The sequence below is a fragment of the Carcharodon carcharias genome, chromosome 9, assembly GCF_017639515.1.
Source record: "Carcharodon carcharias isolate sCarCar2 chromosome 9, sCarCar2.pri, whole genome shotgun sequence".
Taxonomy (NCBI): domain Eukaryota; kingdom Metazoa; phylum Chordata; class Chondrichthyes; order Lamniformes; family Lamnidae; genus Carcharodon; species Carcharodon carcharias.
The window spans coordinates 7,429,786-7,501,874 of NC_054475.1; the positions used below are offsets into that span (position 1 = coordinate 7,429,786).

Genomic DNA, 72,089 nt, shown 5'->3' on the forward strand with positions numbered 1-72,089 from the left:
TGTGCAAACTCGCTGTTTTCTGCCAGCCAGCCAATCTTCTATCCAGGCTAATATGTTACCCACTACACCCTGAGCTTTTATTTTCCTCAATAACTTTTGATGTGGCACCTTATCAAATGCCTTTTGGAAATCCAAGTATATCTCCAGGTTCCCCTTTATCCACAGTGCATGGCACTCCTTCAAAGAATTCCAATAAATTGGTTAAACATGATTTCCCTTTCAAAAAACCATGCTGACTCTTCCTGATTATCTTGAGTTTCTTTAAGTGCCCAAGTATAGCCTCCTTAATGATCGATTCTAATAACTTCCCCACAACAGACATCAAGCTAACTGGGATAAAAACAAAAAACTGCAGATGCTGGAAATCCAAAACAAAAACAGAAATTCTTGGAAAAACTCAACAGGTCTGGCAGCATCGGCGGAGAAGAGCAAAGTTGACGTTTCGAGTCCTCATGACTGAGTTTTTCAAGGTATTTCTGTTTTTGTTTTTGATCAAGCTAACTGGCCTGTAGTTTCCTGTTTTCTTCCTGCTTCCCTTCTTGAATAGAGGGGTTACATTTGCTATTTTCCAGTCTGATGGGACCTTTCCAGAATCTATAGGATTTTGGAAAATTAACACCAAAGCATCTACCATCTCGTTAGCCACCTCCTTTTAGACCTTTTCATCATTGGACGAAGTCCATCAGGGTCCAGAGACTTGTCAGCCCACAGCTTCATTAGTTTGCTCACTACTGCTTGCCTAGTGGTTGTAATTTCACCAAGTTCCTCTCTCCCTTCCGCCGCTTGATTTACAGCTATTTCTGAAATGTTTTTGTATCCTTTGTAGTGAAGACAGGAGCATAATATTTGTTCATTTCACCTGCCATTTCCTCATTATCTACCATTAACTCCCCACTGTCACTCTCTAGAGGATTGGCACTCACTTTACTTAGGTTTTTCCCTTAGAAATATCTATAGAAACTCTTGCTATCCATTTTTACATTTCCAGCTAGCCTCCTTTCATACTTTAATTTCTTTTTCCTCTTTCTCGTTGCAATTATAAATATGGACGTAGAAATTTATGAAGGATTAAGCTGACACAGGGCGTGTACAAAGATAAAAGCAAAATACTGCGGATACTGGAAACCTGAAACAAGAACAAAAATAGCTGGACAAAAATAGTGTACAAATACCTAGCTAGATATATTGCAACAAGTTAGTAATATGTCAGCCAAAATAAAACACTCACAATTTCACAGAATCAGATAATTAGTCATCTGGTAGTACAAGACTCGAGCAATGCTGAAAAACAATTGATAATCTTGCGAATTCTGTCCTGATGAGTGCAAGATGAAAAGCTTTGACAGCATGTCTTTTTTTCTGCAATAGTCACAGAAATGTTACAGTGCAGAACGAGGCCATTCAGCCTATCGTGTCTATACCGGCTCGCTGAATGAGCGACTCACTTAGTGCCAATCTCCCGCCTTCTCCCTGTATCTCTCCACACTCTTCCTTTTCAGATAAACTCACTCATTTCTCACTATTTTATTCAATCGTTACATCTTACTTACATAATTTCCCTGCTTTTCTATTCTATCTGGGATTGAACCCCGTGCTTTTTTGTTTTGCTATTTTTAGGTGTTTCTCCTGTTAGCGATTTGTGCATTTGGACCCTGTGGTCCCTCTGCTTCCCCCCACTTCATTTTGTTACATGTTCCAAAGAGCATGTGGCCTCCTAATTCTTCCTTCCAAGATGTACCAGCTCCCTGTGTGAAACCAGGTCCTGTTCTATTTGCAGATGAGGATTTCTCACAATAAGCAGGCTAACTGAGCACAGATGGGGGGTGGGGGTGATTATAAAAGCACAGATGGAGTACATCATTGATCTGATGGTGAGAGGGAGCACGCGGTGTCTGCTGGCACTCTCGAGGCCTTCCGTGCTCGGTGGGCACTGGGGTGTTTTGTTGACCCCTTTAATCACATTTTGGTTCGAAGTTGTAAGTTTCCTTTAAATTTTGTCTTTAGTTTTACAGCTGACCTGAATTAGGGGCTGTGCTTGATTTGACCTCATTTTGTTGATTTGGTTTAATTGGTTTCACGTGAAAGATTATTGATCTGATGGTGAGAAGGAACACGCAGTGTCTCCTAGCACTCTCGAGGCCTTCCGTGCTCGGTGGGCACCGCGGGGACTGGGGTGTTTTGTTGACCCCTTTAATCACATTTTGATTTAAACTTTGTAAGGTTCCTTTAAACTTTGTTCTTGGTTTTACAGCTGACCTGAATTAGGGGCTGTGCCTGATTTATCCCAATTTTGTTGATTTGGTTTAATTGGTTTAACCTGAAAGATTATTGATCTGATGGTGTTGGGACTCTGTGATGTGAGTCTTTGTAGTAATAGCCACTTGTTCCTTCTTAATATAACCTAACGGCAATGAGCCTGTGCCTCACCCTGTCCTCAGGATAGCGGGGATAACAGGAATGAGGGAATGGTTTCTGACTTTTCTAAATCAGGGCCTGTTTTCCCTCTTCTGATTATTGTGCCAGGGGCATACAGTTTTCACCTTAAACTCCTGAATGTAAGTGGCAGTAAACGAAGCATTTAAATGAAGCAGTCCATGCCTGGATTAGCAAACTACACAGGCGGAGCTTTACTCTGGCCTCACCTTCACCCTCCCGTACGTTACCTTCTTTTATTGCAAAGGGAATGAAGTCAGCCGTCCACTAGACTCGGGACTGAATTTTTAGGTTGTCGGGCGTGCGCCCCATCCGCAGAGGGGTTGGGGGGCTGGGAGCGGACTGGAAATGGGCCACTGGCCGCGATTGCCGCCCCCCCCCCCCCCCCCCCCCCCCCCCCCACCCAGACCACCAATTAGCGGCCAGCCAGCGTGAAGCACGTGCACTGAAATGCTCAGCGTTGCTCGGGGTGGGGTGGGGTGGGGAAGAGGGTGGGCGCCGACGTAACCTGGGGGGGGGGGAGGGGGGAGGGAGGAGGGGGGGGCGTGGAAGAGGGAGGAGGGAGGAGGGGGGGGCGTGGAAGAGGGGGGAGGGGGGGGCGTGGAAGAGGGGGGAGGGGGGGGCGTGGAAGAGGGGGGAGGGGGGGGCGTGGAAGAGGGGGGAGGGGGGGGCGTGGAAGAGGGGGGAGGGGGGGGGCGTGGAAGAGGGGGGAGGGGGGGGGGCGTGGAAGAGGGGGGAGGGGGGGGGCGTGGAAGAGGGGGGAGGGGGGGGCGTGGAAGAGGGGGGAGGGGGGGGCGTGGAAGAGGGGGGAGGGGGGGCGCCGACGTAACCAGGGGCAGGGGGGCGGGAAGGGGGCGGGAAGAGGGCGGGCGCCGACATAACCAAGGGTGGGGGGCGGGCGGACGCTGACGTAACCAAGGGAGGGGGAGGGGGGCGCGAGATGGACAGCCCACCGCCCCCCCCCCCCCCCCCCCCGGAAAGCCGGCAGCTGCCCCAGGGGAGCTGCAGACCCTCCGCAGGCTAAAGGACGCTGCAAATAAAAAACGCTGCAAAAAAAACGTCCGCGCAGCGCAATCGAGCACCTGAAAACCTACCTCATTATTTTAAAAAAAAAACCCCCACTATCCGGATTATCGCTTTTTATTTTATCCGCCCCCCCCCCGCCGGATCCAGGTTTGTGACAGCCGCCCTGGGAAACCGGCCCGTCCGCCCCGACCGGAAACACGGACGGATCACGTGAAAGTGGCTGTTGAGTGCGCCGTTTAATGGGCTCCGCTGCCCACTTAAACCTTCGGGCGGGGTGGGGGTGGGGGTGGGGGAGGGGGAGGGGGAAGAGGGGCGCACTTCCGACTGCCGCGCCCGCCCAGGGAAACAGTGCGCAGGCGCGAGACGACCTCAGGACGCTCGCGCGACGTTATCTCCCGCTATTTGATGTCCGTTTGGGTCAGGCGCTCGTTCGGTCGTTCGCTCGCTCGCCGGCGGGCGGGCCCTAAAATTCCGGCCTCGGATATCTTTTTTTTTGGATTTAACTGATCCGTTAATTTGGTGTAAACTAATCTGTGTCTCCCCCCTCCCCGCACCCCCCCCCCCTGCAGTTGGAAATGACCATAACAGGGATGTCGCTTTGGCTTCTGATCAGCCTGCGGGCGGCTCGGCCTTAAACTGAGGGAAAAGGGCGGGAAAAATGGCAGATAATTAGTTCCTTTCGCGCGAATGCAGAACCTTCCAGAACACCTCACCGCCGATCGAGCCCTTCCGGAGTGCAGTCGCCGCTGTAATGTGGAGATCACTTGGTGTTATCCGTAAGGTACAACGTGGAGCTCTACGGTTAGAGGTCAGACGGTTTGCTGACAATGATGGTCGAGGTGTAACTGAGCTGAGTTTCCTTGTCTTAACTTGTGCCATTTGGGCGCTTTGATGTGTCCCCTTCATCCGGGGATGGAGCATGAAGGGGAATAACGGGGGTGGGGGTGGGGGGTGGGGGGTGGGGGTGGGGTTTCCAATTCCATTCCTGGGATGTGGGGCTTCGCTGGCTGGGCCCAGCACTTATTGCCCATCCTTAATTGCCCCTTGAGAGGGTGGGGGGTGGGGGGTGGGGGGTGAGCTGCCTTCTTGAACCGCTGCAGTCCGTTTCCCCCCTTTGTGGTGTAGGTACACCCACGGCGCTGTTAGGGAGGGAGCTCCAGGATTCTGACCCAGCCACACTGAAGGAACGGCCGATACGTTTCCCAGCCAGGGTGGTGAGTGGCTCGGGGTGGGGTGGGGGTGGGGGTGGGGGGTGGGGGGGGGGGGACTTCCAAGTGGTGCCGTTCCCACCCATCTGCCTCCCTTGTCCTTCTAGATGGTAGCGGTCGTGGGTTTGAAAGGTGCTGTCAAAGGAGCCTTGGTGAATCGCTGCCGGGTGGAACGACTTATGAGGTATAATGAAGCTGAGAATTTACCACTGAGGAATATTGGAAGTTATCAATAAGGAATAATGGTGGTTATTCAATGGGCGATAATGAAGGAGGGAATTATTGATGCAAATTGCAAGTTGGGGATAATAGCCTCATGGTGATGTTGAATGTTAATAATTTGCATTGTTGCAAAAACAGTTGTCCTTGTCTTTTCTTTATACTGTTCCCTGCCCTCGGTATGACTGTTATTACCCATTAAGCAGCACCTAAGGATTATTGACCCTGAATGTCATTTTGTTCATTCAATCTTCTGACCCAATACTAGCAACAGTAAGGGACCTGCGAGGAGACAGGTGACTAAGCTGGAGTGAGGTGGAGACTGAGTGAGGAGTGAATTAGGGTCACTTGGGAATTTGGTGCAGGGAGGAAAGAGGTGTGATGTCCATGGGAATTATTCTAATTTGGGAACAGGAGCAGCAACCACACCACAGGGACTGCAGCAATAAATGCTGGGCCCAGCCAGTGAAGCCCACATCCCATAAATGAATTGAAAAAACCCCACCCGTTATTCCTCTTCATCTTCCATCCCCGTATGAAGTCCCATTGCATCCACAGGGACACATCAAAGCTCCCAAATGGCACAAATTAATACAAGGAATTCAGCTGGCCTGAGCGACAGTTACACCTCAACCATCATTGTTAACAAATTGACCTTTAACCATAGATCCATGTTATACTTTACAGATAACACCAAATATTTTCTACATTTCAAAGGCGACTACACTTCAAAAGTGCTTGATCGGTGGTGAGGTGTTTTGGAACGTTCTGTATTCGCGAAAGGAACTAATTAACTGCAATTTTTCCCCCCTTTTATTTTGTTTCTTCTCAGTTTATGGTGAGTGGCTTGAAGGGGAACTTCCAAGTGGTGCCATTCCCACCTATCTGCTGTCCTTGTCCTTCTAGATGGTAGCTGTCGTGGGTTTGAAAGGTGCTGTCAAAGGAGCCTTGGTGAATCGCTGCAGGGTTGAATGACTAATGAGGTATAATGAAGCTGAGAATTTACCACTGAGGAATATTGGAAGTTATCAATAAGGAATAATGGTGGTTATTCAATGGGCGATAATGAAGGAGGGAATTATTGATGCAAATTGCAAGTTGGGGATAATAGCCTCATGGTGATGTTGAATGTTAATAATTTGCATTGTTGCAAAAACAGTTGTCCTTGTCTTTTCTTTATACTGTTCCCTGCCCTCGGTATGACTGTTATTACCCATTAAGCAGCACCTAGGGATTATTGACCCTGAATGTCATTTTGTTCATTCAATCTTCTGACCCAATACTAGTAACAGTAAGGGACCTGCGAGGAGACAGGTGACTAAGCTGGAGTGAGATGGAGACTGAGTGAGGAGTGAATTAGGGTCACTTGGGAATTCGGTGCAGGGAGGAAAGAGGTGTGATGTCCATGGGAATTATTCTAATTTGGGAAAACAAGAACAGCTGATTAGAAATGGACCTGGGTGTAAACCTCACCTTCGGAGCTGAGTTTGAAAAAAAAATCAAACAGTGACATCACAGGAAAACTGTAAGTTCATTGGTTGGTAAGAAACTGCTGTTAGGGAATGTCTTTAAATAGCTGTAAATTAGAAAAGGGTATTATTTTTCAATTACAGACCAGGCAGTTTAACTTCAGCAGTGGGGAAGCTTCTGGAAACGATTATTCGGGATAGACTTAGTAGTCACATGGAAAAAATATGGGTCGATTAGGGAGAACCGGCATGGATTTCTTAAGGGAAAACCATGGGCAGGATTTTCCAGCTGACGTGCGTGTGGTGGAGCCCACATGTCAGTGCTTAAAATGTCGCACGAGCGTCCCGGCGTCAGTGCGCAGCATCACGATATTTCAGTGGGTGGGCGCGCTCAGTTCACCAGCCATTAATTAAAGGGCTCCTTAAGGCCCTTAACTTGCCAATTGTCCAGGATTTTGAGGGGCCCGTGCGAACTTCCGGTCAGTGCACGGGCCCAACGGGCAGGCGGGTAGGAGATTAAGAAAACTCATGCACTGGCGGGATATGTGGACTCAGAGGGGTTGTTCGTGTTTTACATGAAGTTATAATTAATGAAGGTGTTTAAAAATTGCCTATGTAATTGTTAGTAGTTCTCATCAATGTCCAAGAGCTTTTTGTGTACTTTGAAACCAGTCTGCAGACAGGAATCTTTATCGGGCCTGCAGCTTTCCGGAGGCCTCCATTTAGCCTGGGTATGGGTTCTGACATCTCCACTGGAGGCAGCTCCTCTGAGCAGGAAGGGAGAGATAGAATGAGGAGGAGGCCAGGTGTGGACAATCAGCCTCCAGGGGAGCCACCTTTGGGAGTACAGGCACAGGCACAAGGGGTGCAGGGCCAAGAGGTTGTCCAAGGTGGAAGGGGCCACAGAAGATACCACTATCCTGCTGCCAGGGTATACAGGTGGCGAAGCAGCTACTTCAATATGTCTGAGGTGCAGTGCCGAAGGAGGCTCCGACTGTCAAGGGAGACAGTCAACTATATCTGGCAGATGATTGGCCCTGAGATCTCCCCTAACTGTGTGGGTGGACACCCCATGCCAGCGGCTCTGAAGCTCACAGCCGCCCCACTTCTATACCTCTGGCTCCTTCCAGTGCTCGGTGGGTGATCTTTGTGGTGTCCCCCAATCAGCTGTCCACACTTGTGTCAAGCAGGTCACAGACGCTCTTTTCAGCCGTGCTTTGACCTTCATCCACTTCCGCTGTGACCAGGCAAGTCAGCCACAGCGAGACAGAGGCTTCGCAGCCATTGCTGGCTTCCCCCATGTCCAGGGTGCTATAGACTGTACACATGTGGCCATCAAGGCGCCAGAGGGTGAGCCCGATGCCTTCATCAACAGGAAGAACTTCCACTCCATGAATGTGCAGATGGTGAGTGATCACATGATGCTGATTCTACAAGTCTGTGCAAGGTATCCAGGCAGCTTCCACGACACCTACATCCTCAGACACTCCCAGGCACCGGGGCTCTTCAGTGCTCCAGCCCAGCTGGATGGATGGCTGCTGAGTGACAAGGGCTATCCCCTCAGAAGGTGGCTCATGACGCCTCTCCGCCATCCAAGAACAGAAGCTGAGCAGTGCTACAATAGGAGCCACGGCACCACAAGGGCTGTGATGGAGAGAGCCATCGGTATTCTCAAGATGCTCTTCCTTTACTTGGACTGCTCAGGGGGCCCACTCCAGTACCCCCCAGACCGTGTCTCTGTAATAGTGGTAGCATGCTGCGCCCTGCACAATCTAGCGCTGGAAATGGGGGATGCATTTGACGATGAAGACCTTGACGCAGTGGATGAGGCTGCGCATGAATCCAGCAGTGACTCAGAGGATGAGGAAGCACAGGGCGATGATGAGGGGCAGCACGCTGAACCGCTATTACACCGAGGAGGCAGGGACACCCGGGACACTTTAATCCAATGAACCTTCAGCTAGCTCCATACACATGGATCAGCAGGACCAGCATTGCCTGGTGCTTCCACACGTGGCACTTAGGTTCTACATCTCCCACCTCATCAGCTGCAACTAAGGGCTTAGTACAGAAATATCAATGTCCACTCAAACACTCATGATAAATATGTGAAAAAGAAAAATGCAGCACAAACAAAAGACCCTCAGCTATGGTTACAAAGGTGGACTTTATTTTGTCCAAAAGAAAAGCACACAGCACTTTTTTGTGATCACAAAAATATGGCCAACACAAAATCACCAGTGACAAACCCAGGGAGTGCCTAAGGTGCCTTATGCTTACGTTTCCAGGTGCTACGTCTATGTGCCGCCCCATCGCTCGGAGTGGCTTGTGAGACAGCCTGCTGTCCTGTTGGCCTCGATGACCTTGGCGGCCGTCCTCTGACCTGTGGAGCCTGTGATGGCCCCGCCTGGGAGGGAGTGGCCAGTTCCAGAACTGGCACCTCTCCAGTTGTCGTATCCTCACCGGAAGAAACGTTGACTGGCAGAGGGGCGGAGGAGCTGCTGCCCTCGTCCGGAGCGCCCTGAGAGGAGCTCACAGTGACGACAGGCAGCTGCTGCACTGAGGTGAGGTCCAAATCTACCTCCCTGCTCACTGCAGATGCATGGGCACTGAGTGCCGATGCTTGGACAATCTCCCACATTGGGAATGACCACCCGTGGCCAGAACCGTTGTGAGGGCTTGCAGGTCAGAGCGTATCCCAATCATGAAATGTTCCATTTGTTTGAAACCCCTCTTCATGAGAGTCACCAATCTCAGTGGAGGAAGCCTGAAGCTCTGTCCTGAGGCTCATCCCTTCATGTGCACTCTGCCTGGACTCCTCCATCGCAGAGAGCAACTGAACCACTCCCTCATGCAACCCTGCCCGATGCAAATGCACTTCCTGCCGCCTGTCCTGCAGCTGCTACAATGGGGACAACTCCAGAGGCACGTCATCAGTGCCGGACTCAGCATGTGCCTCGTCCACTGCAGCGTCTGGCTGCTGGAGCCATCAACACTCTCTGTCCCTACCATCTCCTGCAGCGATCGTGATGTGCCTCTCCACTGTGATCCGGGACACTAGCTGATGGTAAGGTCCCCACCGAGGTGTGTCTGCGCTGGTGCCTGGCTGGCTGAAATGATGTACTGCAAGTTGCATATGTTGCCCTTCAGGTGTAGAGTGGGCGCTGCAGTGTGGAAGTGTGGGTCGCTTTGGTGGTGATGCTGAAATTAACAAAAAGGACAGTGCATCAGTTAGCGCACATTCAGTTCAACCTTTCATCCCTTTCCCCCCCAGCCTCATAAGTCGCTCCCCCTTAAAGACCCTAAGGAGAAGAACATTGGTGAGGTGGAAATGAGTCAAGATGAGCCCCAAGCATTAACCGCACATGCAAACAGGCTGGTCAGATGGCTTGAGGAATGCCACATGGCATGTTATGAACCATAGGAGTGGGAAGAGTGCAGAGGTACCTGACCTGGATGCATTGTGGCCTGGATAGTTGCAGGGCTGAGGAAACATCGCAAACAGTAGTGACATTTGCCGTGGATCACAGGAGATTGAGAGGTCACATTATTGGCCTTCATTCCATAAGGAGGGTCATAGACCGGGTGGGCAGAAGGCAACATTTCCCATTGGAGCAGGGATGAGTAACGTGGTGGCATTCATCTAAGTTGAGTGCCATGAGGTTCACAGCTGAGGCGCTAAGGATCTTTTGGACAAAGTAATGTGGGACGCACTGGCTGAAAGGGTGCTGGAGGTCCCAAGCCCCCTCAGATGGAATAAGTCTTTGGCTGTGCAGCAGCGATCCAATGGCACGTTAGACCATGGCGATAGTGATCACAAATGGGATGAGGTGACTTTGGAAAGTGATGGAAACGCGATTCCTCAAGGGATTGAGGGTCCCTCCTGTATGACCCACACATCAGAATGTCTTAGTCTGTGAATGAGCATTGTTGCAGCATTAACGATTGCAGCAACCATCAGTGGTTTGGATGGTGGGCAGACAGAGTGGATGAGACCCAAATACCTGCCTGCTGGACCCTAGCCTCACCATCCCCGGCCGCCCTGGCCTCCTGCCTCTTCCTCTGCTCCATGGCCTGCTCCTCGAAGGGTGTGAGGTGCTGCAGGAGGGCGCACGCACCTCCAGTCCTCTGGCTGATCGCTCATGTACTCTGCATGCGCACACGCCGCACCCCAACCACAGTGGCCCATCTGAGGCCTCCAGCGGCTCCTGTCCACACTACTGGTGATCAGTCCCCAGAAGGTAGTATGGCTGGTCCCCCTCCCCCAATGGTCACCTTAGACACATTCGGCATCCGTTACTTTGAACAGCACATGGGTCCTAGTGGCCATGGCAAGGAGGCGCAACTAGGTGTGACGCCGATGCCAGTAGATAGCACTTTCCCAAAACACCTTGAGGCACCCCTTGCACCATCTCATCACTGTCAATAAGACATGTGTTGGAGTTCTGAGTATGTGTCTTGCGGCCTCCCCTGTAGGTTGCCCCCAGACTACTCAATTGCGCCAAACACCAACATATGCTGCAGGGAAAGCCCTTCTTCTCCTCAACCACTAAGGCTGGTGTAAGCATGGTCAGTGCTCATTTGCCCACCCAGTGTGCGATAGATGCCCTATGCAGTAACGATCGCAAGACATGGTGGGGTTGCTCAAAGGCTAAGGCTGCCCTCTGGGTCAAATAGCCAAGACAGACATGGTACTCACCCATCCGGAGCGCAGCAGATCATTGAATCTTTTCCTGCACTGGGTGCCAGTGCGCTGCACATCATCATGGGCACTTACAGCGTCACCCACCTCCTCCCACGCCTGGCTGGTGACATGGTGGGTCCCTCCTCCTCACATCCTCCAGATACAGCAGGTGCCGATGGATGGATACCTTTTAGAAGGAGCACAGCAAGGCAGGCATCTGAAAACCTGGGGGCACAGTGGCCCCCCACTGGCCTCTCCTGCAACCTGCCCCCCTCCTGCTCATGCTGCTGTCCACTCGCACCTCTCTCCACGAGTGGCTATGGTGCATTGCCTCAAGCAGGCTGCCTGGCCACTCTTTATACAGGCAGCCGGCTCCCCAATGGAACCGGCAGCCTGAGGCCGCCTGCACCGCGGCTATTTTCCCGTTCTCCACGGGAGTTGCTTACCCGCTGGGTGGGCCTTAATTGGCCCGCCCGTGGAAAATGGCGGCACGGCCTGTTTCTCCAGGGGCAATCGGCCGCCTGCCCGCCGTCAAGTTGGAAAATTCTGGCCCATGTTTAATTAACTTGCTGGAGTTTTTTGAAGAGATAACAGAGAGGGTTGATGAGGGTAATGCTGTTGATGTGATGTACATGGACTTCCAAAAGGCATTCGATACAGTGCCATACAAAAGACTTATGAGAAAAGTTATTGCTCATGGAATAAAAGGGACAGTAACAACATGGATACAAAATTGGCTGAGTAATGGTTAACAGCGAGTAATAGTTAATGGATCAACTCATCGACACCAACACCCATCTAGGACCCTCCACCCCTGCCTGTCTCTCCGTCCCCACCCCATCTTCCAATCCCAACCCCAGCCGTGTATTCACTATACCCCCTGACCTTCCCCTCTCCGATGCTGAACGTTCAGTGCTCAGCAAAGGACTTAGTTTCATACCCTTACGCCCTCACCTCAATGAATTTTGGGCTCGGCATGATGCTGAACTCTTCTTCCGCCATCTTCGTCTCCGGGCTCACTTCTTTGGGCAGGAGTCCTCTCCCAGTTCAACGGATCCTTTTACCCATCTCCAATATTCTCCCTCCACCTGGACCCCTCCCTCTGGATTCTTACCTTCTCTTGATCTTTTCATTGAGAACTGTCGGCGCGACATTAGTCGTCTCAATTTCTCTGCTCCTCTCATCCATTCCAACCTGTCTCTCTCTGAACTTACTGCACACCATTCTCTCAGGTCCAATCCTGACATTGTCATCAAACCCGCTGACAAGGGTGGTGCTGTTGTTGTCTGGCGCACTGACCTCTACCTCGCGGAGGCTGAGCGTCAACTCGCAGACACTTCCTCCAACCTCTTCCTGGACCATGACCCCACCACTGAACATCAAGCCATTGTTTCCAGGACTGTCATTGACCTCATCTCCTTTGGGGATCTCCCTCCCACAGCTTCCAACCTGATAGTCGCCCAACCTCGGACGGCCCGCTTCTATCTCCTACCCAAGATCCACAAACAGAACTGCCCCGGTAGACCGATCGTCTCAGCTTGCTCCTGCCGCACAGAACTCATTTCTCGTTATCTTGACTTCCTTCTCTCTCCCCTTGTCCAGTCCCTTCCCACCTACATCCGTGATTCCTCTGACACCTTACGTCACATTAACAATTTCCAGTTCCCTGGCCCCAACCGCTTCCTCTTCACCATGGATGTCCAATCCCTCTACACCTCCATCCCCCACCAGGATGGTCTGAGGGCCCTTAGCTTCTTCCTCGAACAGAGGCCCGAACAATCCCCATCTACCACTACTCTCCTCTGTCTGGCTGAACTTGTTCTCACGCTGAACAATTTCTCCTTCAACTCCTCTCACTTCCTCCAAATAAAAGGTGTGGCTATGGGTATCCGCATGGGCCTCAGCTATGCCTGTCTCTTTATGGGGTATGTGGAACATTCCTTGTTGCAGTCCTACTCCGGCCCCCTTCCACAACTCTTTCTCCAGTACATCGATGATTACTTCGGTGCCGCTTCATGCTCTCGTCAGGACTTGGAAAAATTTATTAATTTTGCTTCCAATCTCCACCCCTCCATCATTTTCACGTGGTCCATCTCTGACACTTCCCTTCCCTTCCTTGACCTCGCTGTCTCAATCTCTGGTGATAGACTGTCCACCAATATCCATTACAAACCCACCGACTCCCACAGCTATCTACAGCTCCTCACACCCTGCTTCCTGTAAGGACTCCATCCCATTCTCTCAGTTCCTTCGCCTCCGTCGCATCTGTTCCGATGATGCTACCTTCAAAAACAGTTCCTCTGACATGTCCTCCTTCTTCCTTAACCGAGGTTTTCCACCCACGGTCGTTGACAGGGCCCTCAACCGTGCCCGGCCCATCTCCCACGCATCCGCCCTCACGCCTTCTCCTCCCTCCCAGAAACATGATAGGGTCCCCCTTGTCCTCACTTATCACCCCACCAGCCTCCGCATTCAAAGGATCATCCTTCGCCAACTCCAGCATGATGCCACCACCAAACACATCTTCCTTCACCCCCCCTATCGGCATTCCGTAGGGATCGCTCCCTCCGGGGCACCCTGGTCCACTCCTCCATCACCCTCTACTCCTCAACCCCCTCCTATGGCACCACCCCATGCCCACGCAAAAGATGCAACACCTGCCCCTTTACTTCCTCTCTCCTCACCGTCCAAGGACCCAAACACTCCTTTCAAGTGAAGCAGCATTTCACTTGCATTTCCCCCAACTTACTCTACTGCATTCGTTGCTCCCAATGTGGTCTCCTCTACATTGGAGAGACCAAACGTAAACTGGGCGACCGCTTTGCAGAACACCTGCGGTCTGTCCGCAAGAATGACCCAAACCTCCCTGTCGCTTGCCATTTTAACACTCCACCCTGCTCTCTTGCCCAAATGTCTGTCCTTGGCTTGCTGCATTGTTCCAGTGAAGTCCAACGCAAACTGGAGGAACAATACCTCATCTTCAGACTTGGCACTTTACAGCCTTCCGGACTGAATATTGAATCCAACAACTTTAGGTCGTGAGCTCCCTCCCCCATCCCCACCCCCTTTCTGTTTCCCCCTTCCTTTTTTTTTCCGATAAATTATATAGATTTTCCTTTTCCCACCTATTTCCATTATTTTTAAACATTTTTTAAAATCTTTTATGCTCTCCCCACCCCAACTAGAGCTATACCTTGAGTGCCCTACCATCCATTCTTAATTAGCACATTCGTTTAGATAATATCACCAACTTTAACTTTAACACCTATGTGTTCTTTTGTTCTATTGTTGTTGACATCTTTTGATGATCTGCTTCTATCACTGCTTGTTTGACCCTACAACCACACCCCCACTCCACTTCTCTCTCTCTCTCTCTCTCCGCCCCCCCACACACACACCTTAAACCAGCTTATATTTTAACTCTTCCTTGGACTCGAACTCAAGTTCTGTCGAAGGTTCATGAGGACTCGAAACGTCAACTCTTTTCTTCTCCGCCGATGCTGCCAGACCTGCTGAGTTTTTCCAGGTAATTCTGTTATTGTTTTTGTTTTGGATTTCCAGCATCCGCAGTTTTTTTGTTTTTATCTAATGGTTAATGGATATTTTTCAGGCTGGTGGAAGGTTTGTAGTTGAGTTCCCCACGGGTCGGTACTGGGACCTTTGCTTTTCCTGATATATATTAATGATCTAGTTCTTGGTGTGCAGAGGATCATTTCAAAGTTTGCAGATGATACGAAGCTTGAGAGTGTTGTGAATTGCGAGGAGGATGATGTGGAACTTCAAGAGGACATAGACAATTTGGTGGAATGGGCAGATAGGTGGCAGATGAAGCTTACTGCAGAGAAGTGTGAGGTGATTAATTTGGTAGGAAGAACATGGATAGACAATATAAAATAAGGGATACAACTCTAAAGGGTACGTAGGAACAGAGATACTTGGGTGTATATGTACATAAGTCATTAAAGGTGGCAGGACTGGTGGAGAGAACAGTTAATAAAGCATACAGTATCCTCGGCACAGTAGGACAGAGTATAAAAGAAAAGATAATGGAAGCTTGCCAGAAAGGTACAGCAATAAGCATGGGGGATTTTAATCCACATATAGACCAGAAAAGGTAGCATAGATGAGGAGTTCATAGAATGTTTTTGGGATAGTTTCTTAGAACAGCATGTTCTGGAGCCAACCAGAGAGCAGGTTATACTAGACCTGGTATTGAGGAATGAGATAGAATTAATTGATAACCTCATAGTGAAGGTACCTCTAGGTAGCAGCGATCATAACATAATTGAATTTTACATTCATTTTGAGGGAGAAACAAGTGCATCCAAAACTAGTATTTTAAACTTAAATAAGGGCGATTATGAGGGCATGAAAGTGGAGCTAGCTGAAGTGAACTGGCAAATGAGGTTAAGGGATAGGTCAATAGAAGTTCAGTGGCAGACATTTAAAGGGATATTTCAGAATACACAGAATATATACATTCCAGTGAGAAAGAAAAATTCCATGGTTAACTAAAAAAAGTTAAAGACAGTATCAAAATTAAAGAAAAAGCATAAAATTACACCAAGACAGGTGGCAGGTCAGAAGATTGGAAAGAATATAAAGAACAGCAAAGAATTACAAAATGATTAGAAAGGAGGGAAAAATTAGAGCATGAGTAAGAGTATAAACTAGAGTAAGCTAGCTGGTAACATAAAGACAGAGAGTAAGGGTTCCTATAGATATTTTAATAAGAAAAGAGTTAACAAAGTGAGCGTTGGTCCTATAGAGAATGCGCCTGGGGAATTGATAATGGAAAGTAAGGAGATAATTGATGAATCAAACAGGTATTTTGCTTAGGTCTACACTATAGAGGACACAAGTAACATCCCAGAAATAGCTGTAAATCAGGAAATGGAAGGGAGGGAGGAACTCGGGGAAATTACAATCACCAGGGAAGTGGTATTCAGCAAATTGTTGGGGCTGCGGACTGACAAATCCCCAGGTCTGGATTTGAAAGAAATGACTAGTGAAATAGTCAATGCACTGATTTTAATTTTACAAAATTCCCTAGATTTGGGAAGGTTCCATTAGATTGGAAAATAGCAAATGTAACTCCTTTATTCAAAAAGGGAGGGAGGCAGAAAGCAGGAAACTACAGGCCACTTAGCTTAACATCTGTCATAGGGAAAACGTTAGAAGCTATTGCTAAAGATGTTATAGGGCACTTAAAAACATTCAAGGCAACAGACAGAGTCAGCATGGTTTTGTAAAAGGGAAATCATGTTTAACCAATTTATTGGAGTTCTTTGAAGGAGTCACGTGCTGTGGATAAAGGGAACCAGTGGATGTGCTGTACTTAGATTTTCAGAAGGCATTTGATAAAGTGCCACATCAAAGGTTATTGCAGAAAATAAAAGCTCGTGGTGTAAGGAGTAACATATTGACATGGATGGAAGATTGGCTGGCTAACAGGAAGCAGGGCGCTGGCATAAATGGGTCTTTTTCTGGTTGGCAGGATGTGACGAGTGATGTGCCACAGGGATCAGCGCTGGGGCCTCAGCTTCTTACAATTGATATAAATGACTTGGATGAAGGGACAGAAGGAATGGTGGCTAAACTTGCTGACGACATAAAGATAGGTAGGAAAGTAAATTGTGAAGAGGATGTAAGGCGGCTACAAAATGACATAGATAGGTTAAGTGAGTGGGCAAAGATTTGGCAAATGGAGAATAATGTGGGAAAATAAGAAATTGTTCATTTTGGCTGGGAGAATAAAAAAAATTCCTATTATCTAAATGGTGAGAGATTGCAGAGCTCTGAGGTTCAGAGGGATCTGGGTGTCCTAGTGCATGAATTGCAAAAGGTTAGTATACAGGTACAGCAGGTAATTAGGAAAGTTAATAGAATGTTATAATTTATTGTGAGGGGAATTGATTACAAAAGTAGGGGGGATATGCTTCAGTTGGACAGGACATTGGTGAGACCACGTTTGGAATATTGTGTACAGTACTGGTCTCCAGAAAGACGTAAATACGTTAGAAGCACATCAGAGAAGGTTTACTAGGCTAATACCAGGAATGGTCAGGTTGTCTTATGAGGTAAGACTGGACAAGTTAGGCTTGAATCCACTGGAATTTAGAAGAGTAAGAGGCGACTTAATTGAAACCTTTAAAATCCTGAGGGGTCTTGACGGGGTGGATGTGGAAAGGATGTTTCTTCTTGTGGGACAATCTAGAGCTAGGGTTCCCTCATTTAAGACAGAGATGAGAATTTTTTTTCTCTCAGACATTTGTGAATCTTTGGAACTCTCTTCCTCAAAAGGTGGTGGAAGCAGAGTCTCAATGTTTTTAAGGCAGAGTTACATAGTTTCTTGATTAACAAGGGGGTGAAAGGTTATTGGAGGTAGACACGAATGTGGAGTTGAGGTTACATTCAGATCAGCCATGATCTTATTGAAATGCTGGAGCAAGGTCGAGGTTCCAAGTGGCCTACACCTGCTCCTTTATTAATAGTGACATAGAGTGCAAGAGCAAGGAGGTTATGCTAAACTTGTATAGGACACTAGTTAGACTTCAGTTGGAGTATTGTGTACAGTTCTGGGCGCTATAGGAAGGATGTGAACGCATTCGAGACAGTGCAGAAGGGGTTTACAAAAATGGTTCCAGGTATGAGAAACTTGAGTTATGAAGGTAGCTTGGAGAAGTTGGAACTGTTCTCCTTGGAGAGGAGAAGGCTAAGAGGAGACTTGATAGAGGTTTTCAAAATCATGAGGGAGCTGGACAGAGTAGATAGGTAGAAACTGTTCCCATTCATAAATGGATCGAGAACAAGAGGGCACAGATTTAAAATGATTTGCAAAAGAAGCAAATGCAATGTGAGAAATTACTTCTTCACACAGCGAGTGATTCGAGTCTGGAATGCACTGCTTGGAAGTGTGGTGGAGGCAAGTTCAATAGAGGCATTCAAGAGGGCATTGGATAGTTATTTAAACAGAAACAATGTGCAGGATTACGGGGAAAAGGCTGGAGAAGGGCACAGAGTCATAATGCTCATTCAGAGAGCCAGTGCAGCCATGATGGGCTGAATGGCCTCCTTCTGCACCATGACTGTAACAATTCTGTGATCAGAAGTTTGACCTGGTTTTAATCTGGTCACCCAAGTTGGCAGGAGCAGGAGCAGACGTGGAATCCATTCCCGGCCTCGGTCGAGTTGCAAATGCAAGTTTACGCTGGATGGCCAATTGAGGCCTACCCAGCATGAAGCGTGTCTTCTGAATGGTCGGGAAATGCCGGGCAGGGAAGGGAGCCTGTCAGGTGCTGGGTCCAATGGCGACCTGGAAGATGCTTTAAAACTGGCAGAGGCAGCTTCCTGAAGGCTGGCAGGGGAGAACCTTTGGAGCCTGTCCAGGAGACTGGAACATGGTCTTACCAGCGGCTGGAAATGTCAGTTGATCTTCTCTGGATAACTACTCCAGTAACATACCAAAATGCTACTGTACCCTTGGTGAATCCCAAAGATGGAGAATTTTCTCAGTGTGGCTCTTCCTCTGCTGTCAGGCCTCCTGCTGGAAGTGTGGCAGAAATTCTATTTCTTCTCCTTGAATAACTCCTCCTTCATCTCTTTTCTTTAGCGGCCATCTGCTCCATTTTACCACCAAAACATTACAAATCACTTTTGTACAGGCCTGCTTCTATTTGTTAGAACAGAAAATTTGAATAATTTCTCAGTTAACTTATTGTAATAAATTAAACTCCAGTGAAGTTAAATCTTTGGCCTAATAATTCAGCTATTGGTTAATGAAGCAAAGCTAACTAGGGCGCCTTTACTCTCAAGATATTTTTCTATGAAGTTTAAGGATGAATAAAATATTGAGTTTGGCTCCATCTCTTCATGTTAGGCATGGAGGCCTCTGTTCTGCCATGTTTTGTTAGTATGTTTACTGGTATGACCATTAACACCCTATATAGTTCTGTTCATTTTATGTAAGTACCAACATGATATAAATTTTGCTTTTGTCTTTAATGGCCTGACTATGCTTCACTTGTTTTGTAGGTGCAGGGCACGCCAGTATCTAATGTTGGAAGTGAGTGGCTCTAAACTTTATTGCATAGGTACTGAGTGGACTTTGGGTTCAAAGGAATGGGTCATTTCAGACATCCTGGATGGAGGTGCCAGCCCCTGGCATGAGGTGGAAGCAGATCTTTGGCAGCCGAGCTAAAGGAGAGTTGGATTAAGACACCCCTGGTGTCCCTGCCTCAATGAAGGACCCAGAGGTCTGCCTCCACGCCCTCAGCATTCTCACCGGGGTTCCTCTTCTGATTCAACACTGGGTTCATCATCTGTGGTCTGTGCAGCTGGGTCAAGATCCTCTTCCTCCCATGGGTCCCCCCTTGCCAGTGCCAGATTGTGGAGAGCATAGCATGCAACCACTGTCAGTGACACCCGCTGTGGGGAGTATTGTGCTCCTCCTGAATGGCCCAAGCATCAGAAGTGCATCTTCAGAAGACCTGTGGTCCCCTCTATCAGTGACCTTGTGGAGGCATGACTCCTATTATAACTCCGCCCTGCCTCTGTTTTTAGGTAATGAGAAGCATCAGAAGCCACCTTTCCAATGGAAAGCCCTTGTCATCCAGTAGCCATCCATCCAGTTAGACTGGAACAGTGAATAGCCCTGGCACCTGGGAGTGTTGGAGGATGTAAGTGTCATGGGAACCACCAGGGTACCTTGCACAGACTTGCAGAATCTGCATCTTGTGGTCACAAACTATATGGACGTTTATCTAGTGGATCCCTTCATGTTGACGAAGGCACCGGGCTCACCCGCTGGTCCCTTGATGGCCACATGTGTACAGTCTATAGCATCCTGGACGCGGGGGAACCCAGCAATTGCAGCAAACCCTCTGATTCACTCAGCCTGGTTGGCCCTGTCCATACAGAAATTAATAAATGTCAGTACCCACCTGAACAGAGCATCAGTCACCAGCTTGATGCAATTGTGGACAGCTGATTGGGACACTCCACAAAGACCCCCCACTGACTCTTGGTAAGAGCCGGAGGCATAGAAGTTGAGGGCCACTGTGACCTTCAGCAACCCTGGCATGGGGTGCCCACCCATACGGTTGGAGCTGACCTCAGGCCCAATCATCTAACAAATGGAGGTCACAGTCTCCCTGGAGAGGCGGAGCCTCCTTCGGCATTGCATCTCGTTGAGGTAGCTGCATCACTACCTGTAAACTCTGGCAGCAGAATAGTGATGGCTTCTGCGTCCTCTTCTGCCTTGGACTACCTGCTGACCTTGCACACCACTGTGCCTGTGCCTCTCCTCCCACAGGTCCCTCCCCTGGAAGTTACATTGGGACACCTGGCCTCCTCTCCCTTCTGTCCCTCTCCGTCTCCTCAGAGGAGGTGCCTCCAGCAGAGACCACAATCCCCATTCCCAGGGTAACGCAAGGCTGCCTGGTGCTGGAAGGGTCCACACAGTCTGAATCCTCCGAGGGCCTTGGAGCTACTAATGAGTCCTGAAATGAAGCCTAGAAATGCTAAGACTGAAGCTCAGAACAGAGATGAAGCTGTCAAGTTCAAATAAGCAACTGAGTACCAAGGCCTTTTAAATGGCCTTAAGTGGCAGTTTAATTGTTGGCGGCACCCGCCGACCTGAAGATTGCTCAAGTGCTGGACGCTCGCCCGACGACAACTCGCGCTACTTCACGTCTGTTCGGGCTGGGCCCGCGCCCGCCCGCGGGTGGTAAAATTCTGGCCAGTGTCTCTTTGGTTCTCTTTAAGTGCTGCTCATGGTGGGGCGAAGAGGGGATCTGGGATGCACTAGAAGCTGGAGTCAGAGAAAGGGGAAGTTCGATGGGTGTGGGGTGTGCGTGGTTGCAGTACTGGAGAAAAATTACAAAAATGAAGACGATCTAAACACAAAATCTGTCATTTTAAATTTGAGGTGTTGGAGGACCAAGAACCAATGTAAATCAGCAAAGATGTACACTTTTGGATGCCTCCATGGATTATGGAATGAGTTACAATATGCTCAAAGAATGTATTAATGATGTTGGCTGAAGGTTAAATATTGGCTAGGACACTGGAGGGAGCTCCCCTTCTTTGAATAGTGCTCTGATGTTCCTCACCTACAGCTGAGAAAGCAGACGAGGCCTCGGTTTAACATCACACCTCGAAGAGAGAATTCAACATGCATGCAGGACTCAGCACTGTGCTGAAATGGCTGCCCGGTTTACCAGCTCAGTTCCCTGGAGTGGTACTTGAACCAATCCCCAGAGCGTCGAGTGCAGTGCGTCTCCAAACTTCCAATATCTGTTCCTGGTGGGTTTGGCTCCCTGCCTGAAGTGCAAAGTTGGAAAATAACCTCACAGCATCGGATTAGTATTTAAATTTTTGCCTGAGACTATTCATCCACCTCAGAAGATTAAGTTTGCCCTGGCTGGACAGTCTAGACTAGAATTAGGGTGTCACACTCTCTGGATCAGGTTCAGCCATTTTGGATCAGGAAAAAGAGAAATTTCTTCACTCAGAGGATTATGAATCTTTGGAATTTTTTACCCCAGAGGCTGTGGATACCCAGTCATTCACTTGATGCAAGGCTGACATTGATAGACTTTTAGACCCTGAGGAAAGCAAAGGATAGGAGTGGGAAAGTGGAGTTGAGGTTGAAGATCAGCTGTGGTCTTATCAAATGGCGGAACAGACTGGAATGGACTGTACACCCTACTCTTGTTCCTAATTCCTTTGCTCTTAAGTAACTTGGACAACGTTCATGTTACTCCAGATAGAATCTAATCTGTTTGCTCAGCCAAGATGCCCTTTGTAATTGAGACAACAACAATCGATTGAGTGACTTGCAGGCAACAAAACATCATCAGTGAGCAGCTGAACAAGCTGATGAAAGGTGCTACAGACAGCAAGCATCATAATGGGCTGGAAGGGGCCAGTACAGGAACCTATTCTAGCAAGGTTAGGGGGCCAGGGGCAGACAGTGAATATTACAGAGGCCCTTAGATGATAAAGCAGCCAGCAAGGTTTCCGGAAGGCTTTAAGTAGATTATACAATTGGTGTCAGGAAACATTTCAACCAGGCAATGTAGATTGCAGCTGTTAAGGCAGGGTTTACAGATCCATTACAGATGAGAATATGATTGCAAACATTACACAAAGGTTATTGAAGAAAATGCAGATAGAAAACTTTGCAGAATAGTTGATGCAGGTAGCAACCATCATAATTGGGCAATAGGAGATACTACATAGAAAGAACACTGATGGACCCTCAAAGAAGACAGTCAATCAGTAAGAAATCACAGCAACCTTGTGCTACAATGAACTTAAAGAGATAGCATGAAGAAGAGGTGCAGTGGCAGCTTTGTAGAGGGAAGGAGCACAGGTAGCAGACTGTTAAAGCCGGCTGGTAGGAAAATGCAAGAGGGAAGCCAACAGGGAGACTTGTCACGTTTTTTGTTGAAGACGGTATAGAGAGGGATCATTGCAGTTCAGTTACTGAAAGTGGAGTTTTACAGCCATCTTGTACGAGAAGATTACAACAGAAAGCTTCGTAGGAGGTGATGCTTCTCGAAAGTGTTAAGTCAAAGTTTGGATAAAGTATGTTCATGTCTGAAATAATAATGGAAGCGGGTTGGATATTCAGTTTCTGGAAACCTATTGAAGAGATTAATTCTTCAGAGGAATGAAATGACATTAATAATGGTTATTTTGGCTTAGGTCCATGTCCTGTTTGCTTGGCCGGAGAGCAAAGATTGTCTCTATTTGAAAACAGGAAACATTAATGTCTTGTTCAAGAGCTTGATCCACCGCCAAGATTTATGAGCCAAGGGTTGTTATATTTCTGAATTTGTGAAATTTCTTTTTCCACTGCAGAAATGAAATTACTTGTTTTATTGTGTTGTATTTGTCAGAAAGGCGACGTTACTATTAGTGATGTACTATGATGATGTTGTAAGTGAGATTTTTGTGGTAGGTGTCAAACCAAAAATAACATCAAACATCCGAAAAGTCTGAATGCAAAATGGCAAAGAGAAAGAGTAGCATTTCCTTTTGGAGTTGATGACTAAGTATATAAAAAAAATAGGTACAGGAGAACCTGTTCCACCATTCAATAAGCTCATGTCTTTTCTTAAATATCAATTCCATTCCCCCACTTTATCCTTGTTTTGCTTAACTCCCTTAGTGTCCAAAAATCTATTGGTCTCATTCTTGAATGAACTCAATGGCTGATCATTCACAGCACCCTGGAGTAGAACTGATCAATTCCCTGTCCTCCTTTAACTGGTGAGGTCCCTGCTGCATAATGGGTGGGCAATGTGGCCCCAACTTGATGCCAATTCCAGATGGAAGTCAAAGATTTCCCTCCTGTGTGTTTCTATGCCTCGAGTGTTTCTGCCTGTGGCAGCATGAATTAGAGAGACTTAATTGCAGAAGCTGATCATGGTTACAGGCCAAGATTCAATGGCTGTTAACTAAGCCTGTTGTGGGAATGCAGTAATTTGGCTGCCTCAAGAGCCTGTCCATCAGTTATCATTTTTTTACCTTTGATGGCTTAATCCTTTGTGCTTCTTCACCATTAGTTCTTCTTCATCCTTACTCCTTCACCCAACGAGTTTCTTCGTCTTATTACATCTCTTGATCCAACTGAAGTCTCAACCCATTGCTAGGGATGTTACCAAGAAGCCGGCTTTCCTCTTTCATTCCAAACACTTTCCTTTAATAACCATAAACTGGCTCAGGTTCAAGTCAGTTCTAACAACCACCTGGAAAAAAATCTTCTCGTATTTCTCATTCACTTATCGAACCAAGACAAGAATAAATGTAACATCTGATGGACAATACTGTTCTCAACACAGCGTTTCTGGTATTTCTCTATTGATACTTGATGATCAGTTAGCCCCTCATCTTGTCCCACTTGTATTGCCTAAGCTCTAAACTCACCCTGCTACATCCACTTCCTCCTTGTAATCTTACCATGTTGAAATCAAAATTCAGTTTAATGGTAACACACTCTAATCTACTCTTTTTGATGATTTCAGCACTGTGGTACTTACTGGGCAGAATCTTGTTACTTTAAAAGAGTTAATCGAGGGTCAAGACCATTCCTGGATCCTGGCCCCAAACTGCATGTCAGGTGTCCACCCAAGAGTTCTTCCCAGAGGTGGCCGGTTACGTGGCTGTCTCCAGGCCAGTAGCCTAAATTTTTTTCTCTTTACTCTTTAATGGGACATGGGCAACGCTGGCAAGGTCAGCATCTGTCCCCCATCTCTAATTGCCCTTGATTTGAGTGGCTTGCTAGGGCATTTCAGAGGGCAATTAAGAGTCAACCCCGTTGTTGTGGATCTGGAGTCAGATGTAGGCCAGACCAGGTGAAATGGCAGATTTCCTTCCCTAAGCGATATTAGTGAACCAGATGGGTTTGTATGACAATCAATGATAGTTTCATGGCCACTTAGCTTTCAGTTCCATGTTTTTATCAATTGAATCTAAATTCCAGCAGCTCCTGCGGTGGGATTTGAACCTGTGTCCCCTGTGAATTTGCCTGGGCTTGGATTAGCAGTCCAATGACATCATCACTGCACCAGTGCATCCCGTAATTATTGATGGCATGAGGGTTACTGTGGCCGTAGGCCCAATTGGAAGGCCTGTAGCCTTGGAAGGATGGCAGCCCCACTGCAAGACCTGAGCGCTGCCACCATTTGAGGAAGAACGCAAGGGCATCTCCGTCTTGAGGCAATTTCTGAACAACTATTTAAATGAATGGGAAAATGGTAATCATAGCTGTCAAGCCAGGCGTGTGGCAGGCATTTCCTCCACAGGATGTCTGGTGGCCATATTATTGGCCCACATCAAAGCTGGTCTCAAGGGGACTAGACAGGGTGAGTGTAGGAGGCCTCGCTGGACATCAGGTACCACTGGCTAGCTGCCTTCAGGCACCTGCCGGGCTTGGCTCTCAGTGGTGGGCCCATCCTGGCAGTGCCCACAACCAGCCCACAAAAGGACAGTTAATTATGCAGATTGGCTACCTGCTGCTGTGCTGGGGAGAAGCCTCTGCCAATGATGGCCCACATTAAGCTGGTTGTGGTGGAGTCCTGTGGGCAGAGTTTGTCTCATGGTGGTGAGAAGGTGGAGCTACAGAGAAGAGTTTTGACCAAAGATGTCGCTGAGGCCCATATTGAACTTCTAAAAATAAATACGTTTCACCTAAACAAACACATGCGTAGATATGTGAGGGCATGTCCCTGAGGCGGTGGCTTGCTACAGATGCTTCATCTACTAAAAAATGGCCACTCTGGAATGGGTAAATGGCCTTCTTCTTGCCCCAAGATACTGTGATTGCAACCATTGTATATAAAGACACAGTTTGGCCTCAAGGGCATTGTCACTGCTGGTAGATTAGCCTGACAGCCATTCCAAAGTCGCGCTGAAAGATCTGGTCAAGGAATGACCATCTGATATGATTCACGGGATTCCTAAGCAACCAGTGTCACTGTGAGTATGTGATATTGCTTAGAGATTTAATAAAAGTGTTTCACATTTAGCGAAACAGTATCCAAGTTGTTGTATCCATTGGTATCGAGAGTCGAGGCAAGAACCTCTGGACCAGAGATGTTGCGGGGGGGGTCTTTTACACTACTTCTGGGCAGATCGCTGGGAATTGGGAGCAGGTCAGCCTCCTGATCCAATGCCTATATCTCTGAAATTCCTCCCACTCTCGCCCCGCAGAATCAAGAAGATCCTGCCCATTATGTCTTTGACCGCCCTCCCTCTATATGCTTAGAAAACGTAAACCTAGGGGCATTGCTTAAAACATTGGGACGAAAACACTCTCAATCAAGGATTAACTGTCAAGCAGCACCAAGCTAGATCCTTGATGAAGAAAGTCTGGTATTTTTTTACCATGCCCCGACTGAATCAGAATAGGATACTGGCTGTGTGTACAGTTTGCTACTGGCAGGAGAAAGAATAGCTGACAAGCTTCTACCGTTAAAATTCAAATTGGAATTGTGTATTCCTTATTCCCTAATCCCTCATGTAATTGTGTATCTTTTCTTAAATGGTGTTTCCAAAAAAATGAAACAAATTGCCTCCCATAAGCCACATTATAACGTCTAATTTTTTCCACCATGAGGAAGCTACCCGATGAAATCCATGTAAAATAGCAGCCAGGATTTTCCAGCAGAACCTGCCGCAGGGAACGCAGCGGCCCAGCCAGAAGTCCACTGGCCAGACAAACCCAGTGGTGGGAGGGGCGAGGAAATCTCGCCTTTGCCTCAATTCCTGGCAATTGGCCTTGCTCTTTATTGTGTGTGTTTTTACACCGATCAGATCAATCGCTGAGAATGGTTTAAATATTTTCTTGGAATGTTTATTTCCTGTTTCTTTATGTGGGGGTTTAGTCCACTACAGCTTGAGGCCACAGTAACTGCAATGAAACCTAATATGGATTGGGCTGCTAAAGCCGCTGCAAGCCTCGAGACTTAACAGTGCCAAACCTGATGCTTCCTCCAAAATCATGAATCATTTATGATCATGGCAACTGTAGAATGAAAATGTTAAGTAGTCAGAATCAGAAATGCAGGAAAGCTACCATGTGGAGTCAAAGTTACAGTGCAGAAGGAGGCCATTTGGCCCATTTGTGCTGTGCAGATGCTAGCTCATCAACTGGATTTATTTACTGCAATTCATTTCCTGCATCCTTTGATCTCGTTTTCTTTTTCAAATATTTACATAATTCTCTTCCCCATGATTCTGTCTCTATAACCGCAAGTGGGAATGGATACCATGTTCTAACAAGCCTCTGTTAAATAATTTTGCCTCTATAACTGCAAGTGAGAATGGACACCATGTTCTAACAAGCCCCTGTTAAATAATTTTGCCTCTGTGACCACAAGTGGGAATGGATACCATGTTCTAACAAGCCTCTGTTAAATAATTCTTGGAACTTTTAACTTTTGTTTATCAGTGCCAACCCTGAGTTTGTGCCACCTTGTTACTGATTTGCCAAGCATTAGAGAAATTAATCCTGTAGAAATCGTACATATTTTTGAAAAGCCCTATAAAAGTCCCATAACGTTTTTTGTTCTACTGAAGTGATCCATTTTTTTTTTCATTCCTGATATTATCCTGGTGAATCTTTCCTGTTATGTGGTGCCCAGAACTGTGCACAGTGCTCCAACTCTGATCGGTGCAAAATCTTGCCCAAATTTAACATCACATTCTTGCTTCCATATTCAAGCCAGTCCACTGGAGAGCACCCCAAGTCTTCATTGAATAGGGCCACGGGATCTTTAATGTCCTCCCGAGAGGGCTGGCTGGGCCTTGGTTTGACATCTCATACAAAGGGTGTTACCTTTTCAGGGGTGAGAATCCTACCACTGGGTCAAAGCCGAGTAGCAATGATACATTGTAAAAAGCCTTGTCCTCTTTGACCACCTGCATTATTTCATACTAGTGTTCTTGCCCTGTTGTTCTTGGATAGCTCTCTGGATATCTTTTTATCTGGTTTCCTCTACATTGGAGAGACCAAATGCAGACTGGGTGACTGCTTTGCAGAACACCTTTGGTCTGTCCGCAAGATTTACCCAGACCTCCCTATCGCTTGTCATTTTAACACCCCACCCTGCTCTCATGCCCACATGACTGTCCTTGGCTTGCTGCATTGTTCCAGTGAAGCTCAACGCAAACTGGAGGAACAGCACCTCATCTTCCGACTAGGCACTTTACAGCCTTCCGGACTGAATATTGAGTTCAACAATTTTAGATCTTGAACTCTCTCCTCCATCCCCACCCTCTTTCCGTTTCTTCCCCCTCTTTGTTTTTTCCAATAATTTATATAGATTTTTCTTTTCCCACCTATTTCCATTATTTTTAAATGTATTTCCACCCATTGTCTATCTCTACCTTTTATGCCCTTTTAGTATTCACCCCACCCCCACTAGAGCTATCTGTACCTTGTCTGTCCTGCTCTCTACTCTTAATTAGCACATTCCTTTAGATAATATCACCACCTTCAACAGCTCTTTGTTCTTTTGTCTGTGACATCTTTTGGTTATCTCCACCTATTACTGACTGCTTGTCCTAAACCACACCGCCCCCCCCCCCAAACCAGCTTATATTTCACCCCTTTCCTATTTTTATTTAGTTCTAATTGAAGGGTCATGAGGAATCGAAACGTCAACTGTGCTCTCCTCCGCCGATGCTGCCAGACCTGCTGAGTTTTTCCAGGTATTTCTGTTTCTGTTGTTTTGGATTTCCAGCATCCGCAGTTTTTTGTTTTTAATCTCTGGATATCTTAGTGTGCCCACTGATGACTGGAAACGCCCATTCCTATTTTTTAACTCTATCTGTATGACATCTTCTTTTGTAACTTCCTAGGATATCCTTTACCCAGAAGAACCCTCTAACACTACTCTACTGCAATCCCCAAGTTTTAATGTTAAGCGGCACTGCAACTTGAAGCTGTTGGTAAATTGGAAGTCAGTAATTCAGCTGATGACAATGATTGAAGAGTTGCACTTCCATTGCCTTTGCTTCAATGTTTTATGAGGGCTTCACTATTTGCCTCCAAAGCCAAATATGTGTAGTCTCAATTCGGAAAGGAAACACTGCACAACACAGGGGTACCTGGTGGAAGTGACAGGAGGTAGTTGTGTAAGAGACAGATGACATGGGGTCACAGAGACCTGAGTATAAATCCAATCCTGGCTAATGAGAAGAAAATGTCCAGTTTATGAACTAGAAGGGTCCCAAGAGAAGTTAGTCAGTCTCGATCCCATTTCTACAGCTGCTAAGTATCTAGAATTTGGAATTAAGCTGCATGCATTACTGAGTGAAACGGGACCCCACATATTACTGCAAGAGTGGGAACTTTTATAAAAATGGCATTTGAGTTTTACTTAGCTTTATGTTGTGCTTCTCCTTCCTTGTGAGAACTTGATGTTCCATTTTCCAGCAGCGACATTCTCACATTGATGACCATAAACGTTCAAGAGAGGAAATAAATGCAGCAGAATAAGTTGTCAAGGTATGCTTATTAACTCTGCAGATGTAGAGTACAATGTTATGACCCTTTCACATGCAACACAGCAGCAAGATGTTAAAACTATGTCTATTCAGGACGCACACTATGCTTGAGGATGTCGATTCTCCTAGTTACATGGGATTACATAGGATATATGGCATGGAAGCAGGCCATTCGGCCCATCTAATCCATACTGGTGTTTTTGCTCTACTCAAGCCTCATCCTATCTTTTTTCTTCTTAGGTGGTCCTTCAGCATCAAGGGTGGCTTGCTTCCACTCCAGTTCAATGGGTTCTGAGATGGCTGATAAGTCCAATACTTGGTCTGAAGGCTCTTCCACATGTGGGGCAGGTTGTGCTTGAAGGGTTGGACAGATAAGTTGTTTGGTGGTTTGTGTGCTCCCCCTAATGCCTCAGCTTCACCACTGCATGTTCCCATTGATGTGGCTGGTGCCTTCCTGAATGAACCTCCTCCATTTTGATCGGTCACAAGCCAGGAATTCCCATAAGTCAGTGGAGATGTTTAATTTCTTCAGAGATGCTTTGAGAACATCCCTAAAATGTTTCCACTGTCTTCCTGGGAGTCTCCTTGCTGTGCTGAAGTTCTGAATAGAACAGTTGCTTCGGGCGTCTAATATCAGGCACACAAATGACATGTACCGCCCAGCTGGTTTTGCATTATTATTGCCTCAATACTGGGCCTGTTGGCTTGGGACCACCTTTATTGCCACTGGGTTTGGAGGATCTTGCGAAAGCGCTGCTGGTGAATTTCTCCAGTGTTTTGAGGTGCCTCTGTGGGTTGTCCAAGTCTCCAAAGCATTTAAGAGCACGGAGATCACTGTTGCCCGTATTTGCAGTGTCTGAACTTGATCAAGACAGGCTCCAACATGTGCTATCTGACCTTCAATCCCCAGGTCAAGTGACCCTGCATATAGTACAGAGTACCGTATAGTATCCAATACTGGGGTCCACAACCACAATCAGCTATTAGCATGACAGAGGTGAGGTGTAATATTACAGCAGGGAAAATGGAAAAGAGAGTTGGTGTGTTGACACAACCTTGTTTTACTCTAGCCTCCACTGAGATAGGGACTATGGCTGTTCTATTGTTGAGGGTCACTGCTTGCATGTCAGCATGGGGTAGGCGGAGGATGGTGACAAATTTCTCAGGGCAGCCAAATTTGAGGAGGATAGTCCGTAAGCCTTCATGGTTGACAGTCAAAGTGAAAAAAGGGCCAGGTACAGCAGTTCCTTGCATTTTTCCCATCTAAATCTACCCCCTTAAATGAACCTACATTATTTCTTTCAACCATTTCCCCTGGTAACGAGTTCCACATTCTCCCAACTCTTTAGCTAAAGACTAACTCAGCAGGTCTGGCAGCTTCTGTCAAGAGAGAAACAGAGTTAACATTTTGAGTCCAGTATGACTCTTCTTTGGAACTTTGCTTTTATTATATTGATGGCCTCTGGTCATGCTCTTCCCCACAAGATAATCTCTGTATGCACCCTATCAAAACTTTTCCTAATTTAAAGATATCATCCCTCGGCCTTCTTTTTCTTAAGGGAGAAGAGACTCACCCTGTCCACCCTTTACTGATATGTATAACCCACACATTTCTGGCTTCATCTTTGCAAATCTTCACTGAGCCCTCTCCAGTGCATCCATATCCTTTTTATAACATGGTGACCAGAACTGCACGTAGCACTTTAAGTGAAGTCTAAACAAGATTTGATACAGATTTAGAATAACTTCCCCACTTTCCAATTCTACCCCTCTAGAAATAAAGCCCAGTGCTTGGTTTGCTCTTTTTGTGGCCTTACTAACTAGTGGTGCGACTTTTACTGATAGATGTACTTGGAGATCCTTTTGTTCATCTACCCACCACCTCCCCCCAAACATTTATTGGTGTTGAACCTCATTTGCCAATTATTTGTCCATTCTGCAAGTTTATTACTGAGCTGCTGTAATTTTTTTGTAATCTTCCTCAGCATTGGGTAATTCGCCCCATCCACAATACCCCCCCACCCACCCACCCACATACACACACACACCCACACCACCAATTTGGTACCATCCGCAAATTTAGAAATTGTGTTTTTGATCCTAAAGTCCACATTGTTAGTATTAATTGTGTACAATGGTGGCCCCAGCACTGATCCTTGGGGAACACCACTTCTGACTTTCTCCCACTCTGAACGATTTACTCGCACTCCCTGTTTCCTGTCTTGAAGTCAGCTCACAATCTACGTGTCCCTGACTCCACATTCTCTGAGCGTATTCATTAGTCTATTTGGGAGACCTTATTGAAGGCCGTTTGAAAATCCAGATAAGTTACATCGGCTTTATTACCATCGTCTACTCTCTCTGTTACCTCAAAAAAAAAATCAATTCAGTTATAACAGTGCACCTATCATGGGCTATATTTCCCAAAAATGATTCAAATCTCCCTTATGGGCAGACCAAAATGACAGCTCAGCATGATTTTTCTGTGGTTAAAGTGTATATTAATTGTTGGGAATGCCAGAAAACCACCCAATGGTGACATACCCATAAAGATGTGGTTTTGACACGTTAAATTGCCAAATTACTAACCAACCAGTAGAGCCCACAGATAATGTGGTAATCCAGCCATTCAGTGTTCAATAGCTGAACATAAGAGTTCCACAGAGGTGGAGAAAAGACAAATTTCACAGCTAAGTCCTTGATCCTTGTCATAGCCACCAATAAAAATGTAATTGGAACTTCTTGTGCTATTTATGACACTTATATTACGGAAACCAGAGCAGCAGGACGAAGTTTGCATGCAAATTCAGCAATATGATCATGATACTTATCTCTTCAGCAAATTATTAATGCTTTCATTAATCTATCCCTGTTTGCAAATGAAACGCAATACACCGAGCACTAGTAGTGGTTGACTGTGTTTCAATTCTTGCCAATACTGTGTGTTAAATATTACATCATGGTCAGATTGGAAAAGTTATTACTTAGTTTAAAGTTTCATAGTTTATTTATTTAACTCAGTCTAAAAGTAGGTATTATGAGAGAGTACTGTCAACGCACTTTCTAGCGCAATGTCCTTTCTATAATCTTAACTACTTCCTTATCGCAGATGCTGAAGTGAGATTAATTGTGTTTTTAAATACACAGCAAATTATCAGAGTAAATGGTCACTCCAGTGATAATCCTAACCCTGCTTTGATGAAGATATTTTTTCATTTAGCTTTAATGGTGTCTACATAAACCAACAAAACAACAAGTATTTATACGGTGCCTTTAACATTATAACACATCCCAAGGCATTTCACAGAGCAATTATCAGAGAATCACAGGATTGTCACAGCGCAGACATAGGGAATTCGGCTCATCGTGTCTGCACCTGCTCTCCAAATGAGCAATTCACTTGGTGCCGTTCTCCTGCTTTTTCCCCATAACCCTACACATTGTTCCTTTTCAAATAACAGTCTAATTCTCTTTTGAATGCCCTGATTGAACCTGCCTCCACCACACTGTCAGACAGTGCATTCCAGATCCCAACCACTCGCTGCATGAAAAGTTTTATTCTCACATCTCTCTTTCTCCTTTTGCCAACGATTTTAAATCTGTGCCCTCTCGATCCTTTCACAAGTGGGCACAGTTTCTTCCTACCTACTCTGTCAAGGCCGTTCATGATTTTGAACACCTCTATCAAATCTCCTCTCAGCCTTCTCTAAGGAAAACAGTCCTAACTTCTCCAATCTACCTTCATAACTGAAGTTCCTCAACCCTGGAACCATTCTTGTGAATCTTTTTTGCACTCTCTCCAATTCCTTCACATCTTTCCTAAAGTGTGGCACCCAGAACTGTACACAATACTTCAGCTGAGGCCAAACTAGTGTTTTATACAAATTCGACATAACCTTGCATTTGTACTCTATGTCACCATTAATAAAGCCCAGGACACTGTATACTTTATTAACCACGCTCCCTCAACCTATCCTGCCACCTTTAATGACTGATGCACATATACACCCAGGTCTCTCTGCTCCTGCACCCCCTTTAGAATTGTACTCTTTATTTTATATCATCTCTCCATGTTCTTCCTGCCAAAATGAATCACCTCACATTTCTTTACGTTGAACTTCATCTGCCACCTGCCATCCATTCCACCATATTGTCTATTGAAGATCTACACTACCCTCCTCACATTTCACAACGGCTCCAAGTTTCATATCATCTGCAAGTTTTGAAATTGTTCCCTGTATACCAAGGTCCAGGTCATTGACATTTACCAGGAAAAACAAGGGTCCCAAATTGACCCTTGGGGAACTCCACTGCAAAGCTTCCTCCAGCCCGAAAAATACCCATTAATCACTACTCTCTGTCTCCTGTCACTTAGCCAATTTTGAATCCATGTTGTTACTGTCCCTTTTATTCCATAAGCTATAACTTTGCGGCACCATTTCAATTGCCTTTTTGAAGTCCATGTACTCCACATTAACAGCATTGCCCACGTCAAGCCTCTCTGCTACCTCTTTAATAAAACTCCAGCAAGTTAGTTAAACACGATTTTCCCTTAAGAAATCCATGATTTCCTTAACTAAGTTACGTCTGTTTCTAAAAGTTTCCCCACCACCAAAGTTAACGCAATTATAAGACAAAATAGAGCACTGAACCACATAAGGAGATAGTTGGGTAGATGGTCAAAAGCTTGGGTCAAAGAGATAGGATTTCAGGAATGTTTTAAAAAGTCGAAGGAGAGGTAGCGAGGCGGAGAAGTTTAGGAAGGGAATTTCAGATCTTGGGGCCTAGACTGAAGGCATAACCGCCAATGGTGATTAAAACAGCGCTGTCCCACCCTTTCGTGTGAGGGGCTACATTTCAATTCTTTTGTCACTCAAGGGACTGATGAGCAAATTTTGGAAAGATATTTGGCACAAAACATGAACTTCAAAAGAAAAGAGCTGAGATACGAAGAAAAGAAACTGTTCCCGCTCGTAAACAGATCGAGGACAAGGGGACACAGTCTAAGAGTGCTTTGCAAAAGAAGCAAATGCGAGGTGAGAAAAAAACTTTTTCACACAGTGAGTAGTTCGGGTTTGGAATGCGCTGCCTGGAAGTGTGGTGGAGGCAGGTTCAATTGAGGCATTAAAGAGGGCATTGGGTGACTATTTAAATAGGAACAACATGCAGGGTTACAGAGATTGGCACTAAGGTAAAATGCTCAGAGAGCTGGTGCAGACATGATGGGCCAAATGGCCTCCTTCCACACTGTGACAATTCTGTGCTTGCTGAGCAAAAGAAATAAAAAAACAATGGACCAGATCTTCTGTTCTCCGGAGGGTTGTACTCCAGAAGGTGCACTGGGGGACTCCTCAGACTGCCCCACACAAGGACTGCACTGGAATTGCCTGGGAAGGTTAAGCTTCTGATGGGCAATTGCTCTGGGCCTGGAACCCTCCAAAACTCTAATGTAAAGTCGTAGACTTCGGATGGTTCTGACTCTTAGCAGAATAGCTACCCAGGAAATGTTAGAAGAATTAAAGCAGTTCTAACTGCTGGGTAACTACGCTACTGACACTCCAAAGATCTCAGTCTGACAGGCTTTCTTGAGTTTAAACATGAAGGATTTTATTTTTATTGAAGTAAAAACCCACACGAGTAAATGTATAAAAAAACCTAAAAGATAAACAAAAGTCCTGGCCTTTGTAACACACACACACACACACACATTGTTGCAAAATTATGGATTATACAGTAAAGGAGGTTAACTTTTGGCCAAATTAAAGTTCAATGATATAAGGCAAAAATTTAGAGAGTTCACAGATTATGGCCAGAATTTTATATTGAATGAGTGAGTGCGCACCCAACACAAAATCACGTGAAATAGTGCGAGAAAATGTTGGGCATACTCCCTGACGTCATGCGCAAAACTATGATCAGTGGGTATGTGCGGGAGCCAGAAGCACACCTTCTGACCATTAAGCAGGCAATTAAGCCCATGAAGGAAGCAGTTAGTAGAGGTTTAGCGTGGCCCCTGCGTTTTCATAGTTGGCACACGGACCAATCAGCCGGGCAGCCTTCAGGTTTTCACAACATGCTCAATCTAAGGTGGGATAAAATATCTGGGATGAAATAAAATAAAAGATGATGTTTGAGCGGTTGAGGTGTTATGAGTTGTGCTGTCAGTTGCTTGAATTGTATAACAGGGAGAGTCTGCGGCATTTCTCATGCACAAGTTTTATTGGAACAATGTTAAAAGCAGCTCCACAGCATTGGCCAGGCTTCAGGGAGCTCATTGGGAATGCCTGCCTGCACCTTCACCTCCCTTGGCGCCTGCCCTCTTCCCGCACCCCCACCCCCCCCAGCATTTCACTACCAGTTAATTGTCCAGCCAGCACGAACTCACATTCGGGGTCCCATTGTGGCCGGAAGGGGGAAGCGCATATTGCAGCTGCATCCAGGCCTCCCAATCAAGCATTCCTGACAAGAGCAAAATTCAAGCCTGTGAGTCCTTTATTGTTGTTCACGGTTGATGCAGTTCTTCAAATGGTTGCCCTGGTTTTGTTTCTCCTGAAAGTGCTGCTTTGGAATTTTGAAGCGTCCTTCAGAACCACTCTCTTGACCTCAGTACAATATAATCAGGCAGAGTTCCTTTCAATTGAAAATCTCCATTTCTATGATGTATTCTGAAATATAACCGGAATAGGGCTTCAAACTTGAGACAGCTGGGAGAGAGATGGTGTTACTGGTCCATTTGCAGACTTCTTCTGTTACAGTAACCCGGAGACAAGCTTAATATCATAGCTTTTCACAAGGGGTTTCAGTCATGTGACAGCTGATATTGGTGCACAATGGAGGGTGATCCATGTTAACGGAATGAGGGGTTTTGATCTCCCATTGTCAAAGCTATCAAGATTTCATCAAAACAGACAGGGGTCCTTAGCACCCTCCTTGCATAATATCTTCATTAGCCCTCCATTGTTTTTGGTAGTTTCTATAGTGAGAAAGTCTAGTGGCCCACTTATGTTTTGTAGAGTGTAAGCAGCAGCAGGTGTGAAGTCCATCAGGGGAATGACCTATATCCATGTCTCCTGGGAAGTCCACATCCAAAAGTTTCCAGTCCAATTTGTATGTCAGGTGACATCTGTGGCCATTTTTAAGGTCTGTGTCTTTGCTTGGCAAAAGCTTTTTTAAGGAAGTTCAATATATATCTGACCAGCTGATGAAATTAAAGATTAGTATTCCCCATGCACACTTCATGACACTGTAAATAAACAGGAATGGTTTTTACAAGTAACAGCCTACAGTAGTATTCTTAGGGTAATAGACAAGCCCTCAGGGAACCCATCAAACACCCAAACTCAGGATGACATGGACTCCAGGAGCAGCTACGTTCCACATTCCTCAGCAGGCCCAGGTTAGAAATCCAGACAAGAAATGTATGGCTCCAGACTAAAGTAGGAAAATAGGAGTGAAGTGGTGATCCGACAGTGATTGCCATTCTACAGAAGATTCAGCTGAATGTCAAAGCAATACATTTATAATGTAAAAAATGAATAATTAATAAAAGATGACCATTGGAGTGAGTGTGTGTGTGTGTGGCTCACTCCCAGTCTCATGGTGCCCACTCACTAACCCTCATCCACACCCACTGTGTGAGTGGATGTTGGTGTGTGGGGGTGAGGGTGAGTGAGAACCCTGAGTGAGTGACTCGGAATGAGCCAGATACACTCACACACACACTATCTCTCTCTCTCTCTGTCTCACACACCCACCCACACACACACACTCATTCACTCACACACTCTCAGTCTCGCACTTACTCTTTCACTTACTGCCTCACTCTTGCACTCACACATTCACTCTCACACACACACACACACACTCTCGCTCTCACAAACATACATTCCCTCTCGCATTCACTCACATACTCATTCTCACACTTTCTCTCTTTCACTCACTCTCACACTCTCTCTCACACACACATTCATTCTCACACACACACACGCTCTCTCACACATACAGTCACACTCTTAAACACACACTCACTCAACTCTCCCACACACACTCTCGCTCTCACTCCCACACTCTCTCTCTCTCCCTCACACTCCCACATTTCCTCTTTCTCTCACTCCCATACTCTCTCACTCCCCCTTTCTCACTCCATCTCTGACTTTAACTCCCACACTCTCACTCTCTCTCTCTTTCTCATTCTCTCACTCTTCCACACACACTCTCACTCTCTCTCTGTCTTTCTCACTCTCTCACTCACTCTTTCACACACACTCTCACTCACTCTCTGTCTTTCTCACTCTCTCACTCACTCTTTCACACACACACTCACTCACTCTCTCTCACACACACTCTTACTGAGGCCCAGATTTTCACTTCCACATTGGGTGTGCCAAGAAAGGAGAATTCTTGGGTCTCCAAAAGCTGACTTTTAAAACTGCGGCCTGCAGTTCTGATTTTCATTCCAGGGTGGGGATGGTGGTGGGCTGGATTAGAAGGCTGGCCCACCGGCCCTGGAATGAGTACAGAGGTTGCCGGGTGCTGAGACAGGTTGCACAGAAGGCCTGCTCCTGTGTTCCGGCACTTTGTTGAAAAAAATTAAAACAAAAAATAGCCCTCCAGCCTTCACCCTTCACCTCCTCACCCTCCCACACCCTCCATGACCCTTCCATGCCAACCTATGCCCTTCCACCTTTGGAATCTCATACTCCTATGTCACCCACATTCCTTTACAGCCCCTATGTCAACTTGGTCCCAACTCATACCAACCCATGTCCCCAACCACCACCCTTTACCCTTATTCACTTCATGCCTACTACTCTTTGACAACTTTGACAGTTCTTTGACAGTTTGACCGCTCGTTGACAGTTCTTTGACATGAGCAAGCCTCTTGAGCAGTAGCCGCAGGAGAGAAAAGGCCTACAATTGGAAGAGCAGCTCCTTACAGGATCTTTTGCTTCACTTCCCTGTATTTTGAACACTGGCTCCTTGGGCTAGTGTGCTGGATTGTGGCCCACATGCAATATGTTGGACAACCCTTGATTAAAATCAGGGATGCCCAAGAGACTGGAATTAGAGGGCTGCAGATATTCCAGAGGCCTGTGGGCCTGGAGGAGGTTACAGAGATAGGGAAGGAGCCAGGTCTTAGAGGGGTTTGAATAGAAGAATGAGAATTTTAAAATCCACGTGTTGGTTAACCAGGAGCCAGTACATGTCAACGAGCTCAGCAGTGATGGGTGAATGCATTTGGTGTGAGTTAGGTGGAGGCAGCAGAGTTTTGGAGAACCTCCAGTATATGAAGGGTGGAATAGGGGAGAGGCCAGGAGTGCCTTAGAATAGTCAGGACTGGAGGTAACAGTCCTGAGGCAGGGGTGGCCTGGGCAATGTTACGGTGGTGGGAATAAGTGGAATAGGGAAATAGGTGGATTAGGAATTAGTCAACCAACTTTCACTTGTTATTTTTGACCCTTGTCCTTTGTGTTGATAAATGAGCTGAGATATACCATGCTTAATGCAGATTGCATCAATTGCAGTGTCAATGTCCAGATATGTTTTTTTTAATGGGGATAAAGATTAACACCAGAGTATACAAAAATTCTGATTGCTGAGCTTTGTTTACTTATGCTGTGTTGCAAAATTATCTAAAATAAGATCTTTATAGTCCACCTGCACCATCGAGCATTTTATTGAATTTAAGACAGCAAAACCTACCAACTCTCCCAAGCCACGTGGTGCAGAGATTCACATGGCTTGCTGCTCACCTCACAACCTGATATAAATCCTGCCCCAGGTTAAAATCAGCTATTTGAGTGCCACATGAAGGTGGCATTGGCATAGCGGTATTGTCACTGGACTAGCATTCCAGAGACCCAGGGTAGTTCTCTGGGGACCTGGGTTTGAATCCCAACTTCAGCTGATGGTGAAGGTTGAATTCAGTAAAAATCTGGAATTAAAAGTCTGTTGATGATCACAAAAAAAACCATTGTCGATTGTTGTAAAAGCTCATTTGGTTCACTAATGTGCTTTAGGAAAGGAAATCTGCTGTCCTTACCTGGCCTGGCCTACACATGGCACCAGACCAACAGCAATGTGGTTGACTCTTTAAAAATGCCCTCTGAACAAGGGCAATTAGGGATGGGCAATAAATACTGGCTTAGCCAGTGACGTCCGCATCCAAAGAACAAATAAAAAAAAGGTGACAATTTGATTGCAAGCTGTGTCAATGCTCTGCTGTATCAGTCAATGACACTTAAAATTGAAAGTATAAATAAAGCAGTGGCCTTGATTTTTACCTTCCTTCAATGGGTCAGCGAGGGGTTAAAATGCTAAAAATTGAGATCCTACATGTTCCCGGCCACCATGATGTTAACTGCAGCCACTCAGTCCCTAGACGAGAGCCCTGCTATATCTGGTGGGACTTACATGAGATTCACAAGTCCAGCTGTGGCAATACAGTGGGAGGAGTCTGCTGGCTAGAGGAGGCACAGGCAAGTTTTGGGAAATTTGTCCTTGTTCTTGCAGCCAGAAATGGTCCTCTTCACCCATCCTCAACTCCGCACCCTGCCAGGTCTCGCAAGGAGCGCTTATGCCTCCCCAGCCCCAGCATCACCCAATCTTCAGGGAACCCCCAGCCCTGGCATTTCCCCTCCAAATTTCAGGGAATTTCCTGCACCAATAGCCTGTTTAAAGGGGCGAGACACTTTAAAAAAAAATACATTTTTTTTTTATTTAATGAAGAGCAGACGGAGCCATTTCCATCAGCACGATTTTAACGCAGTGACAGTGGAGGAACGGTGATATATTTCTAAGTCAGGATGGTGAGTGGCTTGGAGGGGAACTTGCAGGTGGTGGTGTTCCCATCTATCTGCTGCCCTTGTCCTTTAGGTGGTAGAAGCCGTAGGTTTGGAAGGTGCTGTCAAAGGATCCTTGGTGAATTGTTGCAGTACATCTTATGGATGATACCGTCTGCCACTGTGCGTCAGTGCTGGAGAGAGTGGATGATGAAGGTGTTGGATGGTGTGCCAGTCAAACTGGCTGCTTTGTCCTGGATGGTGTCGAGTTTCTTGAGTGTTGTTGGAGCTGCACCCATCCAGGCAATGCAGAGTGTTCCATCACACTCCTGACTTGTACCCAGCAGATGGTGGACAGGTGTTGGGGAATTAGAAGGTGAGTTACTCTGCATTGAATTCCCAGCCTCTGATCTGCTCTTGTAGACACAGTATTTATATGGCTAGTTCAGTTCAGTTTCTGGTCAATGATAATCCCCAGGATGTTGATAATTGGGGGATTCAGTGATGGCAATGCCATTGAACAGCAAGGGGAGATGGTTGAATTCTCTTATTGGAGATGGTCATTGCCTGGCACTTGTGCAGTGCAAATGATACTTGCCACTTGTCAGCCCAAGCCTGGATATTGTCCGGGTCTTGCTGCATTTGGACATGGATTGATTCAGTATCTGAGGATTTACGAATGATGCTGAACATTGTGCAATCATCAGCGAACATCCCTACTTCTGACCTTATGATGGAAGGAAGGTCATCGATGAAGCAGCTGAAGATAGCTGGACCCTGAGGAACTGCTGCAGTGATGTCCCGGGACTGAGGTGACTGACCTCCAAGAACCACAACCATTTTCCTTTGTGCTGGGTATGACTCCAACCAGTTTTCTCCCGATTCCCATTGACTCCAGTTTTGCTAGGGCTCCTTGATGCCACATTCGATCAAATGTAGCCTTGATGTCAAGGGCAGTCACTTTCACCTCAGTTCTTGAGTACTGCTCTTTTTTCCATGTTTGGACTAAGGCTGTAATTGGGTCAGGAGCTGAGTGGCCCTGGCAGAGCCCAGACTGAGCGTCAGTGAGCAGGTTGTTTCTGAGTAAGTGCCGTTTCATAGCAATGTTGACGACACATTCCATCATTTTGCTTGGTGGGGAATTTGCGAGTGGTGGTGTCCCATGTGCCTGCTCCCCTTGTCCTTCTAATTGGTAGAGTCCGCGGATTTGGAAAGAGCTTGGCGAGTTGCTGCTGTGCATTTTGTATGTAGTACACGTTGTACCTACAGCACACCAGTGGTAGAGGGAGTGAATGAGTTGAATGTGGATGTGGTACCGATCAAGCGGGCTGCTTATCTTAGAAAACGTTGAGCCTCTCGAGTGTTTTTGGATGTACTCTCTGGCAAGTATAGAGTATTTCATCCCATTCCTGCTTGTGCTTTTTAGATGGTGAACAGGCTTTGGGGAGTTGGGAGAAACTCACAGCAGAGCCAGATTAGGTCTTTAACTCAGTGCAGAATTCCTAGCCTCTGACCTGTTCTTGTAGCCACATTATTTATGTGGCTGATCCAGTTAAGATAACTTCTATAAAGACTGTGCCACTGAGTGATGTGAGTAGTTTCAGTGGTCTCTCCGCTCTACAGCATAATGTAAGGCCCCCTCCCTTGTTGAAAGACAGAAATTGGGGGAATAATGGAGAATCTGAAAATTTGATTTTTGTGCAAGGTACCCTCGCCATAGAAATGAAGACAGTTTGCAATGGAAACAAGGTCATCTTTTCTTGAGCTGAGGAGTTCATTGATGTCAAACAGGAGGTTACTGATGGTGAGCCGTGCCATGAAATGAACAACACCCTGAGTGAATTTCTCATGGATAGTTGGGAAACTAGCCAATGGAGGCTTTGTCAGAAATATCATCCATGATGGTAGGGTGGACTTTACATTTTCACCCAATACTCATTAGCCTGTAGTAGAGTTGATGTTAGCAGTCACTATGCTGATTGGGTTTCAGCAGAAATTTCTTCAGTGTAATTGTTGCACAAGATTCCAACTGGGGCCAAATTACATAAGTAACAACTGCAAACCATGCACCCCCACACACACCATCACCCCCACCCTCAACCCACCCCAACCCAACCTGCTCCTCCCTACCAGCTCTTGGGGAATGAATACAGACCTTCTGTAAATGGGTATGACTCTATTCATTGCTACCACCTTAAACTTGTTTTGACTGTTGCTCCTTTGTGTATTAGGCACAGATCTGTCTCTTGCTCCAGTCTAGTAAAAGGGTTACAGCTGCTCCCAGTGTAACTCACCTCTGGAAGGAATCTAGCTCCCCAGTTTGAAACAATATTGCCCCCTGGGTCCATCCATGATGTCTTGCCATTTTTATTTATTCGTTTACTGGATGTGGGTGTCGCTGGCAAGGCAAAGTCAACATTTATTGCCCATTCCGAATTGCCTGTAGAAAGGTGCTGGTGAACTGTCTCCTTGACAACTAAGCGGCTTGCTAGGCCATTTCAGAGGGCAATTAAGACTCAACCCCATCGTTGTGAGCTTGGAGTCACATGTCAGCCAGACCAAGTAAGGATGGCAGATCTCTTTCCCTAAAGACTAGTGAACGAGATGGATGTTTACAGCAATCCAGTCATTTCTTAGTTGTCATTACTAATGCTAGCTTTCTTGCAGATTATTAAATTGATTGAATTCAAAATCCCCCGCTGCTTTGGTGGTCATTAGTCCAGGTTTCTGGATTTCTAGTCTAGTAACATAACCACTATGTGACTGTGCCCTTCCTCCAATGGGCTTTGTGGGTAGGATGTACCCAGCACCAATTACATTTTAAGCTTGAACATCACAAATGTCCAGACTATCTGGACTTCTACAGTAGGAAACCCCAATCATTCCTGACTTGTATGCTCTACTTTTGAGTCTTTAGCAGAGAGAGATCAATAAAACCAAAGCTAACAACAGGAGTACAAGCCTGTACATCAAGAGGAGTGAAAAAAAAATCCCCTTTGCAAGCTGGTCAGATAATACATTCCCCGCTATCTTTTATGCTACGGATCAGTCACTTGCCTAATAACAGGATTTCCTGTTTTGCTGAAATTTCTAATGACACAAGGGCCGTCGTGTGCTGACTCCGAGCTGAAATGAAGTCACCAGGCTTCAACTCCACGTCTGCCTCGAGCTGATAAGCTACAAGAGGTCTCCTGTAATCTTATTCAATTTCAACTTCTATTTATCAACTGCGCTCTGCTTGAATTTCAAAAACCGCTCCAAATAATCTACTTAAGGGAAACCTGATGCATTACGGCAGGTTTGGACAGTTCAAAGGGAACTTGGAACTCATTTGTGTTTCACTCATGAAGGAATGAATTGACATTTACAGTTGCTTTGAGCACAAAGGAACTTGATTATGTGTACAGTGATTCTCTAAAAGTAAATTTATAGTACAAAACACTCTGATGTTTCACTATGATAAAACTTCTTATCTGTTTAAGTATTTATTTCTTTCACTTTACATGAATGTAGTTTTGTTTTGAAATGGGCAGGATTAGGTGGAGGGGAATTCAAGTTCTCAATTTTGCTCAACTCCTCATATGAACATAAAAATTAGGGGCAGGAGTCAGCCATTTGGCCCCTTGAGCCTGTTCTGCCATTCAATAAATTCATGGCTGATCCCATTGTGGCCTCAATCCATTTGCCAGTCTACCCCCCTTTACCCTTTGACGACTTTGTTGTCAAGAATCTATCTAACTCAGCCTTAAACATACTCAATGACCCTGCGTCCGCTGTGCTCTGGTGAAGAGAATTCTACAGACTGAGGAAGAAAATTCTCCTCATCTCCATCTTAAACTGTGTTTAAACATTTAAAAAATACGTCCCATAGTTCTAGTCTCTCCCACAAGGGAAAACATTCTCTCAGCATCCACCCTGTTAAGTCCCCTCAGGATCTTATATGTTTCAGTAAGATCACCTCTTATTCTTCTAAACTCCAATGGATACAGCCCCAACCCGTTCATCCTTTTCTCATAAGACAACATCTTCATCCCAGGAGTCAGTTGAGTAAACATTCTCTGCATTGCTTCATATAGAATTATATCCTTTCTTAAATCAGGAGACCAAAACTCTACACAGTACTCCAGATATGGTCTCACCAATGCCCTGTACAGCTGGAGCAAAGCTTCCTTGGTCATACGGACTCAAAACATCAACTGTATCCCTCTCCGCAGATGCTGTCAGACCTGCTGAGTTTTTCCAGGTATTTTTGTTTTTGTTCTAGATTTCCAGCATCTGCAGGATTTTGCTTTTATTTTTTTTTCCTTTGTTTTATATTCCATTCCCCTTGCAATAAAGGACAACATTCCATTAACCTTCCCAATCGCTTGCGGTACCTGCATATTAAGCTTTTGCAATTCATGTACCAGGACACCCAAATCCCTCTGTACCTCAAGAGTCCTGCAATCCCTCTCCATTTAAATAATATGCTACTTTTCTATTCTTCCTACCAATGTGGCCAAGTTCACTTTTTCCCACATGATATTCCATCTGCCAAGTTTTTGCCCACTCGCTTAATCTGTCTAAATCACTGGGGTAGAATGTGGTGCTGCTCCGGGAGGGTAAAGCAAGGCAGACGGGGGTGGGGGGCGTGGAGCTTAATTGCACAGGAGCCCAAAAATCAGCTTCTCGACAGTGGGATGAAACTACAGTATTAATTACTCTGAATTTTAATGTGAGTCGCACTTCCTGACGGTGAACATTGAGAAACACTTTTGCATGTATCTGCATGTCGTGCATGCTTGTTAAAAAGCAATCTTGCCAGAATTCAGTGCACCTTTCAAATTGACTTCTACGCAAGCGAAAAAAAAAAAACGTCTTCAGGTTCATGTGGCGTGCAGCAGCTGAAGTCGGGCACTTGCTGGAGCTGGAGTGAGGAACCAGGGCGTTTTCCTCTTTGGGGAGCGTTGATCTGTGCCAGGCGATGATTAAGATTGGCTGGTGGCAGGCAAAAGGCATTGGGCCAGGGCTGTTCAGGGCAAGGAGGGGGACAGTCTGAGGCAGGAAAGGAGGCTGTTACCATCCCTTGCCCACCCTGTCCCTGACCCCTCCTGTTTTCTGTGCTACCCTGTACCATACGATTCATGGCGTCCCCTGTTAGACCACCCGATGCTCATAAGTCACCCTGGAGCTTCCCCCCCCCACCACATCCCACTTCCCTCTCTGATTGTGACTGTCCCCTCCGCTGGCCGGTACCCTCAGTTCAATCCCCAGGCCCCGCCTTTGACAAAACTGACTGCTCCCTTTACGACCAGCTCTCTCCGGCTATCCCTGCCTGGAAAGTCCCTCCCCGAAACAACAACATGATCACCACACCCATGACGTTAGGCCCTTCCCTCATCCTCACATCTCTGCGCCCTCGCCATCCCTCCCTGGGTAACTGAGGGGGAGCTCAAGGATGATGGGAGGTCGTGCCAAGAATGGTTGACAGGTTGAGGTTTCCGGGGTGGGGGGTGGGGGGGGGGGTGGGTGTTGTCAGCAGTGGGGTAGTGGGGTGCATGTACCACTGAGCCATGGGGAAGCTTGAGGTTCCCTGATAGGTGGCCATGGCTGATAAGGGGAATGGGTGGAATTTACCTGAGGGCAAGGCAAGGGTGTTGGATCGCGGATTGAGGTTGATGATGGGAAGCTCAATAATGATTGAGGGAGCCTGCACAATCATGAATTAGCCTGATGCTGAGTATAGGGCTGCCCGTTGGTCAAAAAAGCTCAGGAAAGGAGGGCAGGCCTCAAGGAGTATGCTGACCAGAACCATCCCTGCAATTTCTTCACAGATAACCTCAGGCAGACAGGATGATGGGTCAAGTCAACCCAACGCTTCTGCTAGCTCTGGTGCAGGTGTGGAGGGGCCAACCTGAGGGTGGGGCCTAGGGCTGGGCTGAGCAGCAGCCAGAGCATCAACCGGGAGAGGCAGCAGAAGGTCAGGCAGCGCAGAATGCTGGAAACCAGGGGCCAGCGCGATGGTGAGCATTGGCGTGGAATTGAATATATACAGCACGGCTGTGCAGCTACCTGCAGATGTCTGAGAGACATTGCCAGAGGTGGCTGACGATGCCACGGAATGCCATCATTCACATATGCCAGCTGCTCCGTACCTTCAAGGATGGGAAGCAGTCCAATGCCAGTAGCATTGAAAGTGATCGTGGCATCGAACTCTTTTGCCACTGGCTCTTTCCAGGGCTCTGCTAAGGACGTGTGTGCAATACCGCAGTCTGCTACACACAAATGCATCAGGGAGGTGACAAGTGCCCTGGTCAGAAGAGCAAATGGTTTTTGTAAAACTCACTCCTGGCCCTGAGAGACAGGCAGCCAGAGCTGTGGGATTTGCTGCCATCACAGGTTTCCCCACAAGTACAAGGAGCTATTGACTACGCACATGTGGTACGGAGAGTTCCCAGGGATCAGCCAACTGCGTTCATTAACAGAAAGGGTTTGCACTCTCTGAACGTACAACTGGTCTGTTATCACAGGAAACAAATCTGTCAGGTGTGTGTGCGCTACCCAGAGAGTTCTCATGATTTCTACATCCCCACCAATTCACAGGCGTCAAGTAGTGGCTCCACCTCATTACCCACAGGGTTAGAACCTTGGTGACAGGGGTTCCCTGCCCAAAACCTGGCTGATGACACCAGTGCAGAACCCGCAAACCGCAGCCGAGGAGAGGTACAGAGCAGCCTACGCCTCAACAATAGAACAGACTATCGGACAGCTACAGATGAGGTTCCATTGCTCCGGTGGAGCGCTACAGCACTCACCAGAAAGTGTGTCCAGGGTTATTGTGGCCTGCTGCACCCTGCACAACCTTGCTCAGAGGGCAGGGATTTGCAGAGGGGGTGATAAAGGAGCCAGGAGAAAGGGCAAGACACTGCTGCTGATGAAGGAGTGGATGGTGCGGATGCGGTGGTGGATGCCAGGACAATGGTGCGAGGTGGCAGGCAGACAGGTCTCTGAAAACCTCATTGCCGCCAGATTCCAGACCGAATGAGGCACCGCAAAATCTCTACGCCACTATGGGTTATCATCTTCTGTTGGGGATGATAACCTGGGGTTCCCTCATGGGCACATACATTTTTGTTTCATTGCATTTGTTCTGGTGGCTGCATTAAATTTTACACTTTAAGGTAAAATGGCAGGTATTGTGATCCTGTGTATGGGCCACTTGGAAATGATGCTGATCTCCAGTTGCGCTAAATGTGCTGCTCAGACAACATTGTGGCATCAGTGCCAACAGGACCCAGACACTGTCTGTACGACACTGCACACTCCCGTGGGCATGGGCACCTGGAAGGAAAAATGCGGCAGACCCTTGGCGCAAGCAAGTACATAGGCTTGCTACATTGGATTCTTAAAATATCCATTCATGAGATGTGGGCATCGCTGGCTAGGCCAGCATTTATCGCCCATCCCTAACTGCCCTTGAGAAGGTGGTGGTGAGCTGCCTTCCTGAACCGCTGCTGTCCATGTGGTGTAGGTACACCCACAGGGCTGTTAGGAAAGGAGTTCCAGGATTTTGACCCAGCGACAGTGAAGGAACAGTAATATGTTTCCAAGTCAGGATGGTGAGTGGCTTGGAGGGGAACTTGGTAGTGGTGTTCCCATGTATCTCCTGCTCTTGTCCTTCTAGATGGTAGTGGTCATGGGTTTGGAAGGTGCTGCCTAAGGAGCCTTGGTGAGTTCCTGCAGTGCATCTTGTAGATGGTACACACTGCTGTCACTGTTTGTCAGTGGTGGAGGGAGTGAATGTTTGTGGATGGGGTGCCAGTCAAGCTGGTTGCTTTGTCCTGGATGGCTTCAAGCTTCTTGAGTGTTGTTGGAGCTGCACTCATCCAGGCAAGTGGAGAATATTCCATCATATTCCTGACTGGTGCTTTGTAGATGGTGGACAGGCTCCAGGTGCCAGGAGATGAGTTACTCGCCACAGGATTCTCAGCCTCTGACCTGCTCCTGTAGCCATAGTATTTATATGGCTGGTCCAGTTCAGTTTCTGGTCAGTGGTAACCCCAGGATGTTGATAGTGGGGGATTCAATGATGGTGATGACATTGAATGTCAAGGGGCGATGGTTAGATTTTCTCTTGTTGGAGATGGCCATTGTCTGGCACTTGTGTGGCACGAATGTTATTTGCCACTTGTCAGCCCAAGCCTGGATATTGTCCAGGTCTTGCTGCATTTGGACATGGACTGCTTCAGTGTCTGAGGAGTCGTGAATGATGCTGAATATTGTGCAATCATCAGCGAACATCCCCACTTCTGACCTTATGATGGAAGGAAGGTCATTGATGAAGCAGCTGAAGATGGTTGGGCCGAGGACATACACATGGATGCCTCATGCAGTTGTAATTTGGCAAGGATACACTGATGTCTCACTGACATATTCTTCAAATAGGGGCAATGCTTTGCAAAGAGCTCTGTCATGCAGACAACAGCAAGACATGCAATGACTCGACTGCAGACTCTTCTTCCACAGCAGCCCCAGAGGGTGAACACTACCTGCTGGGTTACCAGATGCATTCTGCTGGAAACTCTGATTCTCTGTGTAAAAACATTTGGATAATTACCAGATGCATTGCAAGCTCCCGACTTCACAAATGCTGTGCAAGGTTTAAGCCTGTACATGTCGGCATAGCCAGAGATGCCACTACTGGTGATGTGACACCATAAAGGTTGAGCGGCAGGGCACCCTTGAAGTGGCCTGGGATGAATCTCCAGGTGTTCCTCCTCCCTGTCGGTGCACAATGTTACCTCCTGACTCCTCGAGGAGAAGGGGTACCTGGAGGGGGGGTTCGAAGTGCCTCACCTCCCTCCCACCTAGCCATTGCCGCACTGCGTCCATGGCTAGTGCAATGGAGTGGAGGTCCAAGCACCTATCCAGCAGTCACCGTGCACTCCCCTGAACCTGGCTCTCCATGAAGGCAGTAAAGTGCCAGAGCCACGATAACAGACAGAACGTGTTCAGACTCCTCCAGCCTTTGGTCCAGCCTGCGCATGGCTTCTTTGCTTGATGTCCCCCTGCCTGTCTCTGCATATCCAACAGGTCTCTTAGGGCTGAGGCCAGAGGCTCATTATCTGCATGGGGCTGAACAGAGGCCTGGTCTCCAGCTGCCCTCTGAGTGTCAGACACCTCAGCTCCCACTTCCTCCATCAGCAATAGGCATGTGTCAGTGATGTGCTCAGCAGATTGAACCCCGAGCCTACTCTAGAATGTGTGCCCACCTAGGTCAACGTCTCTGCACTGCTGGAGGGTGAGGGTGAACGCCATGTTGGTGCCTCCTTGGAAGATTCTGAGTCATCACCCTCAGGGATGGTGGTTGAGGTGTGAGTGGAGGTGCAGCTAAGGATAGGCTGTCACCTCTTCTTGGACTTGCTGCGAGGACCTGCGGTGGAGAACAAAAAGAATTAGCTGGTGGTCATCCACAACCTCTTTTCTCAACAATCTTTCAGACCTTAGCGCTGTATGTCCACTGACCTGCAGGCAGACAGACAGAATGATTAAGTGTCATCCCAATGGGTGTATAACCACTTCATGAGCATGCCTGTCTGTGACAGCTCCTGAGACCTCCCTCACACTACCCTAGGTACAATATTCAAAGCACAAAGTGGCTCCCACGCATTCAGTCTACAAGTTCCATCTGACACTGAGCCCTGCAACCCAAACTCCTGTCTGACAGCCCTCTGCACTCACACAGTTACAAGGCTTGATGCTCTTGCGAGTGCTGCTTTGCAGTGACTACACAGTGGTACCCACCTTTGCCGAGTGCAAAAATATCCCTTTCATGACAAACTCCATTGGCTCCCTGTTCCCTGTTTACCACATTCAAAAACATCAATGCTCTTTATAAATTATTCTCTGACTTTGCATCTCCCTATCTGTGACTCCCCCAGTCCTAAGGCATTGACAAGGTGCCACATCAAATGTCTCTACACAAAATAAGAGCTCAGGGCTTAGGGAGTAACATATTAGCATGGATAGAGGATTGGTTAGCAACAGGAAACAAAAAGTGGTGATACATGGGTCATTTTCAGGCTGGGATGATGTAACCAGTGGAGTACCACAGGGATCAGTGCTGTAGCCTCAACTATTTACAATCTATATCAGTGATTTGGAAGAAAGTTCTGAATGTACGGTTGTCAAATTTACTGATAACATAAATATAGCCCTTATTTTGTGTAGTGACCTTTGGTGAATACCTTCTCAGCAGAAATCATCTCCTGTTGAGTTAAATCCTAGACCGTGGACGTGATCTGAGTTGAAAGAAAGCAGTTTCTGGGCAAAAGACATGTTTGTTTTTCCCTTCCAGGAATACATAAGGAACAGGGTTAAAAGCCAACTGCAACCCTGGTCTCCATGTGCTAGTCTGGCATTAGTCTGTGCTTGAAGGTCACAGCTGAAGAACATCAATTGAGCATCCCTGCGCTCGCAGATAAAAAAGTCTCTCTGATTGCTGGAAGCAAGTCACAAGTCAGAAAAGCCATTGCCAAAATGCAAACAGGACAACTCCTTTCAGCTAACCTGCAGAACCAAGAATCTCCAAACCAACTGTTCAACTGCCAAAGTCAGCGCTACCGGAATCACCCAGCTTAACAGCCGCAATGTTTCACCATCCACTCCTCGCGGACAAGCTAAAGACTGATTTGTATATCATTTTTAACTTTTATTTCTGGATCCACTTCGCATTTCTAATCTGTTTGTATGTGTGTTGTGGTTTTATTATTTTTTTCTCACCTTTTAGTAGCTAATAAACTCACTCTTTCTTTTACTCAACAAAGCCTGGTTAAATTAGCTCCTTTTAAAGCGTAAGCACATTTGGATTGGGAAAAGGTATCCACGAGGGAAGGGATCCTTTTTAAATTAACCTTGTCACAGCCAACGGAAGGGGTTGAATAAAGAGAGGGAGCCTGGGGTATCTCATCTGAGATCATAACAAATTGGGGCAAACTTTCCCGGGGACTGGTCAAAACAACACCCACACCCACATGCGCAGCCACACACCGCCACATCCCTCCCCAAACACCTCGACATCCACACACTCACCACCACATCCCCCCTAAACACCGCCACATCCACACACACCGCCACATCCCTCCCCACACACACCGCCACATCCCTCCCACACACCGCCACATCCCCCCACACACACCGCCACATCCCTCCCCACACACCGCCACATTCACACACACCGCCACATCCCTCCCCACACACCGCCACATTCACACACACCGCCACATCCACACACACCGCCACATTCACACACACCGCCACATCCCTCCCCACACATACCGCCACATCCCTCCCCACACACCGCCACATCCCTCCCCACACACACCTCCACATCCCTCCCCACACACCGCCACATCCACACACACTGCCACATCCCCCCCACACACACCGCCACATCCCCCCCACACACACCGCCACATCCCTCCCCACACACACCGCCACATCCCTCCCCACACACCGCCACATCCACACACACTGCCACATCCCCCCCACAAACACCGCCACATCCCTCCCCCCACACACCGCCACATCCCTCCCCACACACACCGCCACATCCCTCCCCACACACCGCCACATTCACACACACCGCCACATCCCCCCCACACACACCGCCACATCCCTCCCCACACACACTGCCACATCCACACACACACCGCCACATCCCTCCCCACACACCGCCACATCACCCCCACACACCGCGACATCCCCCACACACACTGCCACATCCACACACACCGCCACATCCCCCCCACACACACCGCCACATCCCCCCACACACACCGCCACATCCCCCCACACACCGCCACATCCCTCCCCACACATACCGCCACATCCCTCCCACACACCACCAGATCCACACACACCGCCACATCCCCCACACACACACTGCCACATCCCCCCACACACCGCCACATTCATACACACCGCCACATCCCTCCCCACAAACACCGCCACATCCCCCCCACACACACCGCCACATCCTCCCACACACACACCGCCACATCCCCCCTACACACCGCCACATCCCCCCCACACACACCGCCACATCCCCCCCACACACACCGCCACATCCCCCCCACACACCGCCACATCCCCCCCCACACGCCGCCACATCCCCCCCACACACACCACCACATCCCCCCCACACACCGCCACATCCCCCCCACACACACCGCCACATCCACCCCCACACACACCGCCACATTCCGCCTACACACCGCCACATCCCCCCCACACACACCGCCACATCCCCCCCACACACACCACCACAACCCCCCCACACACCGCAACATCCCCCCCACACACACCGCCACATCCCCCCCCACACACACCGCCACATCCCCCCCACACACCGCCACATCCCCCACACACACACCGCCACATGCCCCCTACACACCGCCACATCCCCCCCCCACACACTGCCACATCCCCCCCCCACACACCGCCACATCCCCCCCACGCACCGCCACATCCCCCCCCACACACACCGCCACATCCCCCCCCACACACACCGCCACATCCCCCCCCACACACACCGCCACATCCCCCCCACACACACCGCCACATCCACACACACCGCCACATCCCCCCCACACACCGCCACATCCCCCCCCACACACACCGCCACATCCCCCCCCACACACCGCCACATCCCCCCCCACACACACTGCCACGTCCCCCCCACACACACCCCCACATCCCCCCCCACACACACCGCCACATCCACACACACCCCCACATCCCTCCCCACACACACCGCCACATCCCTCCCCACACACACCGCCACATCCCCACACACACCACCACATCCCCACACACACACTGCCACATCCCTCCCCACACACACCGCCACATTCACACACACACCGCCACATCCCCACACACACCACCACATCCCCACACACACCGCCACATTCACACACACACCGCCACATCCCTCCCCACACACACCGCCACATCCACACTCTCACCGCCACATCCCTCCCACACACACTGCCACATCCCTCCCAACACACGTACCCACATCCACACTCACCGCCACATCCCTCCCCACACACACCGCCACATCCCTCCCCACACACACTGCCACATCCCTCCCCACACACTGCCACATCCCACCCCACACACACCGCCACATCCCTCCCCACATACACCGCCACATCCCTCCCCACACACCGCCACATCCCTCCCCACACACACCGCCACATCCCTCCCCACACAATCCCCACATCCCCCCAACACACCCACATACCCCCCAAACACCCCCACATTCCCCCCACACACACCCCCACATCCCCCCCACACACACCCACATCCCCTCCACATACCCCCACATTCTCCCCACACACACCCCCACATCCCCCCCACACATACCCCCATATCCCCCCCAACATACCGCCACATCCCCCCCCCACACACACCCACATCCCTCCCCACACACACCGCCACATCCCTCCCCACACACCGCCACATCCCCCCCCACACACACCGCCACATCCACCCCACACACCCACATCCACACACACACCCACATCCACACACACACCCACATCCACACACACACACCCACATCCACACAAACACCCACATCCCCCCCACACACACCCACATCCACACACACTCACCCACATCCACACACACACACCGCCACATTCCCCCCCACACACACCACCACATCCACCCCACACACCCACATCCACACACACACCCACATCCACACACACACCCACATCCCCCCCACACACACCCACATCCACACACACACCCACATCCCCCCCACACACACCCACATCCACACACACTCACCCACATCCACACACACACACCGCCACATCCCCCCCCACACACACCCCCACATCCCCCCACCACACACACCGCCACATCCCCCCCACACACCGCCACATCCCCCCCCACACATAATGCCACATCCCCCCCCACACACACTGCCACGTCCCCCCCACACACACCCCCACATCCCCCCCACACACACCGCCACATCCACACACACCCCCACATCCCTCCCCACACACACCGCCACATCCCCACACACACACTGCCACATCCCTCCCCACACACACCACCACATTCACACACACACCGCCACATCCCCACACACACCACCACATCCCCACACACACCGCCACATTCACACACACACCACCACATCCCTCCCCACACACACCGCCACATCCACACTCTCACCACCACATCCCTCCCACACACACCGCCACATCCCTCCCCACACACACCGCCACAACCCTCCCCACACACCGCCACATCCCACCCCACACACACCGCCACATCCCTCCCCACATACACCGCCACATCCCTCCCCACACACCGCCACATCCCTCCCCACACACACCGCCACATCCCTCCCCACACAACCCCCACATCCCCCCCAACACACCCACATACCCCCCAAACACCCCCACATTCCCCCCACACACACCCCCACATCCCCCCCACACACACCCACATCCCCTCCACACACCCCCACATTCTCCCCACACACACCCCCACATCCCCCCCACACACACCCCCATATCCCCCCCAACACACCGCCACATCCCCCCCACACACACCCACATCCCCCCCCACACACCCACATCCACACACACACCGCCACATCCCCCCCCACACACACCGCCACATCCACACACTCTGCCACATCTCCCCCACACACACCGCCACATCCCCCCCCACACACACTGCCACGTCCCCCCCCCCACACACACCGCCACATCCCCGCCCCACACACACCGCCACATCCCCCCCCACACACACCGCCACATCCCCCCCCCACACACACCGCCACATCCCCCCTACACACCGCCACATCCCCCCCACACACCGCCACATCCCCCCCCACACACACCGCCACATCCCCCCCACACACCGCCACATCCCCCCCCACACACACCGCCACATTCACACACACACCGCCACATTCACACACACACCGCCACATCCCTCCCCACACACACCGCCACATCCACACTCTCACCGCCACATCCCTCCCACACACACTGCCACATCCCTCCCAACACACGCACCCACATCCACACTCACCGCCACATCCCTCCCCACACACACCGCCACATCCCTCCCCACACACACCGCCACATCCCTCCCCACACACCGCCACATCCCACCCCACACATGCCGCCACATCCCTCCCCACATACACCGCCACATCCCTCCCCACACACCGCCACATCCCTCCCCACACACACCGCCACATCCCTCCCCACACAACCCCCACATCCCCCCCCAACACACACACATACCCCCCAAACACCCCCACATTCCCCCCACACACACCCCCACATCCCCCCCACACACACCCACATCCCCTCCACACACCCCCACATTCTCCCCACACACACACCCACATCCCCCCCACACACACCCCCATATCCCCCCCAACACACCGCCACATCCCCCCCCCACACACACCCACATCCCTCTCCACACACACCGCCACATCCCTCCCCACACACCGCCACATGCCCCCCCACACACACCGCCACATCCACCCCACACACCCACATCCACACACACACCCACATCCACACACACACACCCACATCCACACACACACCCACATCCCCCCTAAACACACCCACATCCACACACACTCACCCACATCAACACACACACACCGCCACATCCCCCCCCACACACACCACCACATCCACCCCACACACCCACATCCACACACACACCCACATCCACACACACACCGCCACATCCACACACACACCCACATCCCCCCCACACACACCCACATCCACACACACACCCACATCCACACACACACCCACATCCCCCCCATACACACCCACATCCACACACACACCCACATCCCCCCTAAACACACCCACATCCACACACACACCCACATCCACACACACACACCGCCACATCCCCCCCCACACACACACCCACATCCCCCCCCACACACACACCCACATCCCCCCCACACACACCCCCACATCCCCCCCCCACACACACCGCCACATCCCCCCCCACACACACCGCCACATCCCCCCCACACACCGCCACATCCCCCCCCACACATAATGCCACATCCCCCCTAAACACACCCACATCCACACACACACACCCACATCCACACACACACACCGCCACATCCCCCCCCACACACACCCCCACATCCCCCCCCCACACACACCGCCACATCCCCCCCACACACCGCCACATCCCCCCCCACACATAATGCCACATCCCCCCACACACACCCCCACATCCCCCCCCACACACACCCACATCCACACACACCGCCACATCCCCCCCCACACACCGCCACATCCCCCCCCACACACACCGCCACATCCCCCCCACACACACCCCCACATCCCCCCCCACACACACACCGCCACATCCACACACACCGCCACATCCCCCCCCACACACACCGCCACATCCACACACACCGCCACATCCCCCCCCACACACACCGCCACATCCCCCCCACACACACCGCCACATCCCCCCCACACACACCGCCACATCCCCCCCACACACACCGCCACATCCCCCCCACACACACCGCCACATCCCCCCTACACACCGCCACATCCCCCCCACACACACCGCCACATCCCCCCCACACACACCGCCACATCCCCCCCACACACACCGCCACATCCCCCCTACACACCGCCACATCCCCCCCACACACACCGCCACATCCCCCCCCACACACACCGCCACATCCCCCCCACACACACCCACATCCACACACACCGCCACATCCCCCCCACACACACCCACATCCACACACACCGCCACATCCCCACACACACACACCGCCACATCCCCCCCCACACACACCGCCACATCCCCCCCCACACACACCGCCACATCCCCCCCACACACACCCACATCCACACACACTGCCACATCCCCCCCCACACACACCCACATCCACACACACACCGCCACATCCACACACACACACACCGCCACATCCCCCCCACACACACCCACATCCACACACACACCCACATCCACACACACAACCACATCCCCCCCACACACACCCACATCCCCCCCACACACACCCACATCCCACCTCACACACCCACATCCCCCCCACACACACCCACATCCCCCCACACTCACCCACATCCACACACACACCGCCACATCTCCCCCCACACACACCGCCACATCCACACACACCGCCACATCCCCCCCCACACACACCACCACATCCCCACACACACTGCCACATCCCCCCCACACACACCACCACATCCCCCCCCACACACACCACCACATCCCACCCCACACACACCACCACATCCCCCCCCACACACACCGCCACATCCCCCCCCCACACACACCGCCACATCCCCCCCCACACACACCCACATCCACACACACACCGCCACATCCCTCCCCACACACCGCCACATCCCCCCCACACACACACCGCCACATCCCCCCCACACACACACCGCCACATCGCCCCCCACACACACACCGCCACATCCCCCCCACACACACCCACATCCACACACACACACCCACATCCACACACACACCCACATCCCCCCCACACACCCTCACATCCACACACACCCACATCCACACACACACCCACATCCCCCCCACACACACCCTCATCCCCCCCACACACACCCACATCCCCCCCACACACCCTCACATCCACACACACACCCACATCACCCCCACACACCCTCACATCCACAGACACAACCACATCCCTCCCCACACACACCGCCACATCCCCCCCCCACACACACCGCCACATCCCCCCACACACACCGCCACATCCCCCCCCACACACACCGCCACATCCCCCCCCACACACACCCACAACCCTCCCCACACACACCGCCACATCCCCCCCACACACACCGCCACATCCACCCCACACACCCACATCCACACACACACCCACATCCACACACACACCCACATCCACACACACACCCACATCCACACACACACCCACATCCACACACACACACCCACATCCACACACACACACCCACATCCACACACACACCCACATCCACACACACACCCTCACATCCACACACACACCCACATCCCCCCCACACACCCTCACATCCACACACACACCCACATCACCCCCACACACCCTCACATCCACAGACACAACCACATCCCTCCCCACACACACCGCCACATCCCCTCCCCACACACACCGCCACATCCCCCCACACACACCGCCACATCCCCCCCCACACACACCGCCACATCCACACACACCGCCACATCCCCCCCACACACACCGCCACATCCCCCCCCACACACACTGCCACATCCACACAGACCGCCACATCCCTCCCCACACACACACCCACATCACCCCCCACACACCGCCACATCCCTCCCCACACACACCGCCACATCCCCCCCCACACACCGCCACATCCCCCCCCACACACACACCCACATCACCCCCCATACACGGCCACATCCCTCCCCACACACACCGCCACATCCCCCCCCACACACCGCCACATCCCCCCCCCACACACACCGCCACATCCCCCCCCCACACACACACCCACATCCCCTCCCACACACCGCCACATCCCCCCCACACACACCGCCACATCCCCCCACACACACACCGCCACATCCCCCCCACACACCGCCACATCCCCCCCAACACACACCGCCACATCCCCCCCACACACACACCGCCACATCCCCCCCCACACACACTGCCACATCCCCCCCCACACATCCCCACATCCCCCCCACACACACACCGCCACATCCCTCCCCACACACACCGCCACATCCCTCCCCACACACACCGCCACATCCCCCCCACACACACCGCCACATCCACACATACCCCCACATTCCCCCCCACACACCCCCACATCCCCCCACACACCCCCACATCCCCCCCCACACACCCCCACTTCCCCCCCCACACACCCCCACATCCCCCCCACACACACTGCCACATCCCCCCCACACACACCCCCACATCCCCCTCACACACACCGCCACATCGCCCCCACACACACCCCACATCCCCCCCCACACACCCCCACATCCCCCCCTACACACCGCCACATCCACACACTCACCACCACATCCCCCCCACACACACCCACAACCACACACACACCCATATCCCCCCCACACACCCCCACATCCATACACACACACACAGACACGCACGCGCGCACACCCCTTTCAATGGCATTGGTATTATTTCTTTATCCTTAAATTTTGGTGAACTGACAATCCATTTAGTTCTTTACACCGTTTTATTTTTGCGTGAAAGCCTTTGGAGAAACCAGACCTCAACCTTTCAAGCCTTTTGGAAGAGATTTTGTTTCACCCATTCTCAGTATCAATGTTCTTTCAGGTTTGGTATCCAAGTTCTGGCAGTGACAGTGCATCTTTCTGCATCGAAAGATTACCTGTGTTCAAAAGACATTTTAGACAAAGTATCTGGATGAGGCAGCACTGAAGAAAATCATTGCTGCACAATGTTTGGACTAATTTTTGTACTTTTGACGAATCGAATGTTTTGGTAGAGAAACTGCCTCTCATTTTGCCACATATAGTTGATAAGTCGTCTCCACTCATGCAGGCATGGGGTTGCTAAAGGAAACAATTTCAATTTACTTCAGGAGCATTCTATCCTGGCACTAATTAATTACTATCACCGGAAAAAACAAATTGCAGATAGGAGCCTTCAAGGGCTGCAAAATAAGAGCCAGTAAAGGAATGGTGCCAGTGTTCCCAGAGCACGCTGCCTTTGAAGTGATTTCCAGCATTGATCAATGGATGAAGACATCACATTATCTGCTAGAATGCATCAATAAATGTAAGACAAGGAATGGCAATTCAATTTACTCCACATGATATCAAGAAATGGCTGAAGACACTGTGTACTACAAAGGCTATGACAATATTCTGGCAATAGTGCTGGAGACTTATGCTCCAGAACTACTCACACCCTTAGCCATGCTGTTCCAGTACAGCCACAACACCGGCACTTACCCAGCAACGTGGAAGATTGCCCTGGTATGTTCTGTACACAAAAAGCAGGACAAATGCAACCCAGCCAATTACCGTCCCATTAGTCATCAGCAAAGTTATGAAAGGGCTCATAGACAGTGCTATCAAGTGGCACTTACACAGCAATACGTTGCTCAGTTTTGGCTCTGCCAGGGCCATTCAATTTCTGATCTCATTACAGCCTTGGTCCAAGCATGGACCTGAACTCAAGAGAAGAGGTGAGAGTGACTGTCCTTGGTATCATTTGACCGAGTGTAGCATCAAGGAGCCCCAGCTAAAACTGGAGTCAATGAGAATCAGGGGGAAAACTCTCCGCTGGTTGGAGTCATACCTAGCACAAAGGAAGATGGTTGTGGTTGTTGGAGGTCAGTCATCTCAGCTCCAGGACATCGCTGCAAGAGTTCCTCAGGGTAGTGTCCTCGGCCCAACCATCTTCCACTGCTTCATCAATGACCTTCCTTCCGTCATAAGGTCAGCAGTGAGGGTGTTCGCTGATAATTGCACAATGTTCAGCACCATTCGCGACTCCTCAGATACTGACGCAGACGTATATGCAGCAAGACCTGGATAACGTTCAGGTTTGGGCTGATAAGTGGCAAGTAACATTCGTGCCACACAAGTGCCAGGCAATGACCAACTCCAACAAGAGAGAATCTAACCATTGCCCCTTGACATTCAATGGCATTGCCATCGCTGAATCCCCCATTATCAACCCCCTGAGATTTACCATTGACCAGAAACTGAACTGGACTAGCCATAAAAATACTGTGGCTACAAGAGCAGGCCAGGTCTGGGAATTCTGCAGAGAGTAACTCAGCTCCTGACTCCCAAAGACTGTTCACCATCTACAAGGCACAAGACTGGAGTGTGATGGAATACTCTCCACTTGTCTGGATGAGTACAGCTACAACACTCAAGAAACTTGACACCATCCAGGACAAAGCACCCTGCTTGATTGCTGTCCCATCCACTGCCTTCAACATCCACTCCCTCCACCACCGACGCACAGTAGCAGCAGTGTGTACCATCTACAGGATACACTGCAGAAACTCAACAAGGCTCCCTAGACAGCACCTTCCAAACCCATGACCTCGACCACCTAGAAGGACAAGGACAGCAGACACATGGGAACACCACCATCTGTAAGTTTCCCTGCAAGCCACACACCATCCTGACTTGGAAATATATCACCGTTCCTTCCCTTTTGCTGGGTCAAAATCCAGAACTCCCTCCCTAACAGCACAGTGGGTGTATCTACACCACATGGACTGCAGCGGTTCAAGAGGGCAGCTCACCACCACCTTCTCAAGGGCAATTAGGGATGGGCAATAAACGTTCACCTAGCCTGCGATGACCACATACCATGAAAGAATTATAAAAAAGCACAATATCAGAATGTGATGCTGAACCTGCTTGAATTAATCATTTTATCTTGACGCAGCCATTGTCCTTTTGTAGATAAACAGATTGGTGTCTATATTAAATAACATAGAAACTAATTTCATACGAACATTCATTTCACTGCAAAATTTTTTGAAGGTCATTTTCCCACAAATTGCAGACTACAGCAAGCAAGTGGTCAGTGACAAAAACAAAAAGTCCTGGAAAAACTCAGCAGGTCTGGCAGCATCTGCGGAGAGGGACACAGTTAACGTTTCAAGTGCGAATGACCCTTGAGATTGGGAAGAATCTTCTTCTTTCTACTTGTCTAAAGAATGCTTTGTTCCATTTTAAAAAATGAAAGAAATGGATCCTAATGACCTCTGCAATGGCGCACATCCTGTGAACAGCCACATAACGTGGGACTGGAGTCACATATAGGCCAGAACAGGTGGGGGAGACTGGTTCCCATTCATTGAAGGACAATAGCCCAACAGTTTTCAAGGCTATTTTCTGGTGCCAAGCCACAAACTGAACAACTGAACACATGACTTCTGGTTTGCCAGTCTAGTACCATGATCTATGTACATAAGAGATTCAAGGTGAATTTACTGGTACCTCACCCTAACCTTCAACTGCTCCACTGCCTCATTCCACCATATCCCAGCAATCACTTCCTATCTTAAATCCTCTCCCATCCCTTCACTCCTCTGACACTGGCCTTCTGTGCACACACACACACACACACACACACACACACACACACACCCCTTCCCCAGTGCAAAACTGGCCCCGAGAGAGCCTTCAATTGCTTCAGCCCTGCTCGCGGAAGCACCCTTCTAATGGCCTCCACTCTACTTCTCAGTTTTTAAAAGCCTTCCCAGTGCCCATCTCCTCTAACTCATCTTTCATGGCTCTGCATTCACAACTGTTTTCTTTATTCATTGAAGATTCCTTGGGCATTTTTCATCGTTAATATCTCTTATATGAACACAAGTTGTTGTCCAAGGTTCCCTGTTTACCAACAGCAGCTTTAGAAAGGTAAAGAATGGGGGGAAGTTGGACTGCAGTTGTACTAGCTGCGGTTTTCCAAAGCAATAAATGACTGTTCCTAGAAAACTAGGAGACCCTCATCTCGATGTGGATGTTGAACCTAGGTTGAGGTCAGAGATTAGACACTGAAGAGTGTTGGGCACATTAAGTAGAAGTTGCTTGGAAACTGCCAACTCTCTTAAAAAAAAATGCCTGGTTAATCTTCACAGCTCTTGTAAACATTACAAAGAGCTCTGGGAACCATGGAAACCAGTTAGGAGCCAAGCCAAAAGTAAAATTTTTATTCCACGTGGATTTTTGCCAAATCTCCCCCAGGGCTTGAAAGCTAATTCAATGATTTTCAGCTATAAACAATGCTTTTGAATTTAGTCTGTCTTGGTCAGAAAGCCAGCAACAACTAACAGAATTCCCAAATAACCTTCCAGCCTCTGCTGTAGAGCAACTTTGTGAATGATGGCCAACCAGTTTTTTTTTGTTGTCCAGGGTGAAAAGGGGATTCTTATGTTTGTACCGGAGGTCACAAAAGCGTTTTACAGCCACGGAGGTCCTTTCAAGTGCACACAGTTAAGGACCCACAAACAGCAAAGAGATAGTCATGGAGTCATAGAGTATTACAGCACAGCTCAGAAGGAGGCCATTTAGCCCATTGAAGCTGTGCTGGCTCTTTCGAAGAGTAGTCCAGTTAATCCCACTCCCCTCCTTTTTCCCTATGCCCCGGCAATTTTTTTTTTCTCCTTCAGTGTTCAGCCAATTTCTTTTTGAAGTATACTACCGAACATGTGTCCCACACCCTATCAGACAGTACATTCCAAATCCTTACTACCCTTAACATAAAAATATTTCTTCATTGTGTTGCCTCTGGTTCTCCTGTCAATCATCTTAAATCTGCACCCTCCAGTTATCAAGTCTGCTTCTCCCTCCACTGGTGCGGAGCAGTTGAACAGTTCCAGCACGTCCCCCTTTTATTCCAGATTTCCAGCTTCTGCAGTATTTTAGGTCGGTTTTAGGATGGTAACCAGAATACTAGTCCAGTGACAATACCACTATGCCAATGACTCAAACCCACAACCCTAGCATTCAGAGGTAAGAGTGCTACAGATTGAATCATCGCTGAGCCCAATGTGTTAGTCAATGAGTCTGCCAGTTGAAGTTACCCTGTCTTATTCACAGCCAAGTTCTCAATTCAGAATACTTTCTCCTCTTGCAAAAACAAAATGTGTTTGGTCTGAATTACCTTTGAATCTCATTCCTTCAAAGACTGTAATACAAAAGCTCAGTTCAAGAAAAATGATGAATTTTAGTCCCAAATAACACACTGAGGCTGATGAGGGCTAGAGTGAGCTGTTTGATTTGTACTTTCTACAGTTTGAGGTACCAACCAATCAGATTGATCTTCAGCTTGTCTTTAACATGATTAAGCTGAAAATGGGTTGCAATTACAGCATGTAGGCACATTTTTCTCTGGCTTTTAATAGTCAGTCTAATTGTGAGCTCTTTGAAACCTTACAGTAGCAAATATGCCTATCAGTCAGTGCATCATGAATAATTGTGCTCAGTCTGGACTAAGCACTACAGTGCAGTAACAGTGGATCCTGGGGCCTGCAGTGAAGGAACCATTTACAATTTCAAGCTAGAGTGGGGACCAGGAAGGGAAGTTAAGTGGTCTGAAGTTCAATGGTTTCAGGGAGCATGAGGTGGGTCTCTGGGGCTAGATAAGCTTGGATAGGACATGGGGTGAGGAACTAGGGTGGGGTCTGGGCTGGAGGGATGTTTGGTTTTGGTGAGCAATGGGAAGAAAGGGATAGAAGAGGCAGCTGAACAAATTGTCTCCATCTTGATGAGACTAAAGTCCATGAGGACCTCTCACATTCTGATAGGGGAGGATGGAAGGGGCAGCAGAGAGGGATTTAAGGGAGCAGTCAGTATGGGAGAAAGGGAGTCAGTGGTTATATTTGTGCCCTAGCATAATGCTACCTGCTGAATCACTTAGGCAGATGAGATCAAGGCTAAGTAGGAATCTAACCACATCAAACATAGGCAGCATTTTATACAAATTATACTCATGATGCTTAAAATGAGGTTCTGGTGCCTGGACCAGTCTGGTGGGGTCCTGCAATATAGTTCACAAATGGTGACACACATCATCGTTGCCTGCTGCACCCTTTACAACTTGCGCTCCAACGGGGGGAGACGAGCCGGCTGAAGAGGAGATGGGGGTGCTGCACGTCTCCTCCAATGAGGAGGATGCCGAAGGGGATGAGAGTGAGAAGGTCCTCAGAGGCAGCAATGATGGGGATGAGGCCCTTGCACTGACTAGTTGAGGCAGGAGTGCTTGGGAGGCCCTCACAGCTGCTAGATTTTTGGAGGATGATGATGACAAGCGGTGAGGACACTCCATAAATCTTCACTTAGCCTCTGAGAATGTCTGACTCCTGTCTGGCTGAGGGCAGCTCACTTGCGCTCCGTGATCAGGGTCATATCGTGGAGACGCAGCCATGAAACTTTAGAAGCATCTGATCCTTTGTCCACCTTAAGCACCTGAACCCTTCAGGAGCTGGAGCGCTGCAACACTGGTCACAGAGGCTGAAGAGATGGGGGCCAGCTCCACCTTAAAGGTGCTGAGAGCTCACAGAGAGAATGAGAGAACTCTGTGGGGCCTGCCCAATCCATTCTGGCAGCAATGCCCAGCACCGCCGAGGTGCGGGCATCAGTAACGTATCCAGGGAGTATGAGGCTGGACCATCACTTTGGTCTGAAGGCTGCACTGAGCACAGGGAAGAGGCCCTGGACTGATACACCTGCCTTTATCTTCTGCAAAAGGGTTTCACATCTGAGTGACAAGAACACTGCTCATCAGAACTAGGAGCCACAGGCAGGGTGACGTTCTTAGGAGTTTATTGAAAATCGTCAACAGTCTGTACAAGTGATCAACACCCGTACCCAGGCTGTGCAACTACTTTTCCCTAACTTTCCTAACCCTGCCACTACATCTTGCTGCTCCCTGGACATCCACAGCAGCGGTGGAGCTAGCCTGCTGCATGTGACGCCCTGTCTGTGATGACCTTGGTGGGCATCCTCTGGAGGGCTGAGACTTGGTGGGCCCCAGCCTGCTTTCGGGGCCCTGCTGTGTGGCAGTGGCCCCCTCCTCGGCCTGTGGGGCTGGAGGTCACGGGAAGTGGGGAGTCGGGTAGGCCGGACACTCTCGGAGTCACCTGGATGGTTGGGCCTGGAGCGTGCACCTGCTGATCGTTCTCCCTATGGGTGCCCGGGGGCCCCAGGCTGACTCCTTGAGGAGCAGGGGTAGCTTTAGTGAGATCGAGTTGCCTGGCACCCCTCTTGCGTGAACAGTTTGGCATCAGCGATGGAGTTGAGCCTGTGCAGCAGTGCAGGAGTGAAGTCCTGGACCAAGGTCTCCATGGCAGCGGTCCATCCTACCAGTGTTGACCTCAGTGCATTGGCATGCCCGCGCAATCACCTCAGTCTGAAAGCAGACAGACTCCTCCATTGTGTCTAAACAATCTGAGCAATGCAGCAGACATCCCTTCCTGATGTTCCCCAGCTTGCCTTTGCAGCTCCAGCAACTGTGACATAACCGATTCCAGAGGCTCATCATCTGACTCAGACTCAGCAACGTCCTGGCCTCCAGCAGCTCTCTGAGTGCCACATGCCTGGTAAGTCCCTGCTGCCATCTGCTGTGGATCAGACAGTGCAATGTGCTCACCAGATTGTGATCCTGGGGCTACTCTAAAGCAAGATCCCACCGAGATGTGTGTCTCTGCGCTGGCGGAGAGTGTGGGTGAGCGCTGTGACGGAACTTCAGGGTGGGTGCCTCCTGATTCCTCTTCAGAGGCTTCTTCGGGGCCTGATTGGAAGCCCTGGGTCATGGACTCTGTCAGTTGTTTGTCAGATGTGCCCGTGAAAGCAAGGAGAGATAATTAGTGCATGGCAGTGGCCTGTGAAACAGGACACATCACTCACAGACAGCATGGTTATCTGATGGACGTTGCACTGCTGGATCCTCACTTGGTAAGGGTACTGTTAACCTCACCAACAGCTCAGGACTGGCTCAGATCCTCGCCAGTCAGCTGGATGGCTCTGTTTTCAAAGTCCATGAAGGGCTTGATTTCAGACATTCCGCCATCAGTCTGCAACCTCTCTCTCTTGCTGTGTGCAGCTTGTCCTGCACGACTAGAGATGGAGACCTGCCAGGCCAGATGATAAGTATGCCTGGCCTGTGTGAGTGGTGAGTGGTCCCATGGACGGGACGAGGACAATGACGGTGAGTGTGAGAGAGTGAATGGTGATGTCCCTTGAACCGACAGTGAGTGAGGGCCCTGTGGGTGTGTGATGGGGTTTGTGAGTGTGTGAGTTGAGACTGATGAGTAGAGTGACTTACCCTGGCAGAATGGAGGAATTCATTCATCCCCTTCCAGCAGTGGGTGGCTGTCCTCTTTTGAAGGGCGTTGGCACTGACCACCGCTGACCACTGCCTCCCAAGCTGGGTTAGTGCTGTTGCTGCCCATCCTGCGGCCAGAGCCGGGGGGGGGGGGGGGGGGGGGGGGGGGGGGGGGGGGTTGGTGTGGGGGGAGACGTGGGTGGTAGAGGACATCCCGGTGGGTCTCCACGGCATCCAAAATGTGCTTGTGGGACACTTCGCTGAACCTGAGGGCTGCCGTCTTCTTCGGTTTCAGGGCCACGTGGTGGTCTGGAATCACTGAGATTTGTGCTTAGGACTTTAAATATGGTGCCGGCGTGATGCAGCGATGGGGTGATGGTGGGCAGGCGAATGAGAGGCCGCTCGCCATGGAAATGGCGTATTTCCCGGGAATGCATAAACATTGTGGCGGGTTTGGGACGATACGGTGTGAAAACCCACCATCGCGGCTGGCAGGTAAAATGCCGCTTTACCTGCCCGCTACCGCACTTAGTGCAAACCTGAGATGATTCCTCCCTGAAAGCCCACCAGGCCTCACACTGTCAAGGTCAGACAGGGAAGGGTTGGCACTAGCCTTGTCCCTGTGCCCACCGAAACGATGCTTCAGGTTGAAACCCAGGCTAAGTAGGCCTGGAAAAGTTTATTGAACGGACGATTGGTTTCTCTTTGGAGATGGTAAGTGAGAAACACCCAAGTAGGAAAGGAGAAGCAAGTGGGCAGTGTTTATAGTTAGCGATTCTGGTGGCGAGGAGGCAATTTATTTGGCTAATGATTAGCCCAATGAAACATGGATCTATACCCAAGGTTGCTGCTATTCATGGCTGGATTTATCATTAATTACATTAGAAATACAATGCGAGACAATAAATATAGGTGTGGATCTCAGATATCAAGGGTTTGATTTTAACTGCCTGCAGCCTGGAAGTGGGAGAGCCCATGAGCGTGTGCAGAACCGGGAAGTTTCAGCAACGCATTTGGCAGTGTCTTCGTAACCCAACCACTGCATTAGCACCTGACTTCCGGGTTAGAGCAATTAGAGCGAGCGGCGTGATACTGACCTGCATCAGTCTATTTCAGCTGGAACATTTAAAAGGGACCCTGCTAGGATGAAACTTGAACCGTTGTACAGCTGTTTCAACAGAGCCAGAAAGGTCATCAGCATGGGCTCACAATGTTGGCACGGCAGCTTGACACTGATGCCTCTTCAGAGATGATGCTGTGGGCTGTGAGGGCTCACAGGGAGATCCTGCTCCCTGCAGGTTGGAAGACGATGCTTGTCATAGAACAACAAGGTGCGGCTGGAAGTTACTAAGGTGAGCAGCAAGAATTTGGCACCACGCTCCTGGATCCAGTGCTGCAGGAGGTTCAGTGACCTAATCAGGGTGGGAAAGGCAGCCCATTGAGGACCTGATGTGTGCCTTCCTTACGACTTCAGCATAGCACTCTTCACACCAACATTCCTTGCAGGCACGCTAACCCCTCTCTGCCCTGGCACCTCTCCACATCCCCATCTGACCAACACCACTGACGTCTTCATCTTAATGCAATGCCATACTATGCCTCACAGTAACCCTCCAGAATTGCTGTCTTTCTATCCAGTCAACACACACACACCATTACTCTCACTCATGGGTCTCTGCCCTCACACAGAACACCACCAGGAGGCAGAGAACTGGAGGTGACCCTCCAACCATCTCTGTACCGACAGCTGCAGATGAGTAAGTGGTGGAGATAAGCACATGTGTGAGGTGGAGAGATAGGGCTGCTCTGGCTGCCTAATGACAGAATTAGCTATCACACAACTACAGAGCATACAACACTCACTCATTGACATGGGGCTAGATTTTAGGCTTCCGCCACCTCTGTGTTTTTTTGCAGGGGGTGGGACATAAAATATGATGCTTGGCTAACCCATTGCCTTCCAGCTCACTCCTGACCTGATTCCCATGAACCGGTAGCAGACGGGCACCGAAATCGACAGCCCGTCCGCCATTTTTTTAAAAAAGTAATTAACAGGCAATTGAGCCTATTAAGGAGCCAATTAGCCTGTGCACATTGGGGCAACCCCCAAGCCCAAACCCCCACCCCGTCGCTGAAGACGATCTCCACCCTTTGCGCATTCCAGCCTTGTCTCCAAAACCTGTCCTCAATCCCTCTCACCTCCCCAGCCCATTCCCAGGGTGCCCGGTCCCTCCCCCACCTGAGACAACCAGGGCTTACCTTCAAGTGGGATCCATTGCTCTTCTTCCTGGGATCTGCTTTCAGTCCCAGCAGCGCCCTCTGCTGAGCTCTGGTTTTGTTGGGACTGCTAGAGCTGCCAATCAGATTGGCCAGTAGCGATCGGAGGAGTCCATCACTAACATGAGTGCCCTGGTGTCTCGGGCCTTTGCGTTGATGCCTATGTCCACGGAGCGAGCGGCTCCTCCCCTGGAGCATTAAACCAAGTAATCGGCCAAGTGCATGTTAGCCCTCACTACTGGCCTGCACACTTAGAATGCCACCTTAAACAGGATTGATGAAGCCAGACCTGGCCAGCTACAGGTTTCCTCCCATTCCCTCCCTCTGCTTGTTTAGGCTGTATCCACCGTGTTATTGCCGCACGCCAGCCTCTCTTTAAGTCGATCTGTTTGAAATCGGCTTTTGTAACGGGGTGGGGGGTGGATGGGAAGGGCGAGCAATACACACCCGCCCCAGTGAAATTCAGGCCTAGTTTCCAGCAGCCGGTGAAATGATGGGCATAATGACCACTTAACACTTCCTTATTCTGGCAGTTCTAATTCATGTGTTTCATCTCTCATAGGGGCCTTCAAGTGTCCCTCAGAATGTGGTGCAGGAGGAGAATGAATACTCCTCAGACGAGGCCAATGACTCTGAGAATGCACTGTCACATGACTCTTGCAGACCGTCCACCAGCTCAGATGCACACGCCTCGGTGGGTAGCTGGGTAGACAAATGGTGTTTGACACATCATGAGTGAGCAAGAGTAGGTGATGAAGAAAAGGACTGCAGTGGAGAGGCCCCCTCAGGGAGTGCAGTACATTCCAAGCTCTGCTCGATTGGGTGCAGATGCTGAGACTTGGGAGGGGCGGTGTTGACGAAAGTGGATAATTCTGGAGCAGGAGCAGAAAGTGAGAGAGATTCTGTCAGCCTTTCCAGCTACATTGCATGCAACTGGAGGAGTCCATCTCTAACGTGAGTGCCATGGTGTCTCAAGCCTTTGCGTTGATACTTGTGTCCACGGTGAGAGTGGCTCCTAACCTGGAGAATCAAACCCAACAATCGACCAAGTGCATGCTGGCCCTCATGAGTGGCCTGCGCACTCAGAAAGCCACCTTAAGCAGGGCTGATGAAACCTTGGCCTGTCATTTCTTTAGCACCCCCCCCCGCCAAACCACATTATCCTCTTGCCTTGATTTCAGTGGCAAGTTCCATGAAACCCAGGAAACTCATGTTAAAGTTAAAATCCACTGATAAACTTACTGATGGTCACCTATTTACAACTTATAATTGACACTTCACATGCTCAGCCAAACACACAGGTCACTGCCAGTTTCCAACTTGCCAACCGTTTCAGCCCTTTTAACCAATCCATCGCTCCCAAACCCAGCCAATTTTTTTCCGGTTAAAATTCCTTCTGAAGACCAGGACATAAACCTGGCATCACCAGTGAGCCTTGTTGTAGGGATTTTCTCAAACATCGCTAAAATGAAATAAAATCTGACCCCAGTGCGGTTAAAATATTACTTTGTGAGCCGGGTTGTTCCACCCAAGAAGGTAGCTTGGATCGTTCAGATGAATCAGCCTTTGCCTGGTTACCATGACATCTGTTGAGTGATTCAGGATGAGATAAGAGCTGAGTCACTGCTTTTTGCACCATGACAAGGGCCTTAAGGTGGAATTTTCAGAGTGGTTAAGGATATCGCCTTGCACTCTGTGGATACTTGCTTGAACAGGTTTGGTGGGCATTGTGTGAGCAGGTGTGCATCCAAATTAAGATGGCCAAGAGCCTCCAGGAATGGGTCCTTGATGTCCACCTACTTATTCAAGTCGGGTAGCCAGCACTGGTCACACGCCATTCCAGCTAGTTTGTTCCATGACTACCTAGCCAGTAGTGACTCTTTGGTACATTTCAGGAGTGGTGGGTCAGGGTGCGGGGGCTTGGGGGGGGAGGGTGGGGGATGGTGCAGGTGGCGTTTGGAATGGGCAATGTGCGGGCACAGGCAATCATTAGGAATATGGAGATGGGAGGAGCATCCCAGCTCCTCCTGGCTTGACAAAAAAATTATTTTGTTAAGAATTAAAATTATCTGACCACTGAAGGATCTCAGTGATTGATTTTGTAAAGGGGTCCTTCAATGGGCAGTAGACCCATCTTTAACTTAGTCATGGCCCAATCTGTTTTAGGCAGATCTGTTTCATGTGTAATGGGGAAGTTGCTAGAATCTGTCATGAGGGATAGAGTGACCCAGACAAGCCTGTCAGAGAGAGCCAGAGTAGCTTTGTTAAGGGTAAATTGTGTTTGACTAATCAAGGTGAACACTTTGACAAGTGAAATGTTCCAAACCCATGACCACTGCCATTAGAAGGACAAAGGCAGCAGTTAGATGGGAACACCACCACCTGGAAGTTCCCCTTCATGTCACTCATCATCCTGACTTGGAAATATATCGTCGTTCCTTCACTGTCGCTCGGTAAAAATCCTGGAATTCCCTTCCTAATGGCACTGTGGGTGTACCTACACCGCATGGACTGCAGCAGTTCAAGTAGGCAGCTCACCACCACCTTCTCAAAGGCAACTATGGATGGGCAATAAATGCTGGCCCAGCCAGCGAAGCCCACATCCCTATAATGAATTTTTGAAAAAATGTTGTCCGTGTGGACTCCCAGAAAGTGTTCAAATGTTCCACATGAGCTTGTTTGCAAAAATGAGGAGCAAACAAATTTGAGGTAGGCTTCTGACTTAGGATAATAATTGGTTGAAATGTTATGGTCACCCTGGGAGTCAGCGAGCAGGTGAGGGGCTGTAAAATTACAAACATACGAAATAGGAGCAGAAGTAGGCCATTCGGCCCCTTGAGCCTGCTCTGCCATCTATGGCTGATCTGTTTGTACTTTCAAGGTGGTGGGCTTGGCAATGCCACTATGGCACCAATTGACACCATGTCAATTGGGTGCCATGATGGCATTGCCATGCCCACTGCCTACCCACCTCTGTTGGTATTTTACTGGCAGAGGGTGAGGCATCAGGCAGCCTGCCTGCCCTGGGCCAAT

The 72,089-nt window shown here is 49.1% G+C and overlaps 1 long non-coding RNA gene across 2 annotated transcripts; it reads left to right on the plus strand.

Moving 5' to 3' along the window:
- The first annotated feature begins 5,642 nt into the window (after positions 1 to 5,642).
- On the plus strand, positions 5,643 to 50,616 carry LOC121281809. Of its 2 annotated transcripts, XR_005943936.1 has the most exons (4): positions 5,643 to 5,869; positions 28,990 to 29,061; positions 33,939 to 34,096; positions 50,178 to 50,616. It is a non-coding gene; the product is annotated as an uncharacterized LOC121281809 (long non-coding RNA). The 2 variants fall into 2 exon arrangements; XR_005943937.1 differs by lacking the exon at positions 33,939 to 34,096.
- Positions 50,617 to 72,089: the final 21,473 nt, after the last annotated feature.